Raw genomic sequence first — 69596 nt, 5'->3', positions numbered from 1 at the left:
AAATTTTATCTATCATATGTATCGATATTTCAGGGTTCACTGCAGAACATCAGACCATGTCGGTGGAGGTTATTCGGAAAGCATTTGAAGCCACGGAAGATGGCTTTTTCTCAGTCGTCAGCAGGCAGTGGCCCATGAGACCCCAGATGGCAGCGGTGGGCTCCTGCTGTCTTGTTGGAATCATCTGCAGTGGAACTCTTTATATTGCCAGTCTTGGTGATTCTCGTGCTGTTTTGGGGAGACTTGTCAAGGCTACAGAAGAAGTCCTCGCCATTCAACTCTCGACGGAGCACAACGCGAGTTATGAGTCCGTGAGAAAGGAGCTGCAATCTCTACACCCTGACGACTCGCAAATTGTTGTTCTAAGACATAATGTATGGCGTGTGAAAGGTATCATACAGGTTGGTTCATTCAAACACATTTTGCTGCAAACATTTATTCAGTGCTGCTGTCTTTTTCTGTTGGCTATCAATTCATGATGGGAACCACTGTCTCCTTGAAGTGGGAAAATCTTAATCAGATTCCCGTTGTACATGTCTTTTGTGAAGAAATGGTTTGAGACCACATTTGCTTTTGAAACCGTTCCTTCCCATACGCGAAGCGCTTTGCTGTGGTGCCATGGTTTTGGTCAGCTTCTCATGCCTTTCTATATAACTAGCTGTGGCTTTTAAACTACTGTTTTTATCATGATCCTCTTTTGGTAGGAGAAATAATTTGCACGGACCATTATTAAAAAATAAGGAGAACAATTTCTGATAAAACGTTTGAATATGCATAAACATCTTCAATTTGTTGGCCCTTCCTCATTTAGAACTTGGAACTACTTGGCTCTGGCTGAAACCATTAAAAAGATATTGGTATCTGTATTGAATAATTAGAGACATATCGCTCAAGACAAACAATCTTGGACTAAGTTTTTCATGCAAAATTTATTCTTACCATTATTTATTTATCTATTTATTGTGGGTTCTGTGTTCAAGACAGCATATCATATCCAAATATTTGTCCTATATGTGTCACCTACAACGTGCATGTGATTTCTTACCTTAGGCTTGCTACTGCTGCATGTGACCTTGGACAGTGTTCTAATGGTCTGTATGTGTAATTTACAGATCTCAAGATCTATCGGAGACGTGTATTTGAAAAAGGCTGAGTATAACAGGGAGCCATTGTACGCCAAATTTCGTCTGCGTGAACCTTTTAAAAGACCAATTTTAAGTGCAGAACCTGCAATTACTGTACAACAGTTGCTACCTCATGATCAGTTCGTCATATTTGCCTCAGATGGCCTTTGGGAGCATCTTACCAACCAAGAAGCCGTTGATCTTGTCCACAATCATCCACGCAGTGTAAGATATCACGTTGTCGATTTTGCCTTTCTTGTTTGGTTTGTAACATAGTGCACCACATGCTTACTCATATTGAAATTAATACACAGACATCTGAGAGTTGTCTTCTCTCGTGTCCCTTCTGTTCCTTCCTAAGGTTATGAGAGCTCGGTCATACGCAAGCATCAATCATAACTTGAGAAGAATAGCAACTCCTAGAATCTTTGTTTTGGTCTTCGGAATCCCGATTACTGACCAATTGTAGCTGTGGTTATCGATAACAACTTGGCATGATTTATTGAATGAACTATAAATGGTGTTTGATAATGTGTGTTGGCCAATGCACAAAAAAGACTACTGATGTGACTTTACATGGCAAATATGAATTAGAGGCTGCATAGGACAAAGTAAGGGGGGAAACAGAGAGTGTCTTACGTGCTGACAACAAAAGGGGATTATGCATTTACTTTCCATGTTGCATTCCCTTTCATAAGATTAAAATTACCTTCCAGTGACAAGAATATTATCAAATCTTCTGTACCTCAATCGTGCAGGGCATTGCAAGAAGATTAGTGAAAACGGCATTGCAAGAGGCCGCAAAGAAGAGGGAGATGAGGTACTCAGACCTGAAGAAAATTGATCGAGGGGTGCGTCGTCATTTCCATGATGACATCACAGTTGTGGTGTTATTTCTCGACTCAAATCTAGTGAGCCGGTCTAGTTCCTTCAGGACTCCTAAAGTATCCATTAAAGGAGGGGGCATCAATCTTCCTCCCAACATTCTTGCACCATTTACTGGGCCCACGGAAACTGGCTCTACTTGACTGTCAACTGTTTCTTCTGATGCTATGTGAATACGGGCAGGTAGCGAATAGCGAACAGGGGAGTGGCAGCCTTGAATTCTTCAATGTGCTCTGTAATTTTAAATTGAAGACTAATACTCCCCATCATTTTGGTGCCAAAGAGAATGGAAAGAAACCCAACTTCAAGGTGACATTCACTGTAGTTTTTGTGTTTTGGAGCAGATTTATGGTCTGCATTTGTCTTCTATATCCCTATGCCAGTCTCTTGTATTTTCTTTTCTATCTTTTTATCCCTTGTAGATACTTGTGGAACCTGAGGCTGAATGACCTTATTGACTCATATTCTGAGAAAAGTTTAAGCCATTAGCTACTCATAAAATATGAATCATGTTCTTATGAGAATACATGTTTGTTTGTTGGTTTCGATGATGGTCATTTAGCAATGCAACTTCGGTTTCACTTCTTTTCACCGAGATCTAGTCGACGACTCTGTGATGATTTCGTGACTCGATTCTTGTAGGCGAACAACTTGAGGAGTTATTATCATGACTTGATTGATTTCCCGGTAATTATTTGGTAAGAATCAGGCTATGTAAGTTAAGTAACATTTGAGCTGGAAAAAGTTTAATCCATCCTTCAAAATTCTTACGTATTTTGCAAGACTCTCTCAAGTTCTTGCTCCCGGAACCATTGTGTGCTGACGAGAATGGCAAATTTCCAATATTTTTCCAAGTAACTAGCAAATCAAGAAAGGAAACTACGATGGTGATTGGCATGGACAACGTTTTCAGCAATGGTCACTGTCCAAAATGCGCGAAAAATATAACCGCGGCTCGTGTGCCATCCAAAGTTTCAAGGCAACGGAGTACAATAAAGATGGCAAGTGAGGGCTCATGTGCCATTCAAAGTTTTAAGGCAACTGGGTACAATAAAGATGGCTATTTTCAAGATTAATCCAGGACAAACAAAAAAATGCTGTCGAGAAGCAAATATATTCACTAACATACGTTCTTCTACCACATTGTGTACAAGTACAATGGACAAATGACAGCATGGATTGGCTTTTGCGACGGATTACATACACACGCACAACCATAGCATGATAGAATACGCCCATACATGGCACATGTCATCAATTTGTGTGTCATCCTATCTCAAATATAAGGAGACCAAAAGCTGTGAGAAGAGTATGAATTCACTCACAACGGTAGCAGGAGAGTGTATGCCGATAAACGGGACGATATCGACTTGCAACCAACTCTCAACTGCTGAACCCACTACTGCACCAGCCACAAGCCCTCCAATAGTAATCACTGTAGCCTTACCTGCATGGACGTTATTCATGTAATTAAAATCAAGATATGCCATGTTTATCTATTTTTTAAAATTGTAATTTAGTTATAGAATAGGCTTCCTGCCATATTTCTCTGAAAAAATTACCACCTATGTAAGGGGGTGGTGATGGTGTACTAAATTCACGGAGATTAATATAGTTTTTGTCAGCTAGTGTGCATGTAAAATATTGTGGTTCAATTATATAAATCTTGTACGCGTGCACACTCTATTCACAATATACATACTATATTAAAATTGTTCTATTCTGACGCAATATTGTAAGAAGGGGTAACCAGAATTGGAATGAAGCTTATATATCCCAACTGCTAAGAGTCGTGATCTGGAAGGCCACCTAGAGAATCCTCATGAAGCCACACAACGCAAAAATCACGTTCGTAGCATGATGAGACTTGTTACATATAACTCAAGATGCAAAGAAAACAATAGCATATTTCTGGAATGAGTGTGTAAGCATGACATGGCAGATAAAAAAACATGAATTTAACAGTATCAGTAAATTCAATGTTGTTTACGCGCTCATTCGGCGCAATGTTTCAACTTTCTAACTTCATCAATTTGTAGACCTCGAACTTAAGGTTCCCAGGGCAAAGAATAACTAACACATAAGTTAAGGACGGGTCAACAATCTTTAATGTCTCTTTCACCTAAGGAGCGAAAGACATTGCTTATAGTTCCCCGCAAGTTTCTGTGAATGGAAAGGAAAACATACAAAGAAATCAAGGAGACTACATATGATCTACACTAGCAAGTGAAAAATTTGCTCGACATTCTTCACAAGTCCTTTCACCTCGAACTACTACAGGCACACCTGTACAGACTAGCTTAGAGTTATTTTTGGAGCTTTAGTATCCATGCTTGTTACATGTATCCAACTCCACTTATTCAACATAAATCAAGAATTTTAAGTGCGGTATGTTCTTTCAAGAACGTGAATTGGTCATACTAGCAAACAGCCTGCTGCCTGTTTAATAGTTTCTAAACCTGTGAAGTCTGACAAGTGCTACCATAGACAATCATATATAAATAGGTTTTTTTCGACATTCAGAGAACTGCAAAACCAATAACTTGAATCAACTGAAAATCTGTAAAAGAGCTCCCAACCAGAAACACAACATCAAACCTTTGCCCAAAGTACTATCGTAGACAATCATATAAACATTAACAGCCAAAAATGCAAAACTGATAATTTAAATCAACCTAGAACAGTTAAAATTTAAAAGGGGCTTAATCAGAAATAGCATCGAACACACTGCTAATGAAAAATGTCATAATTTTTTTCTTACCCAACTTGATATTTTTCTTGGTCATGAAATACAAGGATGTCCCAAAACTGGTTGCTAAGATCAAGCCAGGAACATCAGCCCCTGCATATGGAGTTGCGGAAGATGCTGAAACTCCATTTACATATGCCAAGACCATTAAAGCCCCATAAACTCCAGCTTGCACACCCAACTCACTGGTTGATGGTGCTTCAACCGAGAGAGGTGCATTTTTTACGGTACTCTGTAGCCATTTAGGCATTGAATCCATTTTAGGAGCATTTACAGGTTTAACATCAGCATAACGAATGTTGCTATCCACAACTTTCCCCGCTCTCCTTTGTGTTAAGCTTTGCATCAGCAGCATATCATATGCAGCCTCTACCTGTATGGTGATAAGCCATATTAAACCATGTATTGGCAAGAATAAAATATGTAAAGTCCTGATGTATACTGCAGGATATACATTTAAAAAGTTCGAAGTTAATTGGCCTACAACTTCAGAAGCTATGCAGCCATGCATCTCTTATGTGGAAGCTTGTGATAGTCCAACCATGAGTGCTTGAAATCGTGTCTTTCACCAAATGAGTGCATCCACATGAGCATGCAGCATGGACACATTATCCTAACTCTAGTTTTTTTTTTCAGCCTCTATTCCCAAATGAGTACATTTCGTGACTGTGGATTAGCAGAGTCTACATTGTCTGGTTTCTTTAGAATGAACGGAATGCTTGCTTGCTGCTTACAGTTCCGTGTCCCTCAGCATATTGATTTTCAAAGCTCAAACCCATTTTCATTTTCCATAATTCAGGAAAAATGGGCACGGGCACTTCACACCCATTTTCAAGTTAAAGTCGTTCTCTCTTCTGCTAGATTGAATCAAGTGTAACTTGGGGTCACCTCCATGCAGGCCACCCCCTCCCTCTTCCGTTGAAGGCTCTAATTGATATTAGATTCTAGTTTGGTGGCTGATACAAAACTAGGTGATAATCCTTGTCCAGACTGAAGGCTTGTTTCTTATATTCAACGTCTAATTAAAACCATGGATAAGCAAAAAAATCTTGCAAATTACATGAAAACTAACAAAAATCAAGACCTCTTGTTCTCCTCAATTTCTCAAATTCTTAAACCACACCAGATACAAACTTACAATCCAAGGCACATGCTGATAGCCTGATATACACCAAAACTGCAGATTTTCACATAAATAAATACATAAAGCCACGAACTTGAGCAGAAAGCCAGAAACCCGTAATTCCCAAGCTAATAAACGCAAATTTAAGCATCGCAAGTACAGTAATAAGCAAATCCCACAAATTAGTTTCCACGAAAACTTGAGTAATCGCTATTAGCAAATAGTAAGGACCCCCCCAAAAAAACACACAGGAAATTTCAACATACCTGAGAAATTGCTTGCTGGTCATCTTTACAAGCGGCAACAAGTGAATTCTTGGCTCGAAGAATATCCTCAAACGAAGCCTCTTCAGGAACACCGAGGAGTTTGAGGGCATTCTCCACGGACATCTCGAAAGACGCCGAATCGTCAGCTCGTGAGCCAGCTTGGATCGGCAAAGCTAACATACGCCTGGTGAACAGTGTACCCCACGAACCACGGCGGTCTGGCTTGACCGCCTTGATTATGGGGGATGAGGGAGGCCGGCGACGAGTCGGGGCTCTGGGTCGGTGTGAACCGCGGCCCAGAAGTGAGTGATTGAGCCGGACCAATATAGCTGCAACCATTTCTGTGCGTGGCTGTGTGAAGAATGAAAGGGGTATAAAATGGTGGAAGCAATCAAGATTATTGGGGAGCTTTCATGGTTGAGTAGTGTAGAAGGGAGGGAGATGAATGAATGATGTCTCCTTTTTGGAAGTAAGCTATTGTAATTCTTCGTTTGTATACTGTTTACATCATAATCATGTAAATATTATATTATATAATAAATCATGTTTATTATAATCACTTATTAATCTCCAAAGATGGCATCTTTTTCTATTTTTTTTAAAAAATTTCTGGCTTTTATCAAACATGATAAAACCTTCCATATTCACATATGGTTCAACAAAATGAGAGCAATATTTACCCATCTTAAATCAACATGTTTTATTTACAAAAGAAGTAAAAATCAGTGGTTCAATATGTGCGTAGGTTCATCCAAGCTGACATTTGTCAAGTTGGAAAAGGGTGTGAAATGAAGATCACAACAAAAAGAAAGGCCAAAAACAGTAACTGCTAATTCTATTTAATCTGTTGAAACAATTATACCAGTAAGTTATAGGGCCATTTATTTACTGATATCTTTAATTAGGTACTTCTATTAAGTAATACTAACTTGAGTGTGTGGCTATTACTAGGCCAGTCAAAGAATTGGAGCCCAAGAATCAACACACTCCTCGTGTGATAATGGCCGGATGATGCCTAAAGTTGGCTTATTGTATGCCAATTCTGTGGCTGGGAACTCCACTCTCCGATTGAATCCCAAGATGTTTGCTTGCTGGAGGGTTTGCCTCGCTCTTCCAAGTAGTGTTAGTAATGCTAGTTTCAGACGTGGGTTTTGTTGCAGAGCAGGGGATCAAGTTGTATCTCTCACTGAACGTAAGAGCAACAAGAAAGTAATAGTTGTTGGCTCGGGATGGGCTGGGCTAGGAGCTGCTCATCACCTTTGCAAACAGGTGCTCTAAAACTGCTTGATTGTGTGGATAAGAAGTATGCCATAGGCGTTTTGTTTTGTTTTGTTTTCTTCTCCTTCCCACTGAAATGGCTGGGAGGTTGAGTATGGATGTTCTTCTCTTATGTGATGTTAATTATTGTTCTGGAATTTGGTTTCAGGGTTTTGATGTTACTGTTCTTGAAGGTGGTTATGATTTTGGGCCCAAAAATAAGTCCTTTAGCCCTGATGATGCCGGCATCCGTGGCAAGTATCATGTTCTTGAATATGGTTGCTCTTTGTTTGATGCATACATGGTGTAGTTCCAGAACTTGCATCTTGAAAAATCAATGCTTTAACAATTACCATTGCTCATCGATTGGGAAATCTCTACTTTCTCTTTCTAGTTACTACACTGGGGTCTAAAACTGTGTTATTGCGTAGCTCCACGAAGTACGAATGACATGAAGTGAAAGAGAGGGAACTTTGCACGTTAGAATTTCAAACTATGGTTGGCGATGTTAGTTAATCCCAGTCAGTCATATTGTTTTGCTTTTATTATGTATACGGCGTTTGAAAAGAAAAATGGACATTGAAGTGTATATGGCGTTTGAAAAGAAAATTTTCTTTTGCAATTTATGTCAATCGAATACATGATCTTGGTTATCGAGCTTTTGCTGACAGACACCATGTTTTTTTCCTCAACACCTATAATTTACCCCTTCTATGGTTTCAGGGTTCTATTATCCATATAAAAATATATTTAATCTTGTGGATGAGCTTGGCATCAAACCCTTTACAAGCTGGGTAAAGTCTGCACAATATTCAGAAGAAGGATTGGAGGTAAGCTGTACAGCTTTCAGTATTTCTTATGCGCCTAATGGAATCTTAATTGGCTTTTAGTCGGTCTTATTTCACTTTTTTTTTTTGCCAATTCTTATTTAACATCTATGGATAGATTCTTAATCTTTTGGTAGCTGTCTGTATCTTTATTTGATGTGGCCAAAATTGCCTCTGAAATATTGAAGGATTCACTTCCTCAGGTTTTGTCCTTCAGGTTGAATATCCAATATTTCAAGATGTCCAGCAATTGCCAACTCCATTTGGCACATTATTCAACACTCAGGTGTGTCTCTCCTGGAGCAGTAAGACTATATGAAACAAAACAACATTCTGACTATCACTAACTGAGTTATCCTGCTCCCATAGTTTGTTCGATTGCCATTCTTTGATCGGTTGACATCCCTTCCTCTAATGACCGCAGGTATGCTCGATCACATATTTACCTGATTTGCAAAATAGTGCATCATATATCTAAGATTCCTTTCTGCCTTTAACAACTTCCTTTTGCAGCTATCGATTTTGACAATACAGACGCTGCTTGGAGGAAATATGATCCTGGTGAGGAGATTTGACTTTTCCATGGACTCTTTTCTATTGAAACTTGTGATTATGTTGAGTAAATACGTTTGAAGCAATTTGTTGGTGTTCTTGAACTGCTCAGTTACGGCAAGGGAGATGCTCAAACAGTTTGGATGCTCAGAAAGGCTTTATCAAGATGTTTTTAATCCGTTGATTCAAGTTGGACTGTATGCACCTGCAGAGCAATCTAGTGCCGCCGCAACATTAGGAATGCTGTATTATTTCGTTCTGGCTAACCAGGTTTGATTGGATAACAATTTTCTTTTAGTTCAGAGTTTGTTTCGATCACTTTTTGACAAGCATTGTTCAACGATTGACACAAGATCTAGGCCTTGTAGAATGGGGAGGTAGGAATGATTTCTTGGTGGACCTTTGTGATTTTATTTGCTAGTTGAACTAGGGGTCCATAACTTCACATCTTGTTTATTTTCTTTTAAACTACAAGTTTACTGATTTCCTGTTTCATGGTTTGGCATAGAAACATTTGGATATGGTATTATGTCGCGGAACAGTTAGGGAAAAAATATTTCAACCATGGATGGATTTCTTGAAATCCCAAGGCTGCAGGTTTTTGGAAGGTAGAAATGTTACAGATATCGTCCTTGACGAGGAAACAGGTTGCATTTCTCAATTGATTTGTGGGAAAGAGAGTTTTAAGGCTGATTCCTTCATATTGGCTGTTGGAGTCTCCACTCTCCAGGAAATAATACACAGCAGGTATATCTAATCAAAATTTCCCACCCAATGTCAATTCTCTATCCTGCATCAAATTTGAAACGAAAACTGGGCTACTTGTAAGTTTTGTTAAGAAACCTAAGTGTATAAGTGAATGCCAATTTTCAGTTGTGGTTAAATTAGCTAATATCTAGATTTTACTCGGTGGCGATTATGTGGCAGCTCATACATTTACTACTGAAACAGCTAACTTTATCCTGTACTAAACCAACACCGAGGTTCGACATGGGCCTCTGGGTTTGGAAGTTTGACACTTGTGATATTCATTGCTGCGGTCTATCGGTTTGTTTTTACATACTGTTATGTTTACTTTAGTGCAGTATTATGTGCAAGAGAAGACTTTCTGAAAATTCTGAACTTGAAAAGCATAGATTTGCTTACTGTGAAGATTCAGCTTGATAGGAAGGTATCCATGCCTTTTCATATTGCTGCAAGAAACATGTAAATATTTCTAGCTTCAAATTTGTAACTAGTTTGTCTACTTTGTTCATCCTTTCTACGCACCCGAATGAACAGGTTAACATTCCATATGCGAGCAATGTATCATCTGGATTCGATGGCTCTCGTGCTTGGACATTTTTCGACTTGAGCATCCATTATGATGAACTAAAAAACAGTACATCGACAGTTGTTGAAACTGATTTTGTGAGAAATCTTGTTTCTTCAGTCTTATCCTCTTTATATCTAAGTTTTCTTTACTCTAAAATGTTAAATTAAAAGTACAGTGTATACTGTAGGTCTGATATTCATGGTTGATATTTAGTGCAGTATCATGCCAATGACTTATTGCCTCTAAAGGATGACAAAATCATTGAGAAAGTCATGTTTTGGCTCTCAAAGTGTGTCAAGGACTTTGAAAATGCAATGGTCATTGATAAAGAAATCGGAAGATTTCCAAAATTTCTGACTCACTATTTTCCAGGTAACATTTGGAAATTTTTCTCATTAGCAAACTTTTTCCATACTTAATTCTTTTTCAACCATTTTGTTTCTCAACCAAGGATCCTTCAAGATAATAATTTTCGCCCTCGAATCTTGTTTCAATGTGTTTAGGTTCATACAAGTACATGATGCGAGGATCTACGTCGTTTCCAAACTTGTTCTTGGCTGGAGATTGGACGATAAACCGCCATGGTTCCTGGTCACAGGTACATCAATCATTTCATTTATTTCAGAAACGATTTTATCTAAAAGGGATCCAATTGATCATATTTTTGTCTTTTACTAACAGGAAAAATCGTATGTGACTGGACTGGAGGCTGCAAATAGAGTGGTGGATTATCTTGAAGAAGGAGCATTTGCCAAAATCATACCACTTGAAGAAGACGAACCTCACGTTCAATCGCTGCGACTCTTGAATCGAAATCTCAATGACATAAGAGCTCAGCTTCCGTTTTCCAAGTATTTCCTGCAATAGCAACCAACCAATGTAAAGTTTGCTATATTGTACATAAGCATTCTTGGTTTGGATAAAAGAAGGGGGAAAAGCTTCATATTCCTTTCCAATTAGTTGCTGAATATTTTCGTCTACTTTTTGGATAGATTCTTCATTCCCCAATTACCTGTCTTTCCATTGCTTTATTCCTGAATATTTTCATGAATCTTTCCACTACTTATTATCTTTTACTTCGTTTCCTGAATATTTTGATACACTTTTTCTAAAAGATGCATGATATGCATCCAACTTCAAAGTGGAGATAACAAGATATGCTGGTATGGACCAACATGAATTTTTACACGGTTCTGAAATTTGTTGTTTGAAACACATTTGGCTTGTGCTTAATAAACTACATAACTTTCGCCTCAGGTTTAGTTTATGTAGAGGGAAATTATGATCAAAAGATTCAATAAGAAGAGAATTTGTTAAGGATCAAATTGAATATAGAAATCATGGTTCATAAAACTACTATGATTTTTGGCTTTTCTAATGCTTTAAAGAGAAGGTGCAAAATAAGTCCAAAAGCTACAATTGTCTGATTCTAAAATATAATTACTTTTTTGCAATTACTTTACAATTTAAACACTTTTTTTGTTTTTTTTTTTTTTTGTAAAAGATTTGTTTTTAAACATTTACCTAAACCTTTTCTTAATAATATAAACGATATTTTTCTTTATCTATATATAATATAATTATATATTAAGACACATACACGACGAAATTACACCAAAACAAAATCACCTTTATGCCCACCATTGTTTTTAAAGTACACTTATACCTTTTTTTCATGAAAAAAAAATGTTTATAAAATCTTATTAAAAATTTAATTTCTAATCTTTTAACAAGAATACTTATAAAAAAAAAAAAATCGACAGTATGCCGTTCGAAACTTCGAATAGAATGTTGATTTACTGGGGAAAAAAAAGTACTATTTTGAATTTTAATACCTTTTTTGAATTTTTTTTTTTAAAAAAAATTGTTGACCAATTATTGAATTTAAATACGAGGACAAAATAAATATGATGATAAAATTGTTTCTCAACCTTTAGATCTCGCTGTCTCTGTTTGTATGCAATAATTATAATTATTATTGTGCAATCTCATCTCTTCCTCCTCCTTCTACCCAATCTGATTCAGAGCAAAAGCTAGGTACGTAACGATTCAGATCCAGTTTCTGTATTCTATATGTATGTGAATGATAATCTTGTCTGTCGGACTTCGGTCGGGGACATTCGGAGTTTGTGATATATATATGTGCGTATTCGAGTTTACTTCCGCTTTGAAGTGAATGAAACTCACTGCAGCTGAATTTGATTGCTTCAAGTACCTTTTTTGTTAACCTTTATTGTTTGGTGTGGACTGGTGATCCGTGGATTAGATTTATCATGGGCGTGGCGCAGAACAACGTTGAAATGGAGGAAGGAACTTTGGAGATTGGAATGGGTATGTTCTCTTCGTTAATTTTCTTATCTACTGCAACTGTACTCTTGCCATAAAAGATGGAGTTGTACACATTTGTAAATATCCGTTTTTTTTTCCCATTATTATTGAGATTCACTTTCAGGGTTTTTTTTATCAGCACGAGTGTTTTTTTTCGAATGTGTGTTTTGGAATGCATATTAGTACCATGTATTTATAAAGATGAGATTTTTATAATCTAGTTTGTCACAGATTGTTTCTATGAGTAAAGAATGTAGAATATATATCCTACAGGCATTGATTGGTCACCAAGCGAGCGCTTTAGGACTGCCTTTTTTTTTTTTGCAGAATACAGAACTGTATCTGGAGTTGCTGGACCTCTGGTTATTCTTGACAAAGTCAAGGTGAGTGCAGTGCTGCTGTAAAATTATCATTCAGTTCTATTTTGTGTCTCTCGATATTCACATTTAATTCTCTAAGTATCGTTCTGAGAAGTGTAAAATATTAAGTGTTACTTCAAAAATGTTCAGGGACCTAAGTACCAAGAAATTGTCAATATTCGCCTAGGAGATGGAACAACCCGGCGTGGGCAGGTCTTGGAAGTTGATGGGGAGAAGGCTGTTGTTCAGGTGAATATCATCCAAGTTTATCACTCTTTTTTTTTCGGTTGGGTTAATCTTCTTATTTCCCACCAATTTGTTGTGAGATCTTGGATCATTTGGCTTGCCTTTAAATTCTCCTTTGTACAATAAATCACAGAATTATGGTGTCACTACTCACTAGGCTTTATGGCAAGTAGTGGATGCCACTTTTCTTTTATAAAATAAAATTCTGGAGATCTTTTAGAGTTTTGTCGAGGACTTACTCGAACTACCTACCGAAGAGATTCTTTTCTATGAGCTATTTGTGTTACACAAATCTTACGTGGTGCATTAATGTTTCATCATCACCTGTGCTTTCAATATACTTATCTATATATAACCATTTTCTGATTCCCATTTTTTTACCAGGTTTTTGAAGGAACATCTGGAATTGATAACAAATATACTACCGTTCAGTTTACAGGAGAGGTGCGGCGGTTTTACACTTTATTTTTTTTAAAAAAATCATAATTAGTTGGATTACTGTTGCTGAAGGAGTATGAACTTATTGCTCCATGAATATTATTGTTAACCTAAATATTTCGTCTTGCAATCAAAATATAAGAAAAAAACTTGTTTAATTGTATTTATCAGTACTATTTTTTCGGCTGCATTTATCATAAAGTTGTTTTCTGTTAGTTTTGCTGGAAATTGCAAATTTTACAGGAGTGGAATTTGTATCTTAGTGAATCACAACACAATCACATTCTTATACTGTCAAATTTATCTTTCACCTCTCACAGTTTCTTTGTAATAGTATTACTTCGACACTGCCCTTAACAAAATAGTTGAATCTATGGCCCATGGGATCGACCTGTTTAAGATTGAGTTGAAAACTGCTGTTCAACTTGGGTAGTAGTGCTTTATTATAGTTCATGGTCTATAAGCTCCAGGCAATAAATTCACAAAACTCTTTCTATGAACAGTCATTAGTTTATGAATCTTGATGAATTTTAGGAGTTAACTATTGATTTATGATTATGTTCTCTTATAGTAATGATGTTAGTGACAATTTATGAAAATTTTCGTTTCTTATGATCCTCAAGGTTTTTTTTTTTTTTTGCCATATTTTTCTAATATTGTATTTATAACTTGCTTCCAGGTTTTAAAAACACCTGTCTCGTTGGACATGCTTGGCCGTATTTTTAATGGTTCTGGGAAGCCCATTGACAATGGGCCCCCTATTCTTCCGGAGGCTTATTTGGATATTTCTGGCAAGTAACACTAGAGTATGAGTTAACTTGTGTCCTTGTGTATACATGTTGCCTGCACACTTGATGTATTCTTTACCCTGTTTTCTTCAGGGAGTTCCATCAATCCTAGCGAGAGAACTTATCCTGAAGAAATGATACAGACTGGAATTTCTACTATTGATGTCATGAACTCCATTGCCCGAGGGCAAAAGATTCCTCTTTTTTCTGCTGCTGGTCTTCCTCACAATGAAATTGCTGCCCAAATCTGTCGTCAGGCTGGTTTGGTCAAACGGTTGGAGAAATCTGATAATCTTCTTGATGTATGTGATCCCTCTACAAAAGTTATTCACTTGAGAAACTATCATTGATCCCTATGTGCTGTTGCTTAGTTGGACTCTCTAATTATGCTTGATATCCATTTAGTTTTTGTTGCTTAATGCTTTGGTTGCATTGTTGAGTGTATTGCTGAAGCCCATATAAATGTAACATGGTGTTCTTCAGAGAGAATATTCTCTCTTTCTTGTTGCGAGAGCGTTCATTTGGACCTTTGTGGACATTAGCAAGGTTTTCTACTGCATGGGATAATTTATTACTGTATTTTATACCTGATTTTCTTACCTTTGGGCTTTGATATCTCCAGCAGTTACTTTTTTGTCGATTCTTATTATCTGCTTTTATGCTACAGCATGATGGAGAAGACAATTTTGCCATTGTCTTTGCAGCTATGGGAGTCAACATGGAAACAGCCCAGTTCTTCAAACGTGATTTCGAGGAAAATGGATCCATGGAGAGAGTGACCCTTTTTCTTAACTTGGTAACTGTTCAATCGATTATGTTTGCCCCTGTAAACAGTGTTGATGTACTGTTTTCACTGTTATTTTGTCCTCTGCAGGCAAATGACCCAACAATAGAACGCATCATTACTCCACGTATCGCTCTGACAACTGCAGAATACTTGGCATATGAATGTGGGAAGCATGTTCTGGTCATATTGACAGATATGAGTTCTTATGCTGATGCTCTCCGTGAGGTAACAGCACCACCACGGCCCTTCTTTACTATTTATTTCAAACGAGAACCCTCTTATTTTATCAGTCATTAGAAACACAAAGTACCTCTTTTGTCTTATTTGTCGTGTTATTAGGAGTGTTAGTGTGTCTATGTCTATTATTGTAACAGTTCATATGATGTACCTTTATATATATGGTTACTATCTTCATCTTTGCTGCAATTTACTACTTCAATCAGAAGATATTTTTTTCTTCAATTTCTCATCATAGCTATGAGTGCCAACTACAGTATGAATTCCTTTATAGGTATCTGCGGCTCGAGAAGAAGTGCCTGGAAGGCGTGGATATCCTGGTTACATGTACACTGATCTTGCTACTATCTATGAACGTGCTGGACGTATTGAAGGAAGAAAGGGATCCATTACACAAATCCCTATTCTGACTATGCCTAATGATGGTAATGCAGAAGTAACAAAAAATATGTTTCACTTGACACATTTTTTTTTTTAATGAGCCTGATTTTGTCTCTTTTTCTTTTTTTATTTCAATCGGGCAGACATCACCCATCCAACTCCAGATCTTACTGGTTATATTACTGAGGGGCAAATATATATCGACAGGCAACTTCATAATCGGCAGGTATAGATAGATGATGCATGCCAATTAGCTTCTCATAGTACCTGTACAAACCATGACAAAATCTTTTCAAGTTTGGTCTAAGATCTTCAATTTATAGATCCAATTTGAGATTAGTCAGGATTTGAGATAAATGCATTTTATCTTTTGTGTTGGGCAAACTTAACCCGATAAAATTACTTGCTTTGAACTGACAGATATACCCTCCTATAAATGTGCTGCCATCCTTGTCTCGTCTGATGAAGGTATGTAGAATGTATATATGTGGTCTTGTGTTGAGTAATCTGAGAGGGGGTATCGTCGGTACACTATGTGTTATATCTTCTCTCAATGTATTGCAGAGTGCCATTGGAGAGGGCATGACCCGTAGGGATCACTCCGATGTATCTAACCAGGTATATTGTCTAATGTACAAAACCAATTCTGCTCTCCACGGGCAGGGTCAGGCAAACAAACTACAGTTGCATTTCTTGTTTGTAGTAAGTTAATGATGTACTCTAAATTCAATATTCACAGCTATATGCAAACTATGCAATTGGAAAGGATGTCCAGGCAATGAAAGCTGTGGTTGGAGAAGAAGCACTTTCCTCAGAAGATCTGGTCAGTCACTAACCGAATACAAATTTTCCTGATACAAAAATATGTGAGATAACTAATTGAGCCCCATTCATTTGGAACAGCTATATCTTGAGTTTCTCGATAAATTTGAGAGGAAGTTTGTCGCACAAGGAGCATACGACACCCGTAACATCTTCCAGTCACTGGACCTGGCATGGACACTGCTCCGGATCTTTCCCCGGGAGCTTCTTCACCGTATCCCAGCTAAAACACTCGATCAATACTACAGCAGGGATGCAGCAAACTGATGAAGAAGAAAATTCTTGTGTTGTGGAGTCTGTGTTTGTTTGCCTTTCCCTTCGCCTCGCGATGTGTTATTATATATATGTACATTTTTTTAAAAGATGTTGTATCCCCCTTTATCTGGTTTAAAATAAGGGTCGAGTGAGATGATCGACGAGCCCCAAGGAAAACAAGGCTCTCCGGCCATGAAGAACATCAAGTTTTGTTTTTTTGGTAGAGAACCAGTTGGGTTGTGTAATTCATTTGTGTTATGGTTGTCCAGTTATCAATCTCCCTCCAATAATTATTCAAACTTCAATGCATGTAATTTTCTTTATGTGATATACTTTAATTTTTTTCTTCTTTTTTCACTTTTTTTTTCCATTTCAACATTATTTTTTTTCCCCATTTCAACTTAAAATAACAAATCAGACTCAGTAATTTTTAACGATAATTTTAAAAATTATGATGATTTTTATGTAAATATGATCAATTCAAATTATAGGCCTTTCATTACTTTTTACCACTATGAATTATCCATATTCGAATATAAATCAAATTAACTAGAAAAAGAAATTTTGAAGCTAGAAAAAAAAAATACTATATAAACACACAACACATGCGTGTATCTAATAAAAGAAAAGCCACGTTCATAAGGTAGCATTTGGAAAAACTTCTAAGGTGCATTTCTCAATTTTTCTTTAACAAAATTTCAAACACTACCTAAACCTTTCGTGAGTATAAAATATACTATTGTTTTTGGACATTATAAAATATATTATTTTATAATATCGTTTTGTTAGAAACATGAAAAAGCATCTTTGCCAATATAATTTTTTTTACCAAATACATTCGATATGCTGCAATTTTGAAAATTAGATTTGGAAGAACTATGGATTACTAAAAGCATAAAATATACAACCAAAGTCAAGGTAAACACTTGCCGGGGTGGGGGGAAGACAATTTAGATGAGATAAAACAATCTGTGCTTGTAATAAAAAAAATAAAATCAAATTCAATCTGTTCATTACTATTAATTCGTGGGCAATACCTTTTTAAGAATTCGATGTCCCTAAAGGCTAAAGGCGACTATAATGTGCATATAGCATCATCATGTTGATGGATTACAAGTACTTGCAAGTTACAAAGGAATGTATACAACAAAAGTAAAAAAATAAGAATCAGCCTGCTTTTGAAGTTCTGGCTACAGGTGGTAATACAACCGAATCAAGGTTTCCGGGATATGGAGTCCACAGTCCCATTCCACCTCTACTCTCTAACAATTCAGGATGTTTTTTAATCTCGCCTATGGTTTTTGCCCATTCTACTTTAGACGAATGCTCACGGTTGTGAGAGTGCAGTATAAAGATTGAATTGTATTCACAGTTTGGAAACATAAAAGGTTTGAAAAGCCCACCTAACCTATATGCGACGTATCCAAAGCTTAGCTGATCTCTCGGTGTCAAGAGATGGACCTCGTTGAACCATAAGCAACTAAACAGATTGTTCAACGCAGTATGTTCACGAATGATGATGGCTCCTTCAGGCACATCTGAATTAAAGAAAGCTCTGTTATTAAAAGAAGGATATCTTATAAGCAGCAATATTGCATGTGTAATAGTGGGTGTAACACTTTATCAGGACCTTTATAGCAACGTAATAGTGGTAAAAAAATATGGGTCTAGGATGAGATCTGATTAAGTGGTTGAATATACAAATCTACACTTCTTAGTTCCTCGCATTCTCAAGGGTGTTTTTTAAAATGGTGGTTAGTTTAAAGGGCATATGCTCCATCTTCTACTTCCATCAGAAGGAAATCGATACAATCACTGTAGCAAAACACTAAAGAGTAAAGAGAACACCACAGAAATGACGATGACATAGAAAAACCATATATGCCTTACCACTAACAAGACCCTTTTGTGGACTCCATGGCTCCATTCCTTCATTACGATATATTTTCATGTGTAGGTCAATTAGGGGGCGAGCATATCGCTTCCTTCGTTTGTTTGAATCCGCTTCTTCATATACACTGTGATGATGTTTATGCTGAGCAATGGCAAACGTGTCCTTCCCACGCCATAAGTACCTGCAAAATTATCCCCACAAGGACCCCATTTGATTGGTTTACATGCAAAAAAATCAGCAGCCATATCACAAGAACAAGTAGCGCTTTAGGTCCTTAGCGAGAAAGAAATTAAGATGCTGTATTCCTAATTTTCCCATCAAGAAATTCAATAAGAGAAATATTCAACCCAACTATTTTACCATACCTGCTGCAGCTTTAATCCAATCTGATTCATTAAGGGAAGTCGGGCACAACCAATCAAGTAAAAGACATAAAATAAACTCGTTAGGATTCAATCATACCTTTCCAATAGAAGCAAGGGGTCAACTATAAGCTCCATTTTACCATCAATCCAGATGCTGTATCGTGCTTCCGGAAATAACCTATGTGTTAGTATCTTAGGAACCTTCCCGTTTCTTCTAGGTTCATCATACGGCTGATTCTTAAGCAGAATTAGCCGCCAGATGCCCACCCATAGCCCTACATCAATATCCTTTTTTATCGTAACGTTTTCTTTAATGAAGTCAAGAGATACTTCATCGACCACCATAAGAAAACAAAATAGATCGTGTGAACGCTGACTAATGTTGGATGGCTGGTGAGGAGTATCATAAGCATCAAAGATGCCGGTCGCAACAACAAATCTACATTTCTTCACATATTTGACATCATTTGAAGCCATTTCTGCACCACCACCTTTCATAAAACCACAATGCACCTGAAGATATAAAACATCTGTAGTAGTTAACATCAGATACATGTTCACGCAGCGAAAAATATAACCATGAAGATCTATGATCTAGATTTTGGGGTTAATCAACCGGCTACGTGAATGAGAATTTGAGGCACTTTCTGCAGATATCAACCAAATCAAATATGTAGAAGTGGAAGACTAATATTCAATTTCTCTAGAACAAAAGAAAGAAAAGAAAACTTAAAATATAGCTCAATAAGTAATTCACCCTCATTGTGGGTTTGATTTTGAAGCTCTTCTCTCTTTGCTGCCACGTCTGATGGCCACCAAAAAGAGGAGATTGAGATCCATTGCCAGAAATATTGTCCTCCATATCGTATGACACTCTCTGGACAAACTTTTCGGGTGATTTCGTCTTGGGAATAGATACTTTATTTGGGTCATCAGCAATAGGAATTGGACAGCCTGAATGTGAATGAGATGAAACGGGTTCAACACATCATTCCGTTCATAAATAATAAAGTAATAAGCAACATTTCTGGTCTTACGGTGCGGTGGCGTCACAAATCCCATTGTGTTTAGCATGTCAAAGACTTTGCTATCTTTGTTACAAAGAGCTGTAAAAATACAATAAACAAATAAATTTTTGACATAAAGGACAATCCCAAACTCCTGGTTTCTTCATCGTGGAAAGCAAAATCAGAATTTAAATCATAAAAACAAATTACCCTGACATTTTTGCACTAGCATATTATTAGTACCACTTCAATTTCATTCAAACTACCACTTGTGTGACTCCTCTTAAAGATATACAGAACTGATCTATGCTTCAAACCATCAGCAGCAAATGAGGAAGAGAGGAGAGGTGATTTACCAGCGAAAAAGGCAACAGAAGACTGGCAAGACCAAATATGAAACAGCAAAACGGCAAGAATCAACATCATCCATATAATCCCAGCTGTAAGAACTAATCGAATCAAACCCCTTTTCCAAATAATCCTCATCGTGGTATAATCTTGCGACAATTTCCCACTATACAAGGAACCTCCTCCGGTATCTGCATCCACAACATTCTTGAATAAATACAACCGAAATATCAAACCTGGACAGATCAAAAGCCCACTACATAATGTTAAATGCACCTTTGGTGTGGTGGTGGGGCTGATTCCTCCGGGAAGCCCGCAAAGAAACTGCGCGCTGGAAATCATTATCCATGAGCCTTGATTAATGCTTCAGTCCAGTATAAAAAATGGGCTGTCTTTGATTTTCATCGGAGTGACACGTGTACATGGATCGAAGGATGAGTATAAACACATTTACAAGATTTGAAATTGGATTGGGTTTTCGGTGTTTCTTGAAATCCTGTAGAATTCGAGGCATACACGTTCATTCAAGTGTGCTGCAGCATCCGAATCTGCTCGTCTTCCTTCTCCTTTTGTTTTCTGAATAAATAAATAAATAATCAACTGTGGCTCCACCGTCTGAGGGCCGATTTCCACATTTGGGCCGGGCGCTCCATCGGGCTTCAATCGTGAAGCCCAACTTTGTCAACCCAAATATGTAAATGGGTAAAATCTTTCCCAAAAACTCTTGTGAGGCCGCTATTGTTGAATTTCGTGAGATTAATTTTTTATTTATTTATGAAAAACATTATTTTTATAATAATATTATTATTATTTTATTGTAAATATGGACACATTTCATAGATAGATTCGTGAGACCGTCTCATTGCTCAAAATCTTTTTACATCGTAATGTATATACATTTTAAATTTGCAAAAACACACTGGGTAATCTTCGTATTCTTTTTCTTTTTATTTTTATGCTAGTCTTTGTATTCTGAACACCTTGAAATATCCACACCAATTAAAACATCCCTACTCAAAATGACAAGGAGTGCACCATTCTATTCTAACAAGTAATTCCAATTGTCAGTAGTTTATCTAATATGTATAGAAGAACAACGACAGAAAACGACAGAAAATTTTATGATGAATTTATGTCACGCATTTTTATACAAGATGTTGGTGTAAACATCTGGATTAAAAACAAAAAAGGTAATACATCAAAAATAACGTTCCAAATATGATATAAAATGAACTCAAGTTATGTGGTTATCAACAAAATAGTGGAGTTTGGTAAATATTTTGATTGCACAACTTTGTGTGCTATAATATCCCCAACTAAATGCAAATCGCCAAAAAAAATATGAAATTTCATTTCTCGAGAACCAAAAGCAAAATGATACCACGCTAGTTGAATGATGCCCACATGAAAACGAGTTAGAGCTGTTGGAAAAATGAGTTGCATACTCATTTAAAATCGATAAATAATTCGAACAAGTTGTGTAACGAATGAATTCTATATCGCGATTAGAATTCGTAAATAAATTATTTTCAATTATCAAATAAAGTGAATGAGAAATTAATTGATATTAGTTCGAATTTTATCGTTGAAACCACTGAATTGAGATTAAAGATGTGCCTTTGATGGTGAGGGGGTGCAACGTCAATATGTCAATATCTTTGAGATTGCGTCATGTTATAAATTGACATGATTTTTCATCAAATTTTTTCAATATTTATAAATTGGATGCTCCTCATTTGCATTTCTCACGCCAATTTTTCTCTTTTTTTCTTTCTTTTCTCTTGTTTAATTCTTCTGCGAATTTTTAAGATTGTAACACTTAAAATCTGAATTACAAGACATAAAATTTTGGTTCGGGTTTTCTAAACTTTTTACGCTTAGATTCGATCTTTAGAATTAAATTCGAAAGTTGTTTCGAATTTTAAGCAAAACACTTAGATCCAAATTTTACAAAATATAAAATTTTGAATTTAGATTTTTAAGTTGAACGATTAAAATCCGAATTAATAGCGTTCTAAACATTTCAAAGTTCGTGTGACTTTAAAATTTGTAGTGCTACTATTTTAAAGTCGATATTTGTTGTATCTTGGGAAGCATATTGCCAATATCCATATTCATCAGGGCGGGGCAATAACGTTTTAAGTAAAAAGAGTCAAACTCTTGTCTAGATTATTTTTTTCATAGCCATTTTTGTTCATCCGCGTATATTTCATATATCTCAAGATCATTATTTTACCCACTCGTTTTAAAGAGAAGGGAAGATGGAATCAAATTCTAAACTTTAAACGTGAATAACGCAGAGTTATTTGCATTCTAAATCGATATACTTGAATGAAATTTTGAATGTTCAAAAATATTACACAAGAGTGTTAATATTTTTGTTTTGGTATTTCAAAATGTTTTAAAAAATTAAATGATTTAACAAGTCATCTCAGATCAAAGTTCCTCCAAACGGTTTGGTCGATACTGGCTTCAGGATACTGCCCTGAAACCAAAATCAATTACCTGGATCATCTTTGCAGATCAATTGATAATGGCATGGATCATCTTTGCAGGTCAAATCAATTGATCAACAAAGAGATCCGGGCCGTGCGATCCCTCCAAACATAACAAATTGAGCTTGAATTCAGATTTTGAGGGATTGTTATAAAACATTCAAGTTGGAGAACAAATATAAATATATAAACAAAGTTCGACCCGATTTGACTCATGATCCTGTAAAATCTGAGGCAAAAACTCGCTTATTTGGTCAACCACCATAAAAATTTCAGGTGAGACCTGCAACCAACAGAAAAAAAAAAAAAAAATTATGGGTGGATGATCCTGTAATCTGAGGAATGCAAATCAGGAAGGTCGGAACTTATCGAGAATCTGAACCATTGTCTTCTCTCACTGTACTTCAAACAGGGCCGTAGTGCAAGTCCTACCGCAACCGCAATCAGGCTAAGGGCCATCACTTTGAAAGAAGCTAAGCAGAGAACCACCAGTATCAATAAAGTTGGAGGAATGCACAACAATACTGCCCCAAGGGTACCTACAGGGATCTTGTAAGGTCGAGTGGTGTCGGGATATTTCATCCTTAGCTTCACAAAAGCTACGAATTCCATGAGCATTCCAAAGCAGTAGAGGAAGTTCTCTGCAGCAACTATCTCTTGAAAACTCAGCCAAGAAAGCAACACGACACCTGATGCGGAGAAAAGAATTCCGACTAAAGGGGTTCCAAAGCGTGATCTCTTGCTAAAACACTCAGGAAGCATGCCCCGTTCCGCCATCCCAAGAAGCTGGAACGAGTCGCTGCTCATCTCGGCTACAAACATTCCCATGTTTGATAGGGCAGAAGCCCCTTGGACCCAGAATCTCAACCACACCCCTCCAAGAATCTTGGCAATATCTGAGAAATATCCATCGCTCCACAGCTCGCGCTCAAGCGGAATAGCTCCCGTGCTAACCAGGAGTGGGAAGAAGTATCCGAACACAACTAGAATCAGGGCATAAAACAGAGCCTTAGGGAGTGTTCTACCTGGATTCTCTACCTCTCCAGTTAACGTACTGATTGAATCCCAGTAATTCAAATTCCAGAACAGGGTATTTAAGTACAATGCCCAATCAACGTTGTTAAAATCAAGCACAAACCATCTCGAAGGTTCCAATCTAGGAATAGCAACAAGTCCCATAAATAGAAAAGGAAGCAGAGAAAACACCCCTAAGAATATGGCAACCCTTCCAACTATGGTTAAGCCCCTGTAGTTCATGTAAGTCAGTGCAACGGTCAGCAGTAGCACCGCAATCATCCGAGGGAATCCATTTGCTAGAATGGGTATAGCTGATTTGAGATAGTCCAAGAATAGAATGGGATAAAGTGCATTATCGATAACACCACTCAGCCACTTCATCCATCCTTGCTGAAATCCCCAGTAAGGACCCAAAGCTGATGAAACCCAAATCACATATCCTCCATTCTCGGGGAACATGGTACCTAATTCTGCTGTTATTAATGCTTCTGGTATGCTCCATATAAGTGGAAAAAGCAGAAAACCAAGCAAAGCCAAAAGCGGGCCAGCCGCCTGAACACTATCTTCAACACCAAAAGGCCCCCCAGATACCTCATAAAAAATCAGGAAAACGAGAGGGGTTATTGAAACTTTGCTATAGGTTTCCAACTTGGATGAGACTCCATCCTCCAAACAGGCATACTCATTAGTTGCTTCCTCCATCTGGACCGATGTCAACTTAGTAGCTAAAACTCGTTGCTTCTACATGTAATAAAATGGTGAAAAGAAAAACACTTTTAGAGAAAAATGCGTACAATTACCAAAGACAAGAAAGACGAATCATGTCAATGCCCAAGAGAAGACAATTATGTAACAGAACACTTGGATTGATTTCTTTTCTTTTATGTCAGATTTTTTTATCACAGAATTTAAAGCCAAAATGTGCTCCTATGCGAAAGAAAACTTAGCTTCAGAGGCATGCATTCTATAACTCATTCAAACACACATTACCCATTGCTTGAAATAGCTCTCACTACCACCAAGCTGGGTTTTTTAAATATGCATATGAACATGAAGCACAAGTAGCAATTCAGAAAAAAGGCTCAATGAATGAACATACAATCTCAGATTCCTCTATCACGCAAATCACCAAGACATCAACCACAAAAAGTCATCCCGTCAACGAAAAATAGACAAACGTAGTAATTATACCTCCCCACAACATCACATAAAACACCACCGACCACATAACATCACCACAATATTAAAAAAAAAAGTGTTGATTTCCACCAAACAGACTAAAATATCTTCCCACTTTTAGGGGAAAAAACTAATCTTGCACCCTAGAATGGTTGAAAGCAGTAACTACAGTGAGTATCTGTCAGATACCAAAATCAGCGTTCGGCGAGAAATGCATTGCACATCTAAGATAAGAACAGTGGCCACCGAATTCCATCAGAACAATCGCAGAACTTCACCAAAACCATGATGATGGCTACCTACCATGGGAATTGAGAGACGCCGTTTGAATGGCAAGGATGACTACGTGTCATCACCGCTGATCGCCACGTGTCTGTCTGAAGTGAGAAGGCACGGCCCCCGTACCCATGCCAGGGTCCAGGCGACGCAAGCCCAATGGGAATTCAAATACTCTTCCGGAAGTGTAACTAAAAGCGTGCTTAACCTTTATGCCTATTAGTACTCGCGTTTTACTAACAAAACATTTACGTCCTTTTATTTATTTATTTATTATTATTATTTATTATTTCTGTTTTAAAAAATTATCAATTGCTATATTACTTTGGGTTTGTATGTGGAACAAAAATCAAATATTTGTTTTAAAATTTTCATTTATGTGTTAATAAATAGCTTTATGTTTTAATTCAAGTGATTATTTTGCATGCGTGCATATTCTAGTATTATTATATGCTAGTACTTGTATTAAAATAAAGAGTAAAATTCATTTTGATACACGAACTATTGGTAAAATGTCAAATTGATACATGAACTATTGAAATATTTAATTGGTACATAATCAACTTATAAAACAATTTTACCCTTTATCTACATTATTTTAAAGTTTAATATTTTTGTTAAATTAAAATAGATACACATTTTATTTTTCAAAATTATTTTACTAATACAATCATAAGCATAAATTTATATTTGTTTAAATTTTATATTATGAACAAGGCATCGTACTTATTATACGAAATATTGTAAATATTAATTAATACAAATATGTACATACACATATATATATAACAATTGATAAATTATATATTCAAAAATAATATATATTAAAAATATATAATAATAGATGTTTTTAGGTTTATCTATGTTATAATATTATTATTTATATTAATCAAAATAAAAATGATATATATGTGTGTGTTTTTCATTTATGATCTACAAATTTTACGTTGAATACTTTTTCGTATACATGATATATAATCTTCTTTTTATAGTATAGTAATTAGTAAATATGAATTTATATTTACAATTATAATTAATATAATAATTTAAAAGACAAAAATGTGTATGTAGTTCAATTAATCAATTTAATAACAATATTCAACTTAAAAGCAATTTAAGTAAAGGGCAAAATTGACTTTTTGAGTATGATCATATACCAATTAAAGCATTTTTAATAATTCATGTACCAATTTGGCATTTTATCAATAGTTCATGTACCAAAATAATTTTTAGTCTTAAAATAAATAGATTACAAATACTAATATATACTCAGCCTCGGAGGGTCAAAAAATACATTTTTCCATATAACTTGTTTGCATCAACTTTTGAATTGTTTTCTTACAGAGTAATTTTTCTGCTGTACAAACAAACCGTCACCAATAATCTCCACATGAGCAACGCCCATTCTTGAAATGGTGGTATGTTTTTGGATCTCCCACTACGATCTCTCTGTAGGTTACCTCTGACATCTTTTTTGCAGCTCTATGGCAATCTTCACATATTCTTGTGTTCTTTCTAACAAGCACAGGATTCCCAACTGACGACGAAATCAACCCGAAACATATAGCTAATCTCACACCATGGAATGTGGGAGAACTGGCTCTTCTTTTTATCAGTTCTGGAGGTTTGAACTTAGAGGGACCGTAGACATGACGGTCTTCGCCTATCCTTCTCAAGAGAATATCCAGAACACTATAGATGATGTTACTCTCAGCCTGTGATCTATCGTGATTCGTGAACACGTAAGCCTTAGCATGGCACTCCACGGTGCTGCGTCCGATGGTTTTCTCCAGTCCTTGTTTCTCCATCAAACATCTAACACGTTCGGCATCATCCCATTTTCCAACGTCAGCATACATATTCGAAAGCAAGACATAGCATCCGGTATTATTGTTGTCCAAAGACAGTATGTGCTCAGCACATAGCTCAGCCATCTCAATGTTTCGATGGTGTCTGCTTGCAGACAATAGAGATCCCCAAATCCGGGGTGTTGGTTGCAAGGGCATTTCATCAATAAAACGCTTAGCAAGATCAAGATCACCCTTACGACCAAGGAGATCAAGAACACACCCGTAATGCTCTATTCCAGGATCAATTTCATAATCTCTCTTCATTAAATCAAAATACCTCTGGCCTTCATTCACATTTCCACCGATGCTACAAGCTGTTAACAGAGAAACAAAGGTGCTTCCATTGGGTTTGTCGTAGCCGTCTTTCGTCATTTCTGTAAACAACCTAATGGAGTTTGCTCCAAACCCATGGATTGCATAAGCCATAATGATTGTGTTCCATGAGATCACATCCTTACAACATATACCATCAAAAACTTTTTGTGAGGACACGAGATCACCACATTTTGCATACATATGAATCAACGCATTGCAGATGAATGTATTGGAAGAAAAATCCAATTTCGTAATAAGGCCATGTATTTGTTTTCCTTCTCTCAGCAAGGCTACTTCTGCATAAGCAGGAAGGATACTTGCGAATGTCATCTGATCGGGGATAAAAGGTTCTGTTCGCAATTTAAACAAAAATTCTACTGCTTTCCTGAAACGACCATTCTGCATGAGTGCAGCCATAATGGCATTCCACGATATCAAGTTCTTTTCCTTCATGTGAAGAAACAGCCGCTCGGCCAACGCCACTCCCCCACATTTCCCATACATGTCGATTAGAGCAGTCTCCAATACTAAATGAGGTAGGAATCCATGCTTAATAGCATAACCATGAATAGCTTTTCCATATCTCAGAGTACCCAGTTTTGAGCAGGAGGGGAGCAAGTTTATCATCGTGATAGTATCAGGTCTGACACAGGAATCCTCTTGCATTTCCACCAAACAAGAAAATGACTTCAAGGATCGATCATTCAGCGCATACGTTGCAATCATAGCATTCCAAATAACCACGTTTTTATTAGAAATTCTACCAAAAAATCTCTCGGCATAATCCACTTGACCGCATTTTCCAAACATGTCTATTAACGAACACTGAATCATCAACTCTAGTTCAAATCCATTTTTAAATACATAACAAAAAATTTCCTTTCCATTAAACAAATAAAGCTCGAGAGCACAACCACCTAAAGCACTGATAATGCTAAACCTGTCAGGTTTAACTCCAGAAGCCTGCATTTTCTGAAGACATTTCAAGGAGCTCCTGCCTTCCCCACCTAGAACATACCCATTGATCATTGAATTCCAAGAAACCAAGTCCTTAACAGGCATCCATTCGAACACTTTCTCCGAATCCTCAACGCACCCAACTTTTGCATACATTAATATAAGTGCATTACATATATAAACATCAGCAGCAAACCCAAGCCTAACGATCCTGGAGTGAACTCTGCTCCCTTCCTTCAAAGAAAAAATGCCGGCACAAGCTTTGATTACAAAAGGGAAAGTATACTTATTGGCTTTAATCCCGTCAACTTGCATCCGGTAATAAAAAACAATGGCTTCCTGGAACAATCCAGAATCAGTTAGTTCCCGGATCACGGCATTCCAAATGAACGTGCTCGGCCTCGTTATTGTCTCAAACATTTGGAGGGCATTCTCCAAACAACCTTCATCGAGATAAGACAGTAGCGTTCTTGCCGACAAAATATCACTACGATCGGGTGATTTATCTGGTCTTTCCACTTGTGTTCGACTAAGTAAGGTGGCAGCTGGTTTTGGTTTCCGATTCTTGGCATTGGGCTCATGGTTTTGGATATTTTTTGAAGCTTGGCTTTTTGCGTGGAATTTTTTATTCTGTGAAATACAAATAATACTGGGATTCGCGCAGAGCTTAAGACATAACGCTGCAACCATTGTTTGACAAGTTTGTTTTTATTGAATTACAGTTAAATCAGTTGTTCGCACAACTGAAGCTCTTCCGCCATTTTTTTTTTCAACATTAAAAGTTGGAGAGACACGTACAAAAGCAGAAACTTTTGCGGGCCAACCCGACCTAATGGCTTGGATTTAGAAGATAAAAGCCCAATAGTTTTTGGGCTTTTATTCCACCGTGAGGTAGTATAATTGTTGGATCCACCGATCCAATCCATTTTTTCACCGTTAAATGTTTTTGTTTACCGGTGCGTGTTTTGTTTTGAAAAGTAGACTTTTCGCCAGCCCATTTGGGGGTTGAGTAGATGCTATTCGTAGGGTAGTGTCCTGCGGGTGACGTGGCGGTTTATGATTGATTGAAATCAGTGGAACTCACTAATTTTTACTAATCATGGAGTTACACATCATCTGCAGAGGGCGGCATGTACTAAACCCCATTTGGGTCAACTGACAGTTTGGCCCAAAAATAAATTCTTTGAGTGACCCATGAAGTTATTTTCAAGTATGGGTAAACTATAGTGTTGGGCTGTGGTAAATGCTAAAATATTATAATTGGTTTGAGACGTTATTTGAGCAAGAACAAGTCAAACCATTTTAAATTTCGTAGTTGTAGATTCTAGTTTTTCATCATCGATTTCTCGAATTTCCTTCTATACGTGATCTTACGCTCGTTTTGGATCATAATGACAACTTTTATTTTCCATTTATTCAAGCTTTGTTCTAGATTTCATCATTTTCATAAATTAGTTTGCGTATATTTTTCGACATTTAACCAAAGGTTAGGAGTACTTGCATTATAATTTAGATTTCACATTTTGACATACATCATGTTTTACACGTCGGCAAATTAATTTGTACAAACAATGACATAAATTTCAGGGAAAAAAAACATGGGTTCAAGCTCACATCATAACAAAAAATATCCCACACCCGACCCAACAATGTAGTAATAATACAAATAATAATAAATTAAAAAAAGAACTAGACTTCCTCGTTTATTCGGATTTTCTTTCTAAAATACCTGCAACATCTAAAAATTTACAGCATATAAATATGACTCACATAAAATGAAAATTTTGAAATTGGAAATTAGGTATATGTATTGAAATACCTTCAATTTGAAATATTCAAAGGTATTTCAGAGTCTAAAAATTTAATAATAATAATAATATATGAATTAAAAACTAAAATAATCATCAGTAATTTATAATGTAAGTAGTCGAAGGAAGCTCAAGCTACTCCTCTGGAATGCTCTGAAGAGCCGGGCGCCACGATCTCCGGCTCCGATCCCTCCCATGGCTCGCGCCTCTCAGGATCTGCCGACGCCGCAACAAGTTCAGCCGCTGCTCCAGAGACACGGCCAGCGCCGCCGCAGCCGGAGCCGAGCTGCGTCCATCTCTGATCGCCTCCAGCACTTGCTTCAGATCGTCTTTCCTCACCACCAACTTCAGCCGCGCCGGCGCACGACCGTCCTGTCGAGCTGCGGCAATCGCCTCCAGTATGTCGTTCGCCGCCGCCGTCTTCTGCTGATTTCTGCTCGGCTTCGTTCGCCTGATTAATCTCTGCAGCGTCCACGCATCACCACCCAGCTGATCAGTACTTGATCTCAATTCCATTTCGAAATGAGTTGCGTTGGATTGGAGGGGTATTATATATATAGCGATCAGAATGGCAATTGAATCGTGGGTTAATTATCTGAAATTTGGATGAACAATGAATTTAGGGATTAATTTAGGGAACGGTGGCACATGCAAATCCAGTTTTTGCGGCGGATACGCGTTGGTGAGGCTCTAATTAATCAAACTCCTCGATTAAATATAAACTATTATTTCAGTTTAATAATGAGGCAATTGTTTTATTCCATGCACCAAACTATATGCCAAATGAAATGTGCACGGAATCGGTTATTTGTAAGTTTGTAACTTCAAACACTCTTTTGTAAATATTTCTCACGTCAGAATTTTTATATTGACAAAATAATAATTTTTATGAATCGGATCGAATTAGATATCTAATTCATAGTATTGACTCGTGATATGTATGTACTGTGTAAATCTTCATGGTTAACACGGTAACGTACTAACCACCAATGGGATAATTAATTAGTTAATTTTAGAATCTAAGTATATCATTAAAGCAGTTATTATTAATAATTCTTTCTCGATAATTAGTCAAATGCGTATTATTATACAAATTACTTTATTTAAAACTCTAAATATATTTTCACCTACATGGCACTAAACAACAATGTGTATTCGGTGCCAGACATATTTGATCAATTAAAGAACCAAAATCTATTTTGCGTAAACTTGCAATTAATCACTTTGCTGTTATTTCTTACAAAAAAAAAAAAAAAATTGGTTCTCCAAATATTTCTAGGTTAAAAGTATTTCTAAATTCTTTACTCAATTGCTTGATGAGGGTAAAATATCTTTCATCGACCAAATTTTCCTCTACTTTTCCTGTGCTTTGTAATATGTAGCTTAATCATTGAATATGGTTAAATTAATTATAATTTGATCATTATTAACATTTGAAGTTAGAAAGCGAAGTTTACATATTTTTTAATGAAATAAATTATGTCTAGACGACGACAAGTGTAAATTCTATTACATGGAAATTGGGTTGGGGGGCGGTGAGAGGATTTCAGATGTATTATTGTTTCCGTTGGTTGAACCAAACAATAGTTGTCAATATATTTCTAAATTCTTACAGCCTGTACGTTCCAATGCAGGCCGTTCCTATTTGGAGGTCGAAGAGTTGTCCGACGCAAGTTCATTTTTTTTTTTGGCCCATAATTTTGAAAAAAATATTATTATATAAAAGTGTCCAATATAAATTAATTATTATTGGGCCTTTTTCATTCATATCTCAGAAAGTTTATTATTTTTGGGCTTTTTGATAAATTTATTTATGAAGTTTATTATTCCTATGTCTCTTGATATTTTTTTTCAAATATAAATTATTTTTCTCGTGCCCAATATAAACAAAAAACCTTTTTATTCCCTAAATTTATTATATATTAATGTAATTGGACCAATATAAAAACATATTTTTATGACTCATAAGTGTTGTTCTGATATTAATGAACACGATTTATTTTCGGAATTGACATTCTTGAAGTTCTCATTACCAAGAGAAACAAAATCGACAATGGATGTAGTGAATTACTTGAAAAAAAATTGATGGATATTTCTCAAATATTCACATTGCTTATAAAATCTTGTTGATTATACTTTTTACAGTTGTAAGTGCAAAACAAAATTACTCAAATTTAAAGTTTTTCAAAATATTTCCTCAATAAACCATGTTATATGAAAAGATTGAATGAATTGGTTATACTATTAATTGAGAAAAAAATTCCTGAACAATTTGATCAATATTGTTAGCTCTAAACTGTTAGACGAGTTGTTTTATAGTAATCATTTTGTATAAAATACGAACTTACATTATGATTTAGGGGCCTCTTTTAAAAGTGAGACTCAGACCCAAAAATTGTTAGGATCACCATGATTCCATGACATTTTCAGATTATTATGAAAGCAATATAGCCAATGTGGTCATTCTACTTCAAGTGATTCCGTGCTATTTCAAAAAAAAATAAAAAAATTCCCTGTATTTTATTTTACAAAAGTTCGAATAACATCTTACATGAAAACAAATATATAAAACATATTGCCCACAGGAGCATAGGTGAGTTGGTAAGGCTTGAGGTAACGTAGAAAAAAATTCCCCAGCGTTGCGGGTTCGATCCTCATGTGAAACATATTTCCTGTTGAAATTTTGTGGAGGTATGCTCTGGGGATTGGGTCATGTGCTCCCTCATTCAGGTCTCTACGCTCGTGCACATCCTTCGATTTACCCTCCGCATGAGCCAATGGGTCTTTGACTCATGTGGAATGGGATCTCCTTCGGAGTCAACCCTTTTTAGAAATATATAAAACATATTAGTATTTTTTCGTTTTCAAATGAGATATCTCAAATTTCTCGTACAAATACGTTGAGAATGTTTATCTCGATATGACATGAAATCATCCTTAATTTTATTGGTTCAATTTTACTATTCATTTAAGAGAAATTTTAAAATGCTCTACTGTAGGTTTTTTATATATATATAATAAATAGCTCTCCTATAAATAAAACGCACCGTAATTGCCTCTTAAATTTAATTTATTCTTACGCGGTTTCAAAAAATGTCCAAAGGTGTTTAATGTTGAATATGAAGTGGCCAATTTATGCTTCTAAGCTTGAATTGTGTGTGTGAGAATGTTTGAGGGGACCTCTATAGTCCACAGTGATATTGAAACTCGAGTTGAATTTTTTTGTTAGGTAAATGGTATGCCCTTCTTGGGGGATAGATATGCAACCTACAATTTCTGAAGAAACGCCCAACAAAATTGCAAGATGATAAGTTTGGACAAAATGCCTACTTGGCAACTCCTAAAACCAAGGCATCCACCATATGTACATCTTTCCCAGGTTTTTAAGTGAAACTGCCTCTGCGATCAGACGGCGAGCTTGTCCTTCAACGGCAAGAGGCAAAGAGGGCGCTGCACCAACACCAACCACAACTCCTTGCAGACGTGCTTCGATATTATTGATGGCTCGCTGCAAATTTAGACCAGCTATATTAGCTTTTATATACTATCAGCATTCCGCTAAACCATGACTTGATTATTCCACATTTCCCTAAATGATATCACATATTTCATAAAATCAATCACAAACTGAAATTGTACGAGGAAAGAGCACTTTAGAACCTGCGCATGGGGGTTTTGTACTTCTACCCCACTGGACTTGTGGGTTTTTGTCCATTCCACGAGGGGATCGTGGATGAAAGTTTCCAAGACGCTCATGAGTGTCTCCTTGTGACTGCGTAGCGTTGAGAGGGTGATCTCGCAAACCCGGAGGTAAATGCCCTCATATCCAGTTATCCCTAGCCCATCAATCATGTTCTAACCAAAACCAAAACCAAAACCAAAAACAAAAACAAAAACAAGAAACAAGAAACAAGAAACAAAAACAGGAAAAAATCAGATGAATAGTGTATTATTATTATTATTATTATCTACCGCTAGGAAATGGTATTACATCAACTGAAAATGATCAAAAGCCACCCTTCAATGTAGAACATAAGAATTCGTAAACAGACTGCATAACCTTTCCTCAAATTGGCTTCTTTGATAATTATAAAAACAAATTTTTTTCGCAAAATGCAAAACATTTTTAGATTCAACTTTTCCCAACTGGATCAACAGAAAATCCCAAGGTCCATAGCACAAATACAAAAAGTTTTATCAAGTTTTTGGTGGAACTCAAGAATTTCAGCATGCATAAGCATACAATTTTTAGCCAAAAACTAACCTAGGCCAGATGTGAAAAGTCTTGGTTTAATTCCTGTACTATTTAAAGTTTTTTCCTTTCCATACCTGTGTCAGCCTGAAAGGCACCAACTCTGGTTTCTCCAACTGAAGGCCTTTGTCAAACAAGCAACTAAAGTCCACATGCACACAATCGCCCGTGGTAGAGTCAAAGAGAATGTTTTCACCATGCCTATCCCCAAGGCCAACGATATGACCAACCATGGACCAAACTGCTGCAGTATGTGCATACGCTATCCGAGCCCTAAACCATGCAGCTGGTTCTGAAAATGTGTTTCGGAACCATTTATGGAAGACTGGAGGGAACATTGGCAAAACTTTGGTCTTCAGCATTTCGTCTTCTCGCATTTTACTTTGGAATTGATCATAAACACGCTTAATTTGAGGATTTGTTTTCTGTCTGTCAAACTTTCCACAGCTTATGTAAATGTCCTGGAGAATATGTCGGAGTCCACGAGTGTAAGGGACCCACTCAACCATACCACAATCTTCTGTCAATGGAATCACTGCAAAAGTACGAATATAAAGCTTCCTCCGACGACTTTCAGGACACTTGCATAGCAGACGATTTATCATTGCATTGAACTCCATCATGCGTGCATCTTTTCTTAGGTCATCTTTTGGTTTGCATAGAAATGGACGTTCAATTCCATCACTGCCCATGAGAATTATCTGCGAAAATAAGATTTATTATAATATAGTAATAAGAAACGAGAAATATCTTCTACCTCTAGTAGCCATGATTTAAAAACCTCTATATAGAGATTGATACAACCAACAAAAACCACTCAACTTAAGATATCTGGCTACAACAGAATTAGAAGTTGGAAATAGATTGAATGGTAGGATGCAGAATGTGTTTCACTGCCTCATCCAGCAGGAATAAAAGGAAAAAAAAACATTCATGATTAAGGGATAAAAAAAATAAAAATTAAAAAATCCTTCAGATCTTACTTTCTTTGGACGCTGAAGCGAGGAAAGAATCTCGGCCTCATCAGCTATTCCTGATATTGTCGGAAGATCCGAATGTGAAAAGATATCAGATGTACCAGAATCAGTTAGATTCGTATCACATGGAGGTAAATTAACAGTAAGAGATTCCTGGGTAGGCATTATGATATCCACAGGCATCAGCCTCTTAAGGGCGCTAAATTCAGTCAAAATGTTAATCGTCCTTGCCTTTGCTTGGCCTGGATGAAAACACAGCTTTATGAGATGATCAACTAGGGTGGCAAACTGCACAAACATAGAGTTCGAACCTCCCTGATTGGGTCCTCTTCTTGCAGCTTGTATAATCTCAGCAGCAGCCTCCCTCCTTGAAGAAACTGTGGATTTTGTAACAGCTGCAATGGTCCATAGAGCTTGCTGTGGATATCGACGGAGCACAGAAGTAATAATGTGTTTCACTAAGCGGACAGTTTCTTCATTCTGGTGGCAAATTCTTGAAACTAACTGAGGCAAGACAGTTAACCACTGGTAGGTGGGCAAGTCCTTTAAACACCCTCTCATGATGCTCATAACCTACACGAGGAGAAAGATACTAGGAATATAAGGCAGCATATATACACGTGTGTATGTGTTCATGCATATACTAATACACTTGGACACGCGACACATGACATGCATTAAATTTCTGTTGTGTAAAGTAATTTTGTGTGGAAAATTTAAAGATTATAATACAATTAAATATATAAATAATTTTGTATAAGATATTTTATAAACATTTATGATGTCTTAACAATGTTTGGATGAGGACTGATACAACCATTTAAACTTGGACAAGATTGAGATAATTTTTGTGCCAGTAAATTACAATGATATAGTTTTTTGAACCTGTAAAACTATTACCTTCCCGTGAACATTCGCCAAATCTTTATTGGATGACAAATTATTTCTGTGATAAAAACTTCCAAAGTCAAACCACAATGTTAACAACCTTGGTAGGGCTTGAAAGAGATTCTTGTGCCCCCTATGTAGTCCCTTCGCATAAAACAAAAGAACATCAGGAAGGTAAGTCCACCACCTTCTCTCAGTACTCACATTAGTCGATGAGACAACAGCTGAAATGGATTGTCTCACTCTTGGAGACTGTTCAGAATGGTCCTCCTGGCGCTTTCTAGCATCAACAAGCACTTCATCGCAATATTTTGCCATATAAAAGTATCCTTTCTCCCACTTGGGCTGGAGTTCCTTCACCCTAGAATACAGACTTATTACATCTTCCTTCTGCTTTTGCCCAGTGTAGTGAATCCACCTCGAGTATAAGAGGAGGGTCTTTGCCACATCTTCATTTTTATTCATCGATTGAGTATCTACCAGTAAAGGCGGAGGGTTAAGAGGAACAACAGAGAGGCTAGTGATTGACGAAATAGCAGCAGAGCCAACAACTTCCACAGGCATGTTGAGAAGTGATTGTTGCAACTCCGCTATGGCACCATCAGCCCTCTTATTGATCCACAGGAGCTTCGCTTTCTCAATGTTAAAATTGGAAGCACCTGCTGCCTTGGCTTCTAAAATTGCTCTATTTGCAACTTCATAATGGCCAGCTGATCGACACAGCTTTGCATACTGTATCCAGCAGTTACCAACTTGAGAATCAAGACCGCTGGCACAAAAAACAAGCCTTCGAAATGCCAAAAGCGGTTCTCTAGTCCAAAGAGATGGCTGCGTAAGTTTCAATCGACTCTCCCAGTTTTCCAAAACTCTAGAGAACTCTGGTTCACCAAGATGGAATCTTCTACTCAAAAAAGACTGACCATTTAGAAGCGAATTAAAGTCCTCCAGCTCCCGAAGCAAGTGAAGCTTGACGACGAATGGGTAAGCTCGTGCATAAGAATCCATCCCAGCAGCAGCAAGAGGAGCAATAAGAGCTTGTTTCGATAATGCAATTTTCTCAGCAACAGAAAATTGATCCTTTTTCATCATTGCATTAAGAATTTTTGCAACATCCAAGTCAAAAAGAGCATTACTCTCAGAGCTGCTACAAAGTAATCCTTCTTCATCAGCTCCACTTAGGTATTCATCCATCAAGTCCCACCTCCCAAGCCTCCATGCAGCCTGAACACCTTGTGTACACCATGTTTTCTTGTATAGAGGAACCCTCGAAAGTAATCCATCAACATGAGTTACCATGGCCTGTAAATGACACATGTTCAACAAACAGTTAAGGACATCAGAATGCCTCTGAACAGAAGTGGGCTCCATCTGCAAAGCTTGCTCACAAGAAGTCAGAGCTTCAGCCCAGTTTCCTGCCTTTTTATTAATCAGGAGATGGTCTTGCAAGCTCTTTGACTTGCGCAAAGATGCCAGACCAGACAACCCATCTGGCTCATCTAATCCACTGTATATTTCCATTAGATAAGAGATGTCTTCATCGTCAAAGACACCACTCCTTTCAGAAGCAGGATTGAAAGCTCCTGACTTCTCCCGCACATAAGACTCAAAGTATAATAAAGATCTGGCATAAGCCTGACACCTGACAGAGGCCTTAGCAAGATATACCTTGGGAATTGCATCCAGGAGTTCGGATACATGCTTACATTGCACAAATGCTTGTTGTGATTCCTTTGGAAGTGATGTGTTTCTATCCTTGGATTTGACAGCTAGCTCCTTAGAGATAGATAACTGAACAGGCTGAGATAGGGCAAGTTCTTGCTCAACGTCATCCACCCATTGGCCTAGATTATCAAGAAGGGTAAACACAGCTTGAATGCACACTTCACTTTGTCCAGAATTACTACCATGCACAGAAATAGTTCCATTATCAGAGGCTGCTGCATCAAGAACTGATAGAATTTCCTCAGTTACTCCACGGCGTGCCTCCTCAGTACCATCACATACAGCATTCAAGACTAAATAAGGTAAAAGATACATTGCAATTTGCATATCATGACGCACAATACCTCGGCAAGCATTAAAAATTGTAAACCGGGAGCCAGTGGCATGGACAGTTAATTTTTTAATCCAAAAATATATCCATCTTCTGAACGACATTGAAGGTCGGTATATTGGACCAGAAGCAGCGGAATCTGACACATTAGGCAGCTGGAATCTTGAGGTTAAGCAAGGGGCTATAATCTCTTTGACATAATCAGAAAAACGGTCCCACAATCTCTGCCCCCTACCAACCATTTCAGTGCAATCATTTGTGTCCTTGGTAGAAGATTTTCCCACCTTTCGGGGTTGTTTGTCTTTTCTTTGTTCTGAAATGTTATCATCAAGTGATGCCTGGCAACCAGCGAGCTTTAGCAGCTCCTGAATAGCCAATGCAGCCGAATCTTGAACGATGGTGTCAGGTGCAGCTCTGAAAGCCCTGGCCAGATGTTTGTGGATCAACTCAAATATTAAATCATCATCAGCACATGCAATCTTAAACCGAGTGATGGCAAATCCCTTGACTTTGGCAGGATCAACAGCACCAAGTGCTCCAAGGCAATCAGCGCATATCAACTTCAGACGTTGTCCAACTGAAGTTCTTGATTCCTCTGCACAACCTTTAAGTAATGAAGTTATCAAAGAGCTCACGAGATCCATCATTAGATCCCCCTCCTTAGTGAGCAAAGTTATAAACTCTTCCCTATTCAGGTCCAGCAATTTCCTTAGCTTAGATGCTACCATGTATCTCACATTTAAGTTATCATGATTTAATCCATCCACAACATCACGTAACTGATCTTTCAGAGTCTTCAATCCACATGCTTCTTGAATCATTTTGTTTACTTTAATCAGAACAGGAATGTCGGGTACGGGAGGGAACTCGTGGATATTTTGCTTTAAGATGACCTTATTCTGAAGCACAAGCTCTTCCAATATCTCCACAATTTTATGCAAGTGGGAAAATGAATTTTCAGTCTCTCTCTCCAGAAAAGGGACTAGAGCAGCAAAAACTTGGGAAATCACATGTTTAATGCTAGACGGTGACAATAATGCCAATTGCTTTATGAAGAAATGCAAAACCGAGAGACCTTCACCCTGGAGCCAATCCTTATTGATAGCATGCATGAGAAGGACCATAATTTTTGGTACATAGGTGCTAAGATGAGAGCCCATTAATTTAATCAGCATCTCTATCCGCCTGATGGCTTGTTTTTGCAAGGATATATCCTCTGCGTGAAGCATTTTTCTGTCAATGCTGTTCAACAGACCAACATAATGGTTCCTCAAAAATCCTGACAAATCTTCACTTCCAGTAAGAATTTCTGCCACATCTTTTATCATTCGAGGAACCCTGGCTAATCTGTACAAAAGAGGATGGGCATGGTCAAATATCTCGTACTTATTGAAGTATCATGCAGGCTAATGAGAACTAAATAATTTAACAAAAAGGTTGATTACATCAACGAAATCATAATGAATGCCGAAAGAGTTCCAAACTAAAATGAAAAGTTTAATTAATTTTCCATCAGGTTATATGTTTGTAACTAGTATTAGCAGTTACAAGTCACATTTCAAAGCCATCAAATGAAGCCCAATGAAAATGTCTCTATCAATTACCTTTCACTTATTTCTTCTAGTTCATCTACGTCTGTAAAGCATATAAGTTCATCTAAAAGTGCAGGTAAAGCAGCTGCAAAGATTTCTTTGTTATCAGACCCAGTGTATTCATGGTAGAACTGCAGAGCAGATTTTAGTTCTTTCCCATCAGCTTGGTGAAGAGCAAATGCAAGCACTTTAGGCAGCCAATTAACAATCAGTTGTACCATATCTGTGTTCGAGTATTTGGCCAACTCACATAAAGTGGATACTGCTTGGTCGTTATTGTGTTGGAGAACAACAAGCCTTGGAAGAACAATGGGAATCATTCTCTTGACAAATTCTTCAGTTTCCACACCAAGAACAGCTGCAGAGAACTCTTCTACCAATTTTGATTGATAGGCAAGCTTCATGGATAAAAAATAATACAATTCATTTCGAACATGCACAACTTTAGAAATGAGTTGTTCAAGTCCCCCGCTATGGTGGACATAGCAAGATCTGTTTATCAACTTTGATGCAGTTAGCCTCACTGTCACGTATGGATTGCCAAGCTGATCTATTAACAGAACAAGGGTGAAGAGAAACAGTTGACTATGAATATCAACAGCTTGCATAATTGTTGCTCCGGTTTCTATTAGAGTTTCCAAAACCAGAGGATCTTCAGCAGCTGCAAAAGCATGTTTTATCTTGTCCATAAACACCTGTTCCCTAGATATATTTGCAGAACCCCCACTGATAAATAAACAATTTAAAACAGAATCCTCGAGGAAGAAACCAATCTGTGAACAAAATGTCTCCCTCACAATTTTATTCCTGTGTAGTAGTAAAAAATCAAGACACTGAAGCCATTTTGTTTTTGTTTTAAGTAAAATATCTACAGGTCCATGCAAAAGGATTCTCTGAATCATTCTCACACAAGCAACTTGAACTTCTTCCGATGATTCATCATAAAGGAGGTCAAAAAAGAGAGACTGCAAATGCGTGTAATCACAATTCAAAAGAAATTTAGTGTTCTGCACATTAGGCCACGGAACTTTCGAGCAGGATCGGTGATTGAATGCTATAGTACCATCACACTTTGAACACCAAAATCCTTGAAAGTGATTATCCAATTTAGATTCCTGTTTCTCCAGATCATTCATCAAGTATAGTTTGTATCTACTATCACCAAGTGATGCTTCCTCATAACATCCATAGAGGCATGCCAGATGACCCAGAAAAAGGGGAATGATTTTCTTGACTTGGTCATTTTTTTCTTTCTCCAGGATCCTGCAGCAGAGTTACAGTTGGCACATTAATCACATGATTCTTTTTTTAAGAAGCATGCAAACCATCCACTGTGATGCCCTAGCACTTGATTAATGATTAAATGCACGCCTATATTGACACACTGCCATCAAAAAAGGGTCCGCTAAAATTAAGCACCACCAGGAATAAAAACTGAATTAACTCTACCAAATCAGTAATGAGAACCCCTTCTTCAAGATTAACCATCATACTGGAAGGGGGAAAAAAGGCAAGTGAACTCATGACTGAACATTATATCTACTTCGATTTACACAAGTTTTAGATGGGGCAGATGACGTATATATATAAATAACATGATAACAAGGAATGAAAAGATAATGGACACAAATATGGATGCGGCAATATTGAAAGGTTTACTGGTGGCCATGAAAGAGTTTCTAAACACATTCTGACAAATATAGCTGCAGCATAATTGTTGTCTAAAAAGTTTAGTCCTGCAAGCAAGGGTTTAACCATGTCAGCAAATAATCACCCTCATGTTATCATCCTCCCACATAAAATGATAAATCAACAAAGGAACAAACAACTGTGATTCAATTACTTCAACATGAATATAGAGCAGCATTCTTCACTTACTCCAGTTTGTTGAACATATGCATCAGAAAATTAACATCACAGCATCGAAGTATCAATGGCATATAAATAATAGCTTTAATTCTAACTTCTTCTGCTTCATCACGAAGCCCCAAGTCCAAAACATCAAGATCCACTCCACTGTGAGCTATAGACCCGATCTTAGACAAAATTCGAATTGACAGACACTTTGCCTTCCAAGGCGGGCAATAATCGATTGTTGAAGAAGAATGATTCCATGAAAGCTTTAGCACGGGGCGCAATAGAGTTCCAATGTCACCCGTACTTTCAAAGAGTTCATTCTTATTCTCTTCAGAAAGGGACCCTAAAATGAAAATGCACAGGTTGGTGAGGTACCTGATGTAAGACATCTACATCGCTAAGAGACTCATCAGCCAGAAATCAACTACATAGTGCTCAAGTACAATTTGAGAGGCAATGTTTGATTCACAAGCAGCATTCACTGAGCAACTATTATTTTCTCACTGTTCTTCACCAAATATTCAGAAATTTTCCAGTTTAATAACCAGAAAGCACAAGACATGATAAAAAATAATAATGATAATAATAAGGGGGACATCTCAGACATATTGTGCAGACATCATTAAAAAAGTTTATGCCAGCAGTTCCATTACCTTGCATGAGCAACAGGCTGTCAACAGCTTCCAGGAAGATGGATATATCCATGGTAAATGGATGTCCTGGCTTTGCCTGCTGGAGCTATTCAACATTATTAAAGGATAAATTCCAATTCATGAGGAAAAGCAAATAAAAAAAGACGAACCTGCTCAAACATCCAAAAAATCCACTTGCACATTTGACGAAATATGCAAATAGAAAGGTCAGTGTGAGGATGTTCAGAAAAAACAACACAAAGTATGCTAATAGCAGTCAGGGCAGTTTCTGTCCTCATTGAATTAGAGTTCTCCCCAGGAGGTTTTAAAAATTCAACCAATAGATTTAAAGAATTAAACAGAAAATCAGCATATTCTTTTTCTCTAATTCCCGAAAACCCACATAGATTGCGAGCTTCCTCTCTTTTGTTACCAGAATCCGTAAATTTATCTTCCCTCTTTTGTCGCTTTGTCACTGAAGTGTCTGTGCCCTGAGTGTGTCTCTTCCCCCCAACTGTTGATATCTCATTTGCAGTATCTCTAAAAGCCAACAAACTGATATCGCGATCATCTGTAATAATCCTGCCAACAAGGTGAGGAGAAAGCCTGGAAACTGCCACTTTGAAGCAGTCTATCAATTGAAACATGGGCTCAGATGAGCAAAGTACATAAATAAGGCACTCTGGCTTCCAAATTTGAGGGGGGCACATTTTTGCAATCCTCACATATGCGCTACATAAGGCAGCCTGACGCATTGCAAAAAAACACAAAAAACAATGGATATCCTTAACCACATAATAAAAAATAATGCATTCACGGAGAGGTATACATCTGTTACATACATATAACCACAAAATAACAGAGTCAACTATAACCTTGAGCTCCAAGCTCCCAGTCTTCAACAGAGACTCAGAATATATGCGTACTATATCAGCCGCTGTTGACCTTACAATTTCATCAGGAGAACCAGAGTGCAATGCATGAAGACATCCACCCAGAGAAGAATCATAAACTGCACTTCTGCATCAAAAGTAGAGTGTTTGAGAGAATTCATCAAATCCCAAGTTGATAATGAAAAGAAAAACAGCAAAGCCAGTTCCAAACCAAACAACTTTTAACCTAAAATGTAACTAAAAAGGGTGGCTGGCATAATGTTTGGATATGATTTTAAGATTCAGCCAACATTGGATCATATTCCACTATGAAGAAAAAGTAACCAGGAGAAAACTCAAAGCCAGTAGTAATAAATCTTCATCAACCTTGTCTTATGATGGCATGCCTACTTCGCATCTAGCTCATAGATGCATAATTGGAAACAGTGTTTTTCGAATTGTTGTGTTCCTCACAAGTGTGCTCGATCAAAAGTAGCAGATTCAACCCTAGGAGGTAAGCAATGCAGGAAGTGGCAGACATCACCAAAGCTGGAACGGACGGTAGAAATGAAGCAGCCCGGATTTGACTGGCGCCCAATCCAGAAAGCATAATAACATTGTTCAACGATGATGTAAAAAAAGGCATTTGAGTAATCATAAAGCTAAACTGATAACCAATGAGCAATCAAACATGACATGGGGTAATCCATAATTAAAAGCAATTAGTCACATTGAGTGGAAATAAAGAAAGATACCTGAAAACTGAAACTCCTTCAAGATCTTCATTCAATATAATTGTCATCGACTGTATGAAGATTTCTGTGGGAATAATCTCCCTATTTCTTCCTGCTCCAACAAGGCGTGCAAAGTCAAAACATGCCTTCAGGAAATTTGAAAAGTTAGTCAACCTATATCAGACAGGTATAAAACCAACCACAGTGCTATAGTAAGGTTGAAGAAGTAGATTCAACTTGCATTAAGTGTGCCCACCATGTGCAGATCATCATCTCCATAACACAAAAGCTTGCAGACAGCCAAAACACACGGCACATCCACAAGTCCTTCAACATTTAAAGTGCCTTCTGTTAAGGATTTATAAAGAAGTTTGATGACCGAAGTGGCAAATGGTAGAAACCTTTCTTGTCCCGTGAGATCTAATGATATTCCATAACCATTGACAGGTCTGTTACATGTTGGAATATCGCTGAGAAGAGCAGTTTCATTGCTGATTGCTGCAACAGACTCGCAAAAAGAAGTCACAGACACTTTCTTTGCTTTTGAAGAGTTTGTATTATTGCAAACTGAGGCGACGTACGCAAGATCTATCAAAAAATTTTATAAGCCCATTTAAAGGTTGGAACATGGATTTGACACATGTACAAGTTTGTGCAGGTAATGGTAATGAAGCTTCTCAATCCAAGAAGAGAGAAAATAGGCAAATTTAATTATTTCTATAAGAAAGCATACCTTCAGCCAACAACATTGTGTCCATAAAAAATTGGCGGAATGCGTCTCGATCACCAGTACGGAGCAAGGATAACAGGGATCCAACCGTCTCAAAAATAGTTCCATGTCGAGAGCTGGATAGAAGCAAAAACATGAGTAACTCGGACATTAAATCTTACAGAACCACCAACAGAAATGTCTATTAAACCCATAAACTTAAATTCATGAAACACTAGCAGGAAATGCACCCAAAGAAACACACAAATGAAACACATAAATCCCCCTTGAACTTGCTAAAAGCAATCATCTTGGCCAGACTAAACATTGCAATAGATACAGCAGGTACTTAACTCAACCCATTGGTAATAGAAGTAAGGACACCCAGTGTACCATACAAATATATAATAAAGTGACTAACAGGAATGCGGGTTCTGCAAAGAATGGTATGATGCGACCAATAACAGGAAGCACGGCGCCGGCCTTTCCGTGGTAGAAAACTCCGGGAAAGTTCTTGGCAGTGTGCGCCAGGAGTTTAAGCACTGCAATCACCTCTCTTTCTTTCGCTGCAGCAAATTTGAACAGTTCAAAAAAAAAAACAACAGGATAAGCAAAGAATCGGAGACAGGCACAACACACGGACCAGAAGCGGAAGGGACGACGTAAGCGTGGAGGAGATTGGGGAGAACAGCGCGGAATCTGGACTCCAAAACGTCATCGTTTTGGGTGGTGGAAGTAGCTGAAGAGGATGCGGCGATACGTTCCCGAAGCTCGTGCACCAAGCTTGAGAGATTCGCCATTCTTCCCCCCAAGGAACGGACACTAGAAGTCCATCACTCTCACTGTGTTTGCTTTTCCCTCCACTCTCCCACATTTATCTTTTACACCTTCAACTTACACCCAATTACAAATTTGGTCATGAATGTTTTTATTTAGCCACTTCAACTTATAACAAGTCAATTAAGCTTCGGATATTAAGGCACCGTTTTGTTCATCATATTACTAATATATATATATAACTCATCGCATTTTATCTCACGTTCTTCTCATCATATTATTTATGTATATATTAACTATTTATTTTACATCAATCAAATCATTAATTATTTATCTCACATCAATCAAATTATTGAATTTAAATTATTATATTACCTCTTATAAATAATATAAATTTTATTTTATTTATTGTTAAAAGGACAAAATATTCATTTAACTTGTTTATAAAAAATTTAATCAATCAAATCAAATATACTATAATCTATCAATCAAATCCAATATTATTTTAACTATCATTTCGTATTTATTTTTATTACATTATATTACTCATCTATATATTACTTATATCATACCTCAAACCAAACGGTGCCTAATAGTTGTATAGAGGATGAAGTAGTTAAAGATCTCATGCCTTTGTTTTTTTAATTAATTTGGGTCGATCATGAAAGAGTGGGTGCCCGGCTTGTGGCTAAGGGCTTTTATGACTCTATGTAAAACAATCTTTTGTTTAATATAATTTACACTTTTATAATGGCATTGACTTTATCTTTCTTCATAATGTTATATTATGATATACTATTGTTGTTTTGATAAAGATCTTGAATATACTATAGTGTCTGTAAGATGTGGTAGCACATGGGGATGGCTATCATGAAACACATCTTATAGTCACTGTATATTCTAAACAGTTCCTAGTCAATTGAGACGTCCGCAAATAAGGATAAGGATCGCTCGAGATTGAAACTAGCATTTGCGATGCCGAGTACCACGTTTCATTGGTATGGAACATAGAGATGTTCAAAGCATGCAAATGGATATTCATATGATGAATGATCGAACTACCCTATTCGGACTTTCCAAGTGGTTATCACTTATCGAGTGGATAAAGTCCGCGGTTTTGGTTGTACACCATTAGTCCTTATTACTTGAAACATCATTGAGACTCTATATGCTAGTACTGTACTTTGACTCATTTACCGACTCTATTGGGATCATCAGGTGTCGGGATTGGGTACAGTTACGACACATATAGGAGTCGATGCTTTGTTGTCAAGGATTCATCACATACTTGCAAGTGTGGATATACTATGCGATCTGAGGAGATATTAGTGTGACGAATCTCTGGCCAGAGTACATGATGTGTTTTAGGTTACTTGGTGTTCCTAGTAACACATGCGATGTCACTAATAGATCTCCAAGATGTTATGCATAGTTATCGAATCTCGAACGACTCTCGATGCATCAATGGTTGTTGATTCTATCGGGATATTTGGTTGAAGGGACCGTACTGTACGCAAACTAAAATCTACTGGTTCTTGCAGGCACTATCAGTAATACCTAGGGAATCATGGGGCGATGTTGCTAGGCACTCTTACCATGATTCGATGGGTAAGTCGGAAATTGTTGTTCCGAGTCACAAGGAGTTGTGAGCCCACGGCTAGCTGTATTCCTGAACCATTGAGGGTTACACAAGTAATGGATTACTAAAACCCCGTAGAGATAGTTAAATTTAAAGAGTTAAATTTAATGAAAGAAAAGTTGGACTTCTTAATTAAAAGGAAGTGGGATTTCCTAAAATGACATAGGGATGGGCATTTTTGGAAATCACTGAATTCGAATTCAGAAATATTATCTTGACTTTAAAAGATGTAGAAATGATTTATGTGCACATTGGTAAAATCAGTTTATCAATCAGAATCACGATGAATTTTATATTAATTTCTAGAACAACGGGCTTGGCTTGTTGGGCTTAAGTTATGGATTGTGGGCCCTAAGGAGTTAGAGTCCTAATGCAATTATAACTTAATCTAGTCTAGAAATTATCTATAAATATATGTACTTTGTTCGAAAATTACACAAGCTTTCAGTCTAGCAATTTTCGAAAATCAGTCTATATTATTCAAGAGGTTTTTCGAAAATTTCTCTGTCCGTTTTGGAGAAAATTCGACTTGTGATTTTTGTGAAAAATTACAAATCGAATTAACAGATCATATCTGTTTATTCTCTACGTAAAACTTCTGATTGATTTCTAGTGCAGTCAATCCGAGGGTTTTTGTTTTTCATTCGTGGATCTAATTCCGGAGTTAGATCGTGACTGTCATCGGTTCCTGGGATTTACAAGAAGAGCATATTAAATTCGGTTGGAGTCCACGATCAAGCCTTTGCTTGACGAGGTAAAAATTTAACTGTGTTTTATTTTTACTTGAACAAATTTAATCGTAAAAGTTTTGATACCCATATATGAAATCGTTTCATATAATAAAATAAAATTTTAAACTTCCGCTGCACCGGGTATCAATTCTTAATTGATCTGAACACGTTTTCCAACAGTGGTATCAAAGCCAGATTGCTCAGATCAAACGATTAAATTAATCGATTGTACAAAATTTTTAAGCCTCGGTTTTTGAAACAAAACAAAAATTTTAAAATTGAATTTTAATGGGCAAATCGGGCAGCGATTGGATCGCTACCCAGGGCAGCGATCGTCGCTGCCCAAGGGGCAGCGACGGGCTGCCCTGCCCGGGCCCCTCTTTGGGGAAAAATTATTTTTAATTTTTAATTAAAATTTTAATTTTTTGAAATTCTAGTTTTTGATCCGATCGAAAATTGTTTTTAATTGGTTCACGAGGCATCAGATCGAATTGTTCGAGTCCGAAAATTTTAAAATTGATTTTTGGATAAATTTGATTTTTTGGAAAATTTATAAATTTTATCCGTTAAATTAAATTTTATAAAATTAATTATTTTGGTACAATTGATGATAAGATATGATCTTATGGTTGGATAAGATAAAATATGATTTTATCTTTTAAATTATGATGCATTTGCATGTTTATCCAATTATTTAATTATTGAATTAATTATTGGATAAAGGATGATCGATTGCCATGACCAATGTTTTAGGTGTATGTTAGATAATTTACATTTGTCTTATTGTTGTTGGATTTTATTAATGGGCTTGGTTTATAGCCCAATATGATTGTCATATGTAATAAAAGTGGGTCTGGTTTATGGCCCGTTCCCACCCCTAAAAATGTATCTCATATTTGTCATCGAAATTTATTGTAAATTTATTAGACTTAGTGGGAGACAAATATTTGAAGAAATGGTGGGCCCAGTAGACAATGAAGACCGAAAAAATATAAATTGGAAGCTCAATGTAATAGGATTGCATTGCATACTTGCATATCACCTAGGATTGGACTTAGACTCGTGATTGGCAACCACGGGTCGATTAGTTAATGGGATCGATCATCCTTAAATAATATATGATATTATTGATGTATGCATGTTTAGACTAAATTGTATGAATCCCGCAAGCATACATAAATTGCATGATGAGACAAATTTTCAAAATTAAAAATCCCTCATTTTAAATATGATTTAAAATTGATATCAAGATTAATAAAAAGGAAATTTAAATATTGTTTAAATATTCCTACCTTCCATCAACGATCAATGTATGAGATGCTACCCGCGGATACGGTCCGACTCATATTATTGGGGGGCCCGTTCGTCGGAAAGCTGTACATTGGATCGACACATGTTGTAAGTTGGGTGGAACTCCCATGGGATTGGCTCATATTATTGGGGATCCACATGGCGACCGTCCATCACAACTTAATATTGATGGGTTATTTTGACATGTCACAATAATCGGCGTCATATTATTGGGCCCTTATTGGACATGAGGTAAAAACATGGGGGTTACTTTGAAAGTAATTGAGCTCTACATTTTAAAAATTATGGTTGGCTGATATTATTTGGGATCATGATTTGTCAATTGGACTCCATGTTCTCACTAAGAAAAACAGTTTTCCGTTTTCACTAGAGGGTAGTGAAATCGTTAAAATAGTGGGAGTATAATTCATAAAATTAAAATTCGCCATATTTCATGTCTTAGTAAATTAATTAAACAATCATTGATTATTGTCTGTTTCCTTTTCAGTATACTATTACAATGACTTCTCGTAATCCACTGTTTTCAATTCTCGAACAAAACAAATTGACTGGCGTAAACTATACGGAATGGTTCCGTAAGTTGAAAATTATTCTTACTTCGGAAAAAGCTTTCTACGTGTTAGAGAAGCCGCCTCCGAAGGAAGCCCCGGCTAATACAAGTTCGGAAGAGTTGGCCAAACTTGATTTATGGTGGGACCATAATATCAAAGCCAAATGCTACATGCAGGCTTCGATGTCTGATGAGCTTCAAAGGAGATTCGAGGATGTCGTGAATGCTGCTGACATTCACAAGAACCTCAAGGAACTCTTTGGAGCTCAGTCAAGGTCGGAGAGGTATGCCACCATCAGAGAGCTCATGACGAGCCGCATGCGAGATGGGACTTCGGTCCGTGAGCATGGGGTGCACATGATTGGGCTCATTGAAAAGTTGGTAACACTCGACTTGACTTTGGAGCATGAACTTAGCGCGGACTTGTTGCTTCTATCACTTCCTTCATCGTTTGACGGTTTTGTGATGAACTTCAATATGAACAAAATAGAGGCCAACCTTGAAGAGATGGTCAATATGCTTGTCATATATGAAGCCACACTAAAGAAGGATAAACCAGTACTCTTGGTTGGCTCCTCTTCTAACTCTAAGAAAGGACCAAGTGGAAAGGGTAAGAAACGTTCTGCTCCGCCCAAGAAGATTGTACCAAATAAGAAGGGAAAGGCCAAGGCTTCAATTGGGATAAAAGATGAAAACGTTTGCCATTACTGCAAGAAACCCGGCCATTGGAAACGTAACTGCAAGGAATATCTCGAACAGTTGCGAACTGCAAAGGGTATGTTTTACATTGAAATAAATGTTTCGCTTAATACTACTTCTTGGGTATTGGATACCGGATGTGGATCTCACATTTGCAATGATTTGCAGATGATGACAAGAAGTCGTAAGCTAAGGATGGGTGAGACCCAGCTAAGGCTCGGGAATGGTTCTAGAGTCGAAGCCAAAGCTATAGGAGACATTTATTTAGTTTTGCAGAACAATTTTAAGTTATTTTTGAGAGATGTTTTATATGTTCCAGATTTGATCAAAAACATTATATCTATTTCTATGCTTGATAGAGATGGTTTTTCTTGCAATTTTGTGAATGAGATTTGAAATATTTACAAGAATGAATGTTTGATTGGAAATGGACAACTTAAAAACGATCTATATAGCTTAAAATTAAAAGACGTTCCAATTAATTATGTTGATAAACCGGTAACAACAATTAAAAGGAAAAACGATAGTCAAAACCCGGCAAACCTTTGGCATGCTAGGCTAGGTCATATTTCCTCAAGGAGGATGAACAAGCTAGTGGGAGAGGGCATGTTTGATATGTCTGATATTAACTCTCTACCTACTTGTGAGTCCTGCCTAAAGGGAAAAATGACTAAATCTTCTTTCAAAGGGAAACCTGAGCGTAGTCAAAATCTGTTGGATTTGATCCATACAGATGTTTGCGGTCCATTTAGGATTGGTACTAAATGTGGCAACACCTACTTCATTACCTTTACCGATGATCATTCTAGGTATGAGTATTTATATTTAATGAAATATAAGTCTGAAGCATTTGAAAGGTTCAAAGAATTCAAGGCTGAAGTAGAAAATATACTAGGTAAAAGTATTAAGGCACTTCGATCGGATCGAGGTGGAGAATAGTATCGAGTTTTTGGACTATCTAAAAGAGAATGGGATTCTCTCTCAGTGGACTCCTCCGATGACACATCAGCTGAATGGTGTTTTGGAGCATCGCAATCGAACTTTGTTGGACATGGTTCGATCTATGATGAGCTTCACTGAGCTCCCACCTTCGTTTTGGGGCTATGCGCTTGAAACAGCGGTATTGTTGTTAAACAACGTCCACACTAAAGCAGTAGATAAAACACCATACGAGTTATGGAATGGCAAAGCTCCTAAGTATTCGTACTTGAGGATTTGGGGATGTCCTGCTTACGTGAAGCAGACAGTGGGAGATAAGTTGGATAGTAGATCCACCTTATGTTATTTTGTAGGGTATCCGAAGAATTCAATCGGATATTATTTCTATCATCCTGCTGAAACAAAAGTGTTTGTTTCAAGGAATGCCACCTTCTTGGAGAAGGAGTTCTTATTGGATAAGAAAGGCAAGATGATGGAACTTGAAGAAATTCGAAAAGAACTCGAGATACAAAATAGCGATCCTACACCTCAAGAATCATCACAAGACACGCCTATTACTAGGAGATCCGATAGGACTTCTAGGCCTCCTATTAGATATGGTCTTCTTCTTGAAGGGGATCAAAGTGAACCCGACATTGGATGTGATCCAAGAAACTTCAAGGAAGTAATTTCTGATACGGATTCGAATTTATGGCTTGAAGCTATGCAATCGGAAATAGACTCGATGCATTCTAACCAAGTTTGGTCTTTAGTAGATCCTCCCGATGGAATTGTTCCAATTGGATGCAAATGGATCTACAAGAGAAAGCTTGGGCCTGATGGAAAGGTATTGACCTACAAGGCACGATTGGTGGCAAAAAGTTATACTCAAAGACAAGGAGTTGACTATGATGAAACCTTTTCACCAGTCGCAATGTTCAAGTCCATAAGAATCCTTATTGCCATAGCAACATGATATGACTATGAGATATGGCAAATAAATGTAAAGACTGCATTTCTTAATGGAAACATTAAGGAAGAGATCTATATGATGCAGCCTGAGGGATATACATCCATGGGAAGCGAGCATAAGGTATGCAAGCTTCAGAGATCAATCTATGGTCTCAAACAAGCATCAAGAAGTTGAAACCAGAAATTTGATGAAACGATAAAGGATTTTGGTTTTATCAAGAACCCGGAGGAACCATGCGTGTACAAGAAAGTAGTTAAGAATGCGGTAACATTCTTAGTACTTTATGTTGATGACATCCTACTCATGGGGAATGATGTAGGGATGTTGCAGTCAACAAAGATATGGTTATCAGGTAGATTCTCGATGAAGGATTTAGGTGAGGCATCCTATATTCTAGGAATTCAGATCTATATATAGAGATAGATCTAAAAGAATGATAGGACTCACTCAATCAACCTACATCGACACCATATTGAAAAGGTTTTCAATGGATGGGTCCAAAAGAGGACATCTACCTATGTGTTATGGAGTTTCTCTATCCAAGTCTATGTGTCCCAAGACTGACGATGAGATAGAGAAGATGACACACGTGTCATATGCGTCAGCCATAAGTAGTATCATGTATGGGATGATATCTACCAGACCGGATGTGGCCTATGCTCTAAGCGTCACGAGCAGATACCAAGACAATCCCGGTCAAATGCATTGGAAAACCGTGAAGGATATTCATAAGTACTTACGAAGGACTAAGAATTTATTCATGGTTTATGGAGGGAAAGAATTGAAGTTGGAAGGCTATACCGACTCTAGCTTCCAATGTGACGTGGATGACTCGAAATTAACCTCTGGATTTGTATTTGTGCTCAATGGCGGTGCTGTCTCTTGGAAGAGTTCCAAGCAGGACACCACAGCGGATTTCACCACTGAGGCATAATACATTGCAGCATCAGCTGCTGCTAAAGAGGCGGTTTGGATAAGGAAATTCATCCAATAGTTGGGTGTAATTCCTGAAGCTGTTGGTCTAGTCCCGGTGTACTGTGACAACACGGGTGTCGTTGCTCAGGCAAAGGTACCAAGGTCTCATCAGAAGTCCAAACACGTACTGAGGAAATACCACATCATCCGAGAGATCGTGGAAAGAGGAGACATCAGTGTCGAGAGAGTGGCCTCTACAGACAATATCGCTGATCCGCTTACTAAGCCCTTGCCAGGACCATTGTTTGACAAACATCGCGAAGCAATGGGATTACGTAGTATGACTAGTTGGCTTTAGCGCAAGTGGGAGATTGAAAGAGTGGGTGCCCGGTTAGCCAACTAGTGGCTAAGGGCTTTTATGACTCTATGTAAAATAATCTTTTGTTTAATACAATTTACACTTTTATAATGGCATTGACTTTATCTTTCTTCATAATGTTATATTATGATATACTATTGTTGTTTTGATAAAGACCTTGAATATACTATAGTGTCTGTAAGATGTGGTAGCACATGGGGATGACTATCATGAAACACATCTTATAGTCACTGTATATTCTAAACAGTTCCTAGTCAATTGAGCCGTCTGCAAATAAGGATAAGGATCGCTCGAGATTGAGACTAGCATTTGCGATGACGAGTACCACATTTCATTGGTATGGAACATAGAGATATCCAAAGCATGCAAATGGATATTCATATGATGAATGATCGAACTACCCTATTCGGACTTTCCAAGTGGTTATCACTTATCGAGTGGATAAAGTCCGCGGTTTTGGTTGTACACCATTAGTCCTTATTACTTGAAACATCATTGAGACTCTATATTCTAGTATTGTACTTTGACTCGTTTACCGACTCTATTGGGGTCATCAGGTGTCTGGATTGGGTACAGTTACGACACATATAAGAGTCGATGTTTTGTTGTCAAGGATTTACCACATACTTGCGAATGTGGATATCCTATGCGATCTGAGGAGATATTAGTGTGACGAATCTCTGGCCAGAGTACATGATGTGTTTTAGGTTACTTGGTGTTCCTAGTAACACATGCGATGTCACTAATAGATCTCCAAGATGTTATGCATAGTTATCGAATCTCGAATGACTCTCGATGCACCAATGGTTGTTGATTCGATCGGGATATTTGGTTGAAGGGACCGTACTGTACGCTAACTAAAATCTACTGGTTCTTGCAGGCACTATCAGTAATACCTAGGGAATCATGGGGCGATATTGCTAGGCGCTCTTACCATGATTCGATGGGTAAGTCGGAAATTGTTGTTCCGAGTCACAAGGAGTTGTGAGCCCACGGCTAGCTGTATTCCTGAACCATTGAGGGTTACACAAGTAATGGATTACTAAAACCCCGTAGAGATAGTTAAATTTAAAGAGTTAAATTTAATGAAAGAGAAGTTGGACTTCTTAATTAAAAGGGAGTGTGATTTCCTAAAATGACATAGGGATGAGCATTTTTGAAAATCACTGAATTCGGATTCAGAAAAATTATCTTGACTTTAAAAGATGCAGAAATGATTTCTGTGCACATTGGTAAAATCAGTTTATCAATCGGAGTCACGATGAATTTTATATTAATTTCTAGAACAACGGGCTTGGCTTGTTGGGCTTAAGTTATGGATTGTGGGCCCTAAGGAGTTAGAATCCTAATGCAATTATAACTTAATCTAGTCTAGAAATTATCTATAAATATATGTACTGTGTTCGAAAATTACACAAGCTTTCAGTCTAGCAATTTTAAAAAATCAGTCTATATTATTCAAGAGGTTTTTCGAAAATTCCTCTGTCCCTTTTGGAGAAAATTCGACTTGTGATTTTTGTGAAAAATTACAAATCGAATTAACATATCATATCTGTTTATTCTCTACGTAAAACTTCTGATTGATTTCTAGTGCAGTCAATCAGAGGGTTTCTGTTTTTCATTCGTGGACCTAATTCCGGAGTTAGATCGTGACTGTCATCGATTCCCGGGATTTACAAGAAGAGCAGATTAAATTCTGTTGGAGTCCACAATCAAGCCTTTGCTTGACGAGGTAAAAATTTAACTGTGTTTTATTTTTACTTGAACAAATTTATTTGTAAAAGTTTTGATACCTATATATGGAATCGTTCCATATAATAAAATAAAATTTTAAACTTCCGCTGCACCGGGTATCAATTCTTAATTGATCTGAACACGTTTTCCAACAGATCTGATCTATACGACTAGCCAACAGTAATATTATTGTCACATATCGAGTCGATATTTCATCTAAAAAAAATTGGTTTGTGAAATTGTTTCACAAAAGTTTTTATGTTTATAATAATTGCGCAATAGACCATGGCTATGTGATTTTGCTATTTTAATCTTCTCATTAATTCGATAGTCAAAATTTAGTATTTTTTGTATATTAAAAAGCTTATTCTATGTTGCACCAGGTGAGCATCCACCGTTCATGGGGCTCGGGCTCCTTTTTGTGGGGTCGGGTCCCATAAACGATCAAAATCCATGAAATGAAATTCACTCAGTGAATCATAGAACATCTCTATTAAAAAATTAATTTTTTTCCAGGAACGATTGACATCCCCAGCAGAAAAAATACTATAAAAATTAAATTATAACATTAAATTTTGATAATGCTCAACGTCAAAATTGTAAGTTTTTCTAATTATTACTATTATTATTAAAATGCAAATGTATCTTCTATATTTTTTATTAATATTAATATAATAATAATTAATAATCATCAATATTATGATCATAAATAAGATTTAATAAGAAGTCCAGGGAGTTAGTAAACTTACCATAAAAGTTACAATTAGGGGTGATCACATAGTTTCAAAAATCGCTCGAACCGACCACTCCGCACCGTCGTATCTCATTTTTTGAAATAACCGCGGTTTTTAAAAAAAATAAAAACCGCCCCGCCGCCATAGTTAGGTTATAATTTTTGGCCTAAACCGCCCCGCACCGCACCGCCGTGTATAGTGGTATTTAGCTAGGGTTATATTTATAGCACATTGTATATATATTATACACAATAGATTCGATCATATGCCGCCTCCACTCTCTTCGCTCTCAACTCTTCTTCAAAAATTTTTTCCCTCTTTCTCTCTTCATAATCTATTGACTACTTCTCTAAACAAATATTAATCTTCAACTTTGTCTAAACATATTATAGTTTATTAACTTTATTTTGTCGCTTGATTGTTATTTTATTTAGTTTTATTTTGTTTATTATAGTTTTCATTCATTATTCTAATAATTTGAATAGTTTATTTTTTTTCATTTTACCTATCATTAAAAAAAAACCGCGAACCGACCGCAACCGCTTAAAACCGCCGAAAACCGCGAAAACGATTTTACATATAAAACCGCAACAAAAAAAAATAAAATATAACCGAACCGCAATTGGCAATTCGGTTTGAATTTCTATGAAAAACCGCCAAACCACACCGTGATCACCCCAAGTATATCTAGTTTATGCCGAATAATTGACCACTTAAATAATAATGGTAAATTTAATTTCAACATAAATTTAAAGACTTCACAAAGAAATTTATACTGTTGTGCTTGAATGGTAATACGATTTTAATAATTCCAAAAAACAAATGATAAATGACACGAACTTGATCATGATAATAAATTTAAAATAAATAATAAAATGAGAAGATCGATAATAATGTATGTTTAATTCCTTAAAATTATTTTTTTTATCATGTATGAATTGTAAGACAATTACAATAACATTATATATTTTACGATTTTATAATAATTCAAACAAAAGTATTTTAAATCGTATCAAGTTTTGTTTTCAAAATTCCATTATATGGCATGGACATGAACATTTAACAATATAATTAATTATAACAGTGAGTTACTCCATAAAAGGGAATTAAAGAGCTTCGTCGAAATTTTTATGTCGATTATGGTTAACAATAATGCTCAAAAGAATAAACCTAGAAGAATCTGATCAACCGTACAGTTAAATTAAATTAAATTAAATTAAATTAAATTAAATTAAATTAAATTAAACTAACCAAATGTAGCAAATTGGAATAGTTTGACATAAAGAACCAAGGATGAAGCTCAAAAAAATGATTTAAAAAAACACAAAACATTATTTTTATAACTATATATCTTGTACTTGTATAAATTTTAAAAATGAAACACACTCGGTAACATTTTAATTGTTTAATATACTTAAAATGATGATTTCAATTTTAATAAAACTTGAAAAGGTTTACATTTAAAGCAAAAAGAAAAAAAAAATCGTAAGAAATCAAGCAGATAATAATGGCTCAACAATCTTGAATAATCCATTAGCAGATTCTCGCTTGCATGGAACAAAGGGTGGCGTAGTACTTGGAGCTGTACAGCGAAAATTTTATAACAATAACAAATACAATAAATAAATTTGTTCAAAATTGGAGATGAAGTGAGTTGATCGTATCATATCATGTCAAAGCATGCAAATATTTCTCTCGATAGTCTATTGATGTCGCCCATGCCTCAAGCTGGAAAAAAATCCTCGACGTTTGTCGCTTCCATCGCCGCCAACCTGCACCAAATACATCGGTCGTCATCCACGCCAACCAACTCAGAAAATTGGGCAAATAAACCCCAAGATTTAAATTAAAGGGAGTCGAAAGGTTTCTAAAAGACATGCATGCACGATGTGATGATGCATGACAATGGTGCCCACATTTCCCTCTGGGAAAAATATGAACATAATGAACAAGGATAACAGTTTTCAGAAAGCAATAAGTAAGAGTTGGTTCGATGTGAATCGGTTAGACGCCAGCTAATAAGCAAGCATCCGATCCATCCGCTGCATTTACGTTTATTGCAGTATATTGGAGTAGATCGAGATCAGCTGTTGCACTAGATGAAATGATACTTCATGCGATTCAAAGTGCGATTTGTCAAGGACTGGATAACTAGCATCATTTGAGGGCGGGAAAAAAGAGGTACAGCGAGATCATTCAAGTGGATTCGAAGAAGCAATACCTCCTTTGAAATTTTCTGTAAGATTTCCGTTATTTCAGTAAAGTCGGGTCTCAAAGTAGGGTCTTGCTGCCAACATCTCTCAAGCAGTTCAGCAAGCTTTGGATGAGTGTGCGTAGGAATAGTTGGTCGAAGACCCTAGAAAAAGAATGGAATCATGTTACTTAAATCATGGAGGAGAAAAGGTTTGATTTAGAATAAATACATCCGAAACTTCTCTCCTTTCAATTAACAAAATAATTATAAGACAAGACGTAAAAAGATATACCTTTTGCACCACTCCAACTGCCGCTTGCAAAGGGGTTAAGTGCTCGTATGGAAGCTGACAAGTCAACAACGAATATGCTTAACTAACAGGAAGAAATGCTGCTTTCAACGTTATGCGCGGAAAAATTAAACCATACCTGTCCTGTCAGCAGTTCCCATAAAACCACCCCAAAACTGAAGACGTCAACCTTATGATCATAGGGTTTGTGTTCTATGACCTTCAAAGAGAACCAACTTAGTGAGCACGAGCAGATGGAAGTACAAAAGCTCACAACTAGAACCAGCACAATAAGTAGTAGGGCATACGATGAGCCAAAAATGAATCGCATGTAAGACTAACTACAAGTTTAACACTGGTCTACATGTAAAGATCCAGCACTGAAAATTAACTAAAAAATTACGCCACTACAAAGTATCAAATCCTTATCCACTTCGCATGGAGATAACTGCAACACTCGCACTATTTTCAGATAGTATGAGTAATTACAAAAGGGCACACCTCAGGAGCCATCCACCGATATGTCCCAGTTTCAGCAGTCATCACACCAGTTTCTGCTTTCACTCTGGCCACACCGAAATCACCAACCTTGACAACCTAAAACAAAGTTCATCTTGAGACCCTCAATGCAAATTTATAGACAATGCATGATGATGCACATTTGTTTCTAGTTTGAAAATATGTAACAACCAAATATCCACAAACTCACTATGAGATGTCGCACACCACAAACAATTTTGTAGTTCCAACCAAAGAAGTAAAACAACCGTATGCAACCCTATGCAGGCAACTAACATCAAGTTTAAATTATTTTAGCTTTTCAATGCAAGAAGTACATCCAGAAAAACAGATGCTAAATTCATATACTTGACATAAGAGAGAGACTTTAGCTGCAAGTTTATCACAAGTTATGATAAGTCTGCAATTTGAAATATCAGATGCCGTGCAATGCCATGAAGTGACTACCAAAGATTTAACAACGTGAAGCTATTCATGCATTTGATGCACTTATTCTTACCTCATTTTCATCCATCAAAAGATTGGCAGCCTTTAAGTCTCTGTGGATTATATTGTTCTGATGCAAATAGTTCATTCCCCTTGATACATCAATAGCCACTTTGAGTAAAGATGGAAGCTTGAAGGTACCCTTTTGCTTGTGTAAATAATCATACACACTTCCCCCAGACATGTATTCTGCAATTCAAGAAATGCAAAATTTAGAACCAAGCCTGCTGAAACAGCAACCGAAAAAAAATAGTTCAAATTTATTCACATGCGAAAGTAATCCGAGATGTGCATTTCAAAATGCGTAGGTACTACAAGTGATACCTGTCACGATACAGAGGTTGGGAGGTCTAGTGCATGCTCCTAGGAACTGAACCACGTTTTTGTGTCGAACTTTTCTGCAAGGTACACATTCTGATGATAGGGTTTTTCATTTTCATAAATACAAGGTTTCAGAGAGAATAATCACTTCAACAAACGTCAATAGCATGGATTGAAGCTAAATTAAAAAATTTAAAAAAAAAAAGCACCCCACTATAGGTGGATAATCAATTAATTCATAAAAATGATGCAACAAACCTCATTATGTATACTTCTTGGGCAAACTCTTTCTGCAGTTCTGCATTCAAGCGCTCTGCCTTGAGAATTTTGATTGCTACTTCCTGACTGCAGTAAGTACCTTTATATCTGAAACAATGAACCCTCTTACATAAATCGAACACTTAGCACCAAGCATAAACTTCAAGGTAGCATCTGCACATACAAATCACCATATGATCCTGATGCTACTTTGCACTCGAATTTCAAAAAATTCGGATCCATTTCCCAAACATCAGTGCCATCACTGGGTATTTCCAAATGATCAGATTCACGCTTTATCTCTACGTGCTCATGCTCACTAAGAGGAGACAAAGAAGGTGGATTGGTCCGAGAAGTTTTCTGCATAGCATAAACCATCATCAAAATTGTTTCACAGTAGTGACTTGACTTCTGAAATATATATGCGAGAAATATTAACAGATATCTTCAAAGAACCATAGTTATAAATGAGGAATACTACAGTGATATTTTCAAAACCACAAGCTATAAGTAGTAACTAGTTGCCTCAGCATTATATTGTAACAAGTGTGAATAACAGTCCTAAATAAAAATTACGCATGCAGATTTTGCCTTACAAAATGCAACCCACGGAAATTTCAAGAAAGCCAGTCATCCGAAGATAGAAAAAATACCTCAATTTTCAGAACTTCTTCCTCCAGTGCAGTTTGGAGTTGCTCAACCTCCTGAAAAGTTTAAATATTTTGTTTTAATACCAATTGAAGTAAATGAAGAAAGAAAACCTCGTATTTATTGTGATCGTGGCATGACATTAAACTTCAGTCTTTTCTTCAAGTTACATTCAAAAAAAATGAGGCACTCTAGACAATGCAAATGATAGTTTAGAAAAAGATGGATATACCTCAAATGGCCAACCATCAACAACAAAAACATCTAGAGAATAGCCATCCACGGTTGAAAAAGCATGTGCTTCCTGGATATTCAGCCCGACTTCACCTAATAAGGAAGTCAACTGCAAGGTAAAATCTTAATGGTTCAGTAAACAACGAAAACTTGCTCTTGTAACAGTGCATTGAACAACAAAATGTCAGCCTCAGTGAACATAACGAGAAGAAAGCTCACTCTAGAACCCTGGATTCGCATTTAGGCAAAAAAATCTTAGTAATCGACATCATTGACATGTTCTACGATGTTTACCGAACATCACAAGGCTTATGTCCTCATAGACCGAAATGGGATGCGGAAAAATTCTTCCAAATGCATTTTTCATTAAAAGATGCACCAAAAAATTCATTCCGGAATCAATCTAAATTTGGTCAGGAAGATAGAAGGCAATATTTCCATAACCCTATAACAATCGAGTGGAGAAGCCAGATTCTGCAACAAATAATTAGTAGGTGTTCAGGAGACTGGTGTATCAGTGAGCAAGCACATGAATAACCTGACTGAGGAGTTTTGGCTTGTCAACTGTTGAGAAAGTAATTTCATGCATGGGCCTGCAAAATATTAAATTATCAGAAGATGTGTGGATTATATTACATAAAACACAGTGTATATGACAAATTAGTGAAACAGTTAACCATGCATGGCATAATATTTCAATTTTCAGAATATGAGAGAACTATGTTACATAAAGCATAGTGAGCGCAAGAGTTCATTGAAACAGTAAAACCTCTTCCATTCAATAATTGTCAGGTTAAGAACTAATATAAGTTCGTGTATCATTGTATCATAAGACTTTAGAGAATTGTCGGACTGTTAAATTTTTCCCTTCAATAACACAGAAAGTATGCATCAAAAGAATGAGGTAAGAATCCCCTCTAAATCAACTGTAGTTTCCATATATAACTCAAATTACTGGAACGAATTTGACAAAATGGATTACTTTTTGTGGCACAAACATGAGAAGTTCAGGTGTACCAGGCCGTAATACGTTTTCTTGTTAGAAGTTAAAGGATTGATTGAGCATTATCAAAAAAAACTAAAAATCAACAGCATCCATTAGATTATACCTTAGACATTTTTCACCAGCATTTACAGCTCTGTTCCCATCTGGATCTTCTGAATTGCTTGCTTCCAGTGCAAGTAATTCAAGATTAGGACAAGAGCCAAAGGCAGGTGGTGGATGGATGCTGACAAAAAAAATGGAGTTCAGGTTTCAGTATATCTAATGAAAACAAAACATTTAGGGGTTACAAAAGCCAGTATTTTGATTATTTTAAATTACTAGGAGCCAAGATGTTTAAGGAAAGCATCATAATGTTACAACTATTAATTTACTAGTAACCTTGGAATAGTTCAATACCTTCCCTTTTGTGGTTGGCGTGAATGGATCGAATCTCCTGAATTCCCATCAGAGACTGATAAAACCTACATAGACAATCATGTATGGCAATACAATTAAATTATAACCAAGAGGGAGATATTTAGTGAAAGTGGTAGAAGAGAGTACAATTGATCTACTCCTGATAACATCCATTGATGAACCTTCAAATAACAAAATAAAATTTAATGGTAGACCAATCGCTGGAAGAGGACATGAAAAACAAGAATTACAATGTCACAAGCTCTTTTCAGTCGAACAATTAGAAAACCAGATAAATACTTGATTTGTAGAAAGATTCATAATTCAACACACTGAAATGTAGTAAAATACAATTTCAACTGATCTGAATACTTGAGAAAAAGATATTTGATTTCTTAAAATATTTGTTCATGAAAAAAGAAGAAGAAAAGAACGCATCAGTAATCAGAATAAGTTGCTAGTGGTTCTGCATACATTAATGCAAATCAGCGAGGTGAAAAATCTGACTATCCGTTTCCTTCTAGAACTCATCTCAGTCTATAGATGAAGTAAAACTTACCGAGATCTAACTAAGCCTTATACGAGCAAGCTCAAATCTTTCATTAGTTTTGTAATGGCTTATCGCTAAAGGTCTGAACTATCATGACCTTAAATAGTTGCTGACAGGTAGGAGACACCAAACCCATCAATTATCATGTAAACCCATCCAGATCATGTAGGGTTTCTCAAGATATACCACAGAATAAATCCATAAATAAGTAGAGGAAGGTCAAATAATTAGCCTAACCAACGCTCGACATCGGGTACAATCTAGTATTAATAACTATTCACCTGCACAAGTCGTACTTCAAATGCGGGCCTATTAGTAGGATCACGAGCCAGATCCAGTAATCTCTTGTGTGTAAGAACATCTTCTGCCCTTTCCACATTCACATCCATCGCATACCTTCAAGTATTGGAATCGTCGATCTTACAGTCATTACGTGTTGTTATGTACAGATAGAGAAAATAAACAGAAAGAGCTGTTCTTTTCAACATGCATGGTTTGAAAAAAAACATGACACTGTAACGGATTCGCAACCGTGCACCGCTACTAGATCGGGAAGTTCCACGATTTACATCGTCGCGATATACTTTATCATCGAGATTGAATATATTAAATAAAAAGAAACGATTTCCAGCAGAAGCGGGAATCCGCGATTCCACAAGAACCCATTAACAATAACGATGTAATTCGAAAATCTCTGGCTACCAAAAGAAGGGAAGGCGAAGTAAACCTGGCGGGAAGGCGATTGAAATGCTCCCACAGATGATCATCGAAAGCTGGCTCCTGAGCCTCCGGGTGGTCGACTTCTTTAAGCCGGCGCAGGACATTATTGTACACCTCCGCCTTCCTCCGCTGTGGGCCGCTCTTCCTCGGAGACGCTTCCACCACCTTACTGCCGCGGCTGTCGTTAAGTTCCATCACCATTTAAAATAATACTGTCCGCCGGGAATCTGAGCCAATCTGCAAACAACAATCCTCAAATCTTCACGAATGGCGTGATTCAGGTGAGCATTACGTGAAGTGAAATCTTCATGGTAATCACGTAGCAGATGCAGATTTGCGGAGGTTTATACCCAGAATTCAACAGAATTATACCCCCAACAAGTGGTGAAATTAAAAATTAATAAAACAAAAAAAAATTGGCGGAGATGAATTAAATAATGAATAATCGGGAGGCAGAAAGGGATTTCAGCGTTGATTCGAGGGGGAGTTGGACTTGGGTTTTGAATTCATTCATCCTCGCATCCATTTCTTTCGGCTCTATCCATTCAATTAATATCATATATATTATATTATTATATTCAAAAGCTTTGCTTCTTTAATATATCCAAATCCTGCGGAATAATAAATTATTGTTTCCCAAATTATATATTCTAGTATCACCTTTTTTGTTGAAATAAATGATGGCTATATATTCATTATTCAGTAAAATAACAAGGTAGGTACAATGTTTTTTTACCATGCCAAATATATAAATTTGCTTGTTTTATATTTTATTATATATGTAATATGATATAATTAATTCATTTGAGACGATCAAAAGAGACAAAAATGTATATATAGGATGTTGCATATTATCTATATAAAATTCCACCTAGGATATTATTTCCAAAAATATTAACAATTGCATATTCGTTTCAATATAATTTAATGGTTCACTCTAGCTGCTAAGCTGCGTGTACCGATAATTGGGTTTGGTTCATGCTACCCTGAAAATAATATCTTAAAAGTGATCTGGTCCATCAAAATCAAGTTAGGGAAGCTACCCTGAGAGTAGCATGAACTGATCCCGATAACTAATAGTAATACAAAAAATAATGAAATTCAATGGTTATCAAGTTAAATATTAGTTGGTAATATAAAATTAGTTGAAGATATACAATCGAATTTCAAACTCGATAACTCATCTCATATTTATAAACAACACGTTGTTTGCATCAATTCTGGAAACTAGATAAATGAACCTCTTTTTTGCTGAAAATGAATTGGAAGTTATATTTTGGTTAAAAAAACAGGATCACATTTACCTAAAAAAGAAAAATATAAATTGCCTGATTGGAACTATTTTGGAAGTGGAAAAAAAGTTATTTCAGCCCAAAAAAAACATAAATGATTTTTGCTGTAAGTGGGAGAGAAATTGTGATCAGCTGAGTTGTCAATTAGCTGGGGTCATATCAAGTACACAATCCAAAAGAGGAGAGAGAAAAAAAGTGAGAAGTTTATATATATATTTTTCTCAAATAAGATTTGGGTTTGAGGAAACTCGAGCTTGAGTAATATATTAATGTTTTTTGTTTTTGTTTTTAAAATGTTATTCTTTTAGATTATAATGTCACCCGATTTTTTTTTACTTATGGCAAAGTTTAGAATCTATATTCGATTCACTGGTCAGGCACATATAGGGATGGTCATAATATAGTCAAAATCGAATAAATTAAAAATTCAAATCAAAGAAATCAAAAATCAAATCGAATTATAATTCGGATTTATTATTCTGACTTTATAACTTAAAATCGAAATTAGTATGGTTTAATTACGGTTAATTTTATGTATTTCAAAACCAAACCGATCGTTTAAACTGTATTTTAATAAAATAAATATTTTATTTATATTTAGACTATTGATAAGTGAATATAATTTTAATAATGCAAATATAAATTATTGTATAAATTATTTGTATAACTAATTATAAATTTACTAAAAAGTTTATTACAGGATATTTATATACATTTTAAAATAATTTAATGTATAAATTGCATAATTGGAAAAGCGATAAAAATAAATTTTATCAAATTTTATAATTGTAAACTCATAAAACCTAATGAAAATTATATAAATTTAATTTAAATTACCAATTTACAACTCGTAGAATGATACATAACTAATAAATTGAATTTGTTTATAAAACCGCAAAATTATCGATCGTATAAACCAGGCCGTATTACTATAAAATCGAATCAGACCGTAATTAAATGACTTAGTTATCGAATTAGACATTTAAAAAATCGTAAATCGAAAAACCAAACCGTAATTATGTAAAACCAAACTAGACCGACCGTTGCACACTCCTACGTATCAAAAATATTGAATGATTGTAATATTTAGTATTTTATTATAGCTAATTCAACGATCGTATAACAAATTGTTCACCCTAATCACTTCTAACAAATTTATAAAATATATAATTACAATTTGCAATAAATTATCAAAACGTACAATTTATGTTTGTTTTTCAATGCATGTGGACGGTGCTACAAACCACGTGAGTTTTTAGCATCTAATAAAATTGTTATAGATTCAAAAATAAAATAAATAAAATTATTATTAACAAAATATTTAAATTATATGCACTTTACCCGTCTCATAAATTATATGATTTAAAACCATATTTTAATCAACTAATAATAATAAATATATATGCACTTTATTGTCTCGATCATATCCAACTTAAATTATACACAACACCCTTAGGTAGTGTTTGGTAGTGCTTCTAGTAAGCTCTTTTCAACTTTTTATTAATAAAATTTTGAAATTTTATGAAATTTTATTTAAAAAAACTGAAAAATATTCCTAAAAGATCTTCTCATATACCACGGAGCTAAACTCAATTCTTCAATTTTTTTTCCCTATTTGATAAATATAAAATAATATCATAAATAGCAACATTTTTTAATAGCAACATTTTTTAATAATAATTAATTAATAATATTATTGTGGATGTTGTGGCGTGTACTGGAAAAAATTAATCCAAATACTAGCTTGTGCTCTTCACGTGTGTAATTGGGGCTGCCAGGTTTATGGCACAAACCTGTACCCAACCAAAAAATAAATTAATAAATAAAAAATTAATTATTGTACCCAAAAAATTAAATGAAAATAAAATGGTTGGTAAATCCGCATGCGAGATCCACAGAAATGACAGAATTGGTTTTTTATTGTGAAGAAATTTTATATAATATTGTGGGTGTTGTAGATGAGACGAGTAATTAAAATGTAATAAAATACGGATGATTGATATATACAAATGAATAATATATTGTTTGGTATATGTTTTAACTTGCATAACACATATATTCATCGTGTTGATGAAAAAAGATGTCTATTGCAACTTAAATATAGTGTCATCATAGCAAATGGAGACAAATAAAATCGATGCAAATTACATAAAATGAATAAAAAATTATACGGCATCGCGGCCTTCGTCAAATGCACCAAATAACACGATGAGGATTTAAAAGAATGAATCTTCGTTCATATTTCAATTAATTTGTTATTTATAATTTATTATTATTACTATCATCTTTCATTTTTTTTTTAAATAAGTAAAATATCGATGTATAAATGTATTTTTAAGAACAATTAATAAAACGTTTTGAATTTTTTTTAAGAATAAACATGTACCTATTTGAACAACTATCTTATAAAATTTTTTTAACATTCTAAAAATAACTTGTTTTGTTTTTTGTGACTTTCTACTCAAAAAAACATCTAAAACACATTTCAAATATTTTTTAGAAATTATACTTTATTTTTCTCCCAAAAAAAAAACTATACTTAATTTGGGAACACTTTTTTTTTAAAAAAATCAAAAATATTTTACAAAAATCCAAAAACATAAGTTTTTTGTTTCATTTATAAAATAAAAAAAGTTTTTAAAGTACTTATATAAACGAAAAATTCGTTTATGCATTCAAAAGCATAAAATAGTTATTTTATAAAATCAAAAATTAAAACAAGGATCTCAAAATATTTTTCGCTTTCAAGATCTTTAATCAGCTAAAGTAGCAAATTCTCAAGCATCCAATAAAAAGGTACACTGAAACAAATAACAAATTTTGTTAGAAAATTTTTGATCACAATAACAGTGTCGGTGTCGATGAGTTATAATTCATCATATATCAATATTTAAAATTTAGGGCGAGATATGAAGTCGATGAGTTATAATTAATCATATATCAATATTTAAAATTTAGGGCGAGATATGAAGTCGATGAGTAATTATAACAAATCATTTTATTTACATAACCCAGGGTAACCTACGAGGTCTACAACAGAGGGGGTGGGACCCCTGAACGAATCGAGGCAAAATAAGATTGGTGAAGAATAATCTCGTCTGTTTGGTAAATAAATAAATAAATAATATCAGAGATTATATATTGCAACTTCTAACATAATTTGGGTCAAATTGTACGATAATTTGAGTTTTAAATAAAACGATATCTACACAATATATAAAGTTTGGGCATCTATATTAGGGGTGTAAACTAGCCGAGCTACTCGCGAGCAACTTGGTTAAAATTCGACTCGAGCTCGAGCTCGAGTAGCTCGAGCATACAATCGAGCTCGAGTCGAGTTTTGAAACTATGTGATCGAGTAGCTCCGAGCTACTCGATAAGCCACATATATATATATATATTAAAAAATAATATAAATATATATAAATATAATATATAAAATATTATATTATATTATATTTATATATTAATTTATTTAGTCTAGTACAAATTGCCTTTAGACCTCTTACTTTGGAATGTTTACCTGAAAGCTTTATTGCAGCTTTAAGAGATGGTAGAAATTTAAATTGGAAACAATCTTTAATCGGAATAATTGAATTCAGTCTGGATGGTTCAGTTTATTTTGATGTGTATTCAAATCTTTCTCTATCATTAACTGATATAAATATTTTAGATTCTTTAACATTAAATGTTAAGACTCGTGGTTATAATTATTCTGTTGGAACAGAAGTCATATGTATTTGTTATCGTATTTATTATAAACCTCTTTATACTTTAAATCCAATGTGTAAAAGAATTGACAAAAAGAAAAATGAAACTGTTCTTATTGAGACTAATTTCAATAAATCTAAAATAACTACCCGTATATCTATTAAATGGGAAGAAATAGACTTTCCATCAAAGTGGACTTTTGAAAATTCTATTCCTAGAAATCCTATTTTGAATATGGATTTACAGCAAGTAATACAGACTAATGAAGGATCTGTTAATATACAATTTCAAAATAAAAATTATTTACCTATTACTAGATCTCAATCTGTTAGATCTTACATTTCTCCTCTAGATTATATAATTGATATTTCTCAATCTTCCAGAGCTTCTACTTCTCAAATTCGAGAATAAGTTAGATCTAATTTCTCTAAAAATAATAACATTGAAGAGGTTATTATAAACAGAAATAATATTGTTAATGAAAATATCCAGAACATTACAGAATCAGATACTATCTCAGAAATGAATTTTGTTTAAATGGATAGTACAACCAAAATATATTTCAGTAAAGGATCTAGAGCAAGAGCTCAGATTAATAAAAAATTATGTGATCATAAATGGAAATCTTTTATAAAATGGTATTTTAAGAGTTTTTCCAAAAAAGAATTTGATTATATAATTAATACTTTTTATAAAGATTGTGCAGAAAAAAATAAAATGATTTATTTTGTTCCCTGGTTTATAAAAACCTTTCTTGTTGATTATATTTCTGTTATAGAAAGAAATTATAAACTTT

The 69596-nt window shown here is 36.0% G+C and overlaps 9 protein-coding genes across 23 annotated transcripts in view; 3 read left to right on the top strand and 6 right to left on the bottom strand.

The window, feature by feature from the left end:
- Positions 1 to 2535, top strand: part of LOC140886687 (probable protein phosphatase 2C 60) — a 3852-nt gene extending 1317 nt beyond the window's left edge. For both annotated transcript variants that reach the window (XM_073293404.1, XM_073293405.1), the window contains exons 3-5: positions 34 to 401; positions 1113 to 1349; positions 1883 to 2535. In XM_073293404.1, the coding sequence (XP_073149505.1) occupies positions 34 to 401; positions 1113 to 1349; positions 1883 to 2152 (875 nt within the window). In that variant the 3' untranslated portion in view covers positions 2153 to 2535. The remainder of the gene's footprint in view (positions 1 to 33; positions 402 to 1112; positions 1350 to 1882) is intronic.
- Positions 2536 to 2806: 271 nt separating this feature from the next.
- LOC140886688 (protein CHAPERONE-LIKE PROTEIN OF POR1, chloroplastic) lies at positions 2807 to 6632 on the bottom strand. Its single transcript, XM_073293406.1, has 3 exons — positions 6148 to 6632; positions 4771 to 5131; positions 2807 to 3456 (listed from the first exon to the last, which is right to left on the bottom strand). The coding sequence occupies exons 1-3, from the start codon at positions 6484 to 6486 to the stop codon at positions 3281 to 3283; spliced, it is 876 nt and encodes a 291-aa protein (XP_073149507.1). The 5' UTR covers positions 6487 to 6632; the 3' UTR covers positions 2807 to 3280.
- Positions 6633 to 6899: 267 nt separating this feature from the next.
- LOC140891475 (uncharacterized) lies at positions 6900 to 11146 on the top strand. Its single transcript, XM_073299986.1, has 14 exons — positions 6900 to 7011; positions 7099 to 7416; positions 7574 to 7658; positions 8128 to 8234; positions 8449 to 8517; positions 8601 to 8655; positions 8745 to 8792; positions 8896 to 9053; positions 9292 to 9530; positions 9864 to 9954; positions 10065 to 10193; positions 10317 to 10470; positions 10602 to 10696; positions 10780 to 11146. The coding sequence occupies exons 2-14, from the start codon at positions 7156 to 7158 to the stop codon at positions 10963 to 10965; spliced, it is 1677 nt and encodes a 558-aa protein (XP_073156087.1). The 5' UTR covers positions 6900 to 7011; positions 7099 to 7155; the 3' UTR covers positions 10966 to 11146.
- An 841-nt stretch (positions 11147 to 11987) lies between these two features.
- Positions 11988 to 17062, top strand: LOC140886282 (V-type proton ATPase subunit B2). 2 transcript variants are annotated; one of them, XM_073292807.1, is made up of 15 exons: positions 11988 to 12135; positions 12365 to 12429; positions 12754 to 12809; positions 12936 to 13034; positions 13416 to 13475; positions 14149 to 14264; positions 14355 to 14559; positions 14925 to 15053; positions 15132 to 15269; positions 15556 to 15706; positions 15806 to 15888; positions 16083 to 16130; positions 16227 to 16280; positions 16402 to 16485; positions 16566 to 17062. In XM_073292807.1, exons 2-15 carry the CDS (start codon positions 12372 to 12374, stop codon positions 16749 to 16751), a joined length of 1467 nt encoding a protein of 488 aa, XP_073148908.1. In that variant the 5' UTR covers positions 11988 to 12135; positions 12365 to 12371; the 3' UTR covers positions 16752 to 17062. The 2 variants fall into 2 exon arrangements, with proteins under 2 accessions (XP_073148908.1, XP_073148907.1); XM_073292806.1 differs by having other exon boundaries at positions 11989 to 12135; positions 14149 to 14260; positions 14351 to 14559.
- A 667-nt stretch (positions 17063 to 17729) lies between these two features.
- Positions 17730 to 20901, bottom strand: LOC140892278 (probable hexosyltransferase MUCI70). The gene is made up of 7 exons (XM_073301119.1): positions 20630 to 20901; positions 20362 to 20544; positions 20036 to 20104; positions 19756 to 19952; positions 19096 to 19511; positions 18630 to 18814; positions 17730 to 18277 (listed from the first exon to the last, which is right to left on the bottom strand). The coding sequence occupies exons 1-7, from the start codon at positions 20700 to 20702 to the stop codon at positions 17907 to 17909; spliced, it is 1494 nt and encodes a 497-aa protein (XP_073157220.1). The 5' UTR covers positions 20703 to 20901; the 3' UTR covers positions 17730 to 17906.
- A 2093-nt stretch (positions 20902 to 22994) lies between these two features.
- On the bottom strand, positions 22995 to 25471 carry LOC140892028 (probable polyamine transporter At1g31830). Of its 3 annotated transcripts, XM_073300756.1 has the most exons (3): positions 25348 to 25471; positions 23231 to 24606; positions 22995 to 23131 (listed from the first exon to the last, which is right to left on the bottom strand). In XM_073300756.1, exons 1-3 carry the CDS (start codon positions 25348 to 25350, stop codon positions 23095 to 23097), a joined length of 1416 nt encoding a protein of 471 aa, XP_073156857.1. In that variant the 5' UTR covers positions 25351 to 25471; the 3' UTR covers positions 22995 to 23094. The 3 variants fall into 3 exon arrangements, with proteins under 3 accessions (XP_073156857.1, XP_073156856.1, XP_073156858.1); XM_073300755.1 differs by having other exon boundaries at positions 23031 to 24606; XM_073300757.1 differs by lacking the exon at positions 25348 to 25471 and adding an exon at positions 25234 to 25338 and having other exon boundaries at positions 23031 to 24606.
- A 1136-nt stretch (positions 25472 to 26607) lies between these two features.
- Positions 26608 to 29201, bottom strand: LOC140892271 (pentatricopeptide repeat-containing protein At4g35130, chloroplastic). Its single transcript, XM_073301113.1, has one exon. It carries the CDS (start codon positions 29130 to 29132, stop codon positions 26694 to 26696), a length of 2439 nt encoding a protein of 812 aa, XP_073157214.1. The 5' UTR covers positions 29133 to 29201; the 3' UTR covers positions 26608 to 26693.
- Positions 29202 to 32769: 3568 nt separating this feature from the next.
- On the bottom strand, positions 32770 to 45695 carry LOC140892925 (serine/threonine-protein kinase ATR). Of its 11 annotated transcripts, none has more exons than XM_073301979.1 (16): positions 45460 to 45695; positions 45238 to 45382; positions 44841 to 44953; positions 44364 to 44695; positions 44129 to 44253; positions 43344 to 43521; positions 42672 to 43247; positions 42523 to 42607; positions 41891 to 42212; positions 40025 to 41275; positions 36380 to 39767; positions 35486 to 36052; positions 34580 to 35203; positions 33911 to 34105; positions 33581 to 33758; positions 32770 to 33073 (listed from the first exon to the last, which is right to left on the bottom strand). In XM_073301979.1, exons 1-15 carry the CDS (start codon positions 45614 to 45616, stop codon positions 33591 to 33593), a joined length of 8226 nt encoding a protein of 2741 aa, XP_073158080.1. In that variant the 5' UTR covers positions 45617 to 45695; the 3' UTR covers positions 32770 to 33073; positions 33581 to 33590. The 11 variants fall into 11 exon arrangements, with proteins under 11 accessions (XP_073158080.1, XP_073158086.1, XP_073158079.1 ...); XM_073301985.1 differs by lacking the exon at positions 32770 to 33073 and having other exon boundaries at positions 33358 to 33758; positions 35486 to 35721; positions 35791 to 36052; XM_073301978.1 differs by lacking the exon at positions 32770 to 33073 and having other exon boundaries at positions 33359 to 33758.
- A 12000-nt stretch (positions 45696 to 57695) lies between these two features.
- LOC140887565 (serine/threonine-protein kinase STY46-like) lies at positions 57696 to 64320 on the bottom strand. Its single transcript, XM_073294888.1, has 16 exons — positions 63805 to 64320; positions 63359 to 63473; positions 62528 to 62592; positions 62235 to 62354; positions 61664 to 61718; positions 61124 to 61234; positions 60897 to 60947; positions 60428 to 60603; positions 60244 to 60351; positions 59989 to 60062; positions 59678 to 59853; positions 59161 to 59256; positions 58799 to 58879; positions 58663 to 58716; positions 58398 to 58532; positions 57696 to 57948 (listed from the first exon to the last, which is right to left on the bottom strand). Exons 1-16 carry the CDS (start codon positions 63996 to 63998, stop codon positions 57880 to 57882), a joined length of 1680 nt encoding a protein of 559 aa, XP_073150989.1. The 5' UTR covers positions 63999 to 64320; the 3' UTR covers positions 57696 to 57879.
- Positions 64321 to 69596: the final 5276 nt, after the last annotated feature.

This window comes from Henckelia pumila, chromosome 3 (genome assembly GCF_033568475.1).
Source record: "Henckelia pumila isolate YLH828 chromosome 3, ASM3356847v2, whole genome shotgun sequence".
In the NCBI taxonomy this organism is placed as follows: domain Eukaryota; kingdom Viridiplantae; phylum Streptophyta; class Magnoliopsida; order Lamiales; family Gesneriaceae; genus Henckelia; species Henckelia pumila.
This window is presented reverse-complemented; position numbering and strand designations above follow the sequence as displayed.

Bases quoted from the DNA above. Each gene is read 5' to 3' on its own strand.
- LOC140892278 (XM_073301119.1), bottom strand. From the start codon at position 20,702: ATGGATAATGATTTCCAGCGCGCAGTTTCTTTGCGGGCTTCCCGGAGG. The intron at 19,512-19,755 runs GTGAATTACTTA...TTATATCTTCAG, and splicing joins AAATCAAACCCACAATGAGG to GTGCATTGTGGTTTTATGAA. The intron at 18,278-18,629 runs GTAAGGCATATA...TCTTTAATTCAG, and splicing joins ACAAAAGGGTCTTGTTAGTG to ATGTGCCTGAAGGAGCCATC.
- LOC140887565 (XM_073294888.1), bottom strand. From the start codon at position 63,998: ATGGTGATGGAACTTAACGACAGCCGCGGCAGTAAGGTGGTGGAAGCG. The intron at 62,355-62,527 runs GTATTGAACTAT...TTTTTTTGTCAG, and splicing joins CGCCAACCACAAAAGGGAAG to CATCCATCCACCACCTGCCT. The intron at 58,880-59,160 runs GTGTGCCCTTTT...TTCTCTTTGAAG, and splicing joins ATCGGTGGATGGCTCCTGAG to GTCATAGAACACAAACCCTA.
- LOC140892271 (XM_073301113.1), bottom strand. From the start codon at position 29,132: ATGGTTGCAGCGTTATGTCTTAAGCTCTGCGCGAATCCCAGTATTATT.
- LOC140891475 (XM_073299986.1), top strand. From the start codon at position 7,156: ATGATGCCTAAAGTTGGCTTATTGTATGCCAATTCTGTGGCTGGGAAC. The intron at 8,235-8,448 runs GTAAGCTGTACA...TTTGTCCTTCAG, and splicing joins ATTCAGAAGAAGGATTGGAG to GTTGAATATCCAATATTTCA. The intron at 9,955-10,064 runs GTATCCATGCCT...CCGAATGAACAG, and splicing joins AGATTCAGCTTGATAGGAAG to GTTAACATTCCATATGCGAG.
- LOC140886688 (XM_073293406.1), bottom strand. From the start codon at position 6,486: ATGGTTGCAGCTATATTGGTCCGGCTCAATCACTCACTTCTGGGCCGC. The intron at 5,132-6,147 runs GTATGTTGAAAT...ATCACCATACAG, and splicing joins ACCAGCAAGCAATTTCTCAG to GTAGAGGCTGCATATGATAT. The intron at 3,457-4,770 runs GTAAGAAAAAAA...ACGTCCATGCAG, and splicing joins CAAGAAAAATATCAAGTTGG to GTAAGGCTACAGTGATTACT.
- LOC140886282 (XM_073292807.1), top strand. From the start codon at position 12,372: ATGGGCGTGGCGCAGAACAACGTTGAAATGGAGGAAGGAACTTTGGAG. The intron at 12,810-12,935 runs GTGAGTGCAGTG...AAAAATGTTCAG, and splicing joins TTATTCTTGACAAAGTCAAG to GGACCTAAGTACCAAGAAAT. The intron at 16,131-16,226 runs GTATGTAGAATG...AATGTATTGCAG, and splicing joins CCTTGTCTCGTCTGATGAAG to AGTGCCATTGGAGAGGGCAT.
- LOC140892925 (XM_073301979.1), bottom strand. From the start codon at position 45,616: ATGGCGAATCTCTCAAGCTTGGTGCACGAGCTTCGGGAACGTATCGCC. The intron at 45,383-45,459 runs GTCCGTGTGTTG...AATTTGCTGCAG, and splicing joins CGTCGTCCCTTCCGCTTCTG to CGAAAGAAAGAGAGGTGATT. The intron at 34,106-34,579 runs GTATGGAAAGGA...GGTTTTGGTTAG, and splicing joins TGCCTTTCAGGCTGACACAG to AACATGATTGATGGGCTAGG.